A 71,581-nucleotide genomic window follows, 5' to 3' on the forward strand; every position below is an offset into this window, starting at 1 on the left:
CACAACACAACATAATACAACATAACAAAACATACTATAATATAACATAACACAACATAACATATGACAATACAATACAATACAATACAATACTATAATATAATATAATATAATACAATATAATATTATATTATATTATATTATATTATATGGTATAATACAATATCAAATAATATAATATATTATATTGGATTATATTACATTATATTATATTATATTATGGTATATTATAGTATAATAAAATATAATATAAAGGGGAGTGAAAAGGTTTAAAAGTATAGAATGACTTTCTATTATAACTTTTACAGCAAAATTATAATCACCCAAGGATTCATAACTAAATTGATTAAATTAATTGATTACTGGGCTTGCTTCTATAGTCCATAACTAATTTGTAAAAGTAATTGGACAGACAGTGAGTTGTGAGTTCTAATAAAAGTTATGTTCTATGTTCTATACAAAGTTGTGTACTATGTTCTATCCAGAGTTATGTATTATGTTCTATGCAAAGTTATGCACTATGTTTTATACAAAGTTATGTACTATGTTCTATACAAAATAATGTACTATGTTCTATACAAAGTTGTGTATTATGTTCTATACAAAGGTATGTAATACTTTGTATACAAAGTTATGTAGTATTTTATATACAAAGTTATATGCTATGATCTATACAAAGGTATGTAGTACTTTGTATACAAAGTTATGTAGTATGCTCTATACAAAGTTATGTAGTATGTTCTATACATAGTTATGTACTGTGTTCTATACAAAGTTATGTACTATGTTCAATACAAAGTTCTGTACTATGTTCTATACAAAGTTATGTACTATGTTCAATAAAAAGGTATGTAGTTCTTTGTATACAACGTTATGTAGTATGTTCAATACAAGGTTATGTATTATGTTCTATATAAAGTTATATACTATTTTCTATGCATAGTTATGTACTATGTTCCATACAAAGTTATATACTATGTCCTATACAAGGTTATGTACTATGTTCTATACAAAGTTATATACTATGTCCTATACAAGGTTATTTACAATGTTCTATACAAGGTTATGGACTATGTTCTATACAAGGTTATGTACAAGTTTCTATACAAAGTTATATACTACGTCCTATACAAGGTTATGTACTATGTTCTATACAAATGTATATACTATGTTCGATACAAAGTTATGTACTATGTTCTATACAAAGTTATGTACTGTGTTCTATACAAAGTTATGTACTGTGTTCTATACAAAGATATGTTCTATTCAAAGTTATGTACTATGTTCTATTCAAAGTTATGTACTATGTTCTATTCAAAGCTTTGTACTATGTACTATACAAATTTGTATACTATGCTCAATAAAAGGGTATGTAGTTCTTTGTATACAACGTTATGTAGTATGTTCTTTACAAAGTTATGTATTATGTTCTAGATAAAGTTATTTACTATGTTCTATACAAGGTCATGTACTATGTTCCATACAAGATTATGTACTATGTTCTATACAAAGTTATATACGGTACTATGTTCTGTACAAGGTTATGTACTATGTTCTATACAAATGTATATACTATATTCTATACAAGGTTATGAACTATGTTCTATACAAATGTATATACTATGTTCTATACAAAGTTATGTACTGTATTCTATACAAAGATATGTTCTATTCAAAGTTATGTACTATGTTCTATACAAAGTTATGTATTATGTTCTATACAAAGTTATGTATTATGTTCTATACAATGGTATGTACTTTGTTCTATACAAAGTTATGTATTATGTTCTATACAATGGTATGTACTATGTTCTATACAAGGATATGTTCTATAACACTGGTATCACTGAATAGATGAGTTGTAGTTTGGCGTTATGTACAACACAACAACAGTATCTTCGGAAGCAACATTTTGAAATGAGAAACATTTATTCGACCTCACATATTAGTAGCGGCGCTTTTAATTCGACGTGTTGTTATTTGCATTGTCATGCCTCTGTTTTGTGCTTCTGAGTGTTTTAGATGCTGTGCTTCTACGGAACTTGAAGCCCATTTGAGACGCCTTTTTTTTTTTTTTACCCCCCACCCTGCAGTGCGTGTTTAGGAGCCGCTCTTTTAAACGAAAATGCATTGTTATTCACATGGACAATACCTTAATAACGCACTTTTGCGGCTGCCGAGTGAAACACAAACCAGCGCCGACAAAACTAACGGCCTCGTCCCTGTGATTCAAGTGCGAGTCTCCTTTCGCGGGCAAAGCCCCGGAACGTGTATAGCGTCCTGCCGCGCGGAGCCGGAGCGGGGGCCCGCCGAGGAAATGCATTGTCGGGGGTTCTCCGACCCCGCCCCGGAACATGGATGCCGCCGTGCCGACCAGTGAGAGCGGACCGCTGTGGCGGAGCTTGTTTATGTGGAGTGCTGGTTCGGGGCTCCGCCCACCGAGCTCTCTCTGATCGCAGGGCAGACGGGCAGAGTGTAAAATGGCGCACAGCTGTCGGTGGCGGTTCCCCGCTCGGCCCGGAGGGAGCAGCAACTCCGGCACCGGGAGGAGAGCGGGCCGAGTCCGAGTCACCGCCTCCCTCCTCCGGAGCACCCCGGGGACCCACCCGAGCCTCGGACCCGGGTTTGACGCCGCGCTCCAGGTCTCCTCCGTGATCGGCAGCAACCTGCGGAAATTTCAGGATGTTTTGGGGGAATGGAGTGAGTCGAGCAGCGGGGAGGTGAGTGCGGGGAGGGGGACCCGCCTGGTGGTCGCCGGGGAGCCGCTGGACCCGAGCTCCTCAACGGGGTCCGGGTCCGGGGGCATGTTTGTGATGGTGCGAGGGACGGCGGGGGTGGGTGGGAGGGTGGATGTGGGGGGATGGACCAGCTCCCCCGACCTGCGGTAGGAGTGACTGGGGAGCAAAGTTGCCTTGGGGAAGATGGATGGAGGGATGGAGAGATGGGTGGAGGGATGGAGAAATAGATGGAGGGAGGGATGGAGAGGTGGCTGATAGATACTTTATTCATCCCTGGAGAGAAATTGCGGTGTTTACAGCGGCTGGTAGCAAAGTAATAGGCAACAACAAAAGTGAAAACGAATACAAAACAAATACGGGGAAAATGGCAACAAACAACAAACATAAAAATAAACTAAAACGTGGAGAGAAAATAAAAACAATGAAAATATACAATGGACCAAGAAATGGTCAAAACATACCTCTGTGTCAACAACTGACACCGTAAATAAATACAATTGCGCACAACAAACAGCCTCGACAGCACTGGCACCAGTTGTTGTGCCAGTCGCTGACTTTTCGCCTCCGTCACTTTTTTGGTTCTGACTTGGTCCTCGACCGAGGGAAAGCGCCGTGCGAGACGCGCGGTCCGCAGCCGGTCGGGGCTCCGCCGCTGGGTGCTGCCGAGCGGGCTTGAAACTTGACGTCTCCCCCCCCCGCCCCCAGTCCCCCCCCCCCTCCTCGCTGGTGTTCCGGGCACCGTTATGCGCTCCTCGTCCGAGCCGAGGTGTGTGAGTGTGTGTGTGAGTGAGTGTGTGTGTGTGTGTGTGTGTGTGTGTGTGTGTGTGTTAGCTGCGGATTGTCACCGTGGAGCGCCCGGCATCAAAACATGTCAGCCGGAGGTGCTGGTCGGGAGTGTGGCATAGTGGTTATAACTTATGACCAGTGGTCCTTCACTGGGCGTCCCGTGGTCGCAGGGACGCGGCGGCTAAACCCCATAACATCGCTTATGCTGTATTCGTAGTAGTTCCGGGGGGTGAGGTTCATCGGGCTGCTAGCTAAGCAGCTAATGGTGTATTACAGGGGGGGTGTTGCGAGGTGTCAGCCTTCCAGCGGGGCTAATCCAGCTAGCATGCTAGACACAGCTCCGTTATTCCTCTGCGTAAGAGTGGTGGGAGTCGCGGATCTCGTTGTTCGCGGCCGCCCAGCACACCGGCCGCACGGCGGGTTGCGTGTCGTAGCCGAACTTCGCGGAGCTTTCGACCCCCTCGCTCTCTCTCTCTCCCCTCCCCTCCCCTCCCCTCCCCTCCCAAACTGCACAATCCTCCATGCTATCCAATGCTATCTCTCCACGCTACGCACTACGCCACGCTTTGCTACTGGGGCTAGTGCTGATGCATAGGAAAATGGGAGGTGGACATGTTTCACCCCCTCTCCATCTCCGCGCACCGCGGCTGTGGCGGTGACGTCTTATCGCGAAAGCCCTCTCCGTGGTGTTATAGTGGCAACAATGACGGGCATCGGGCTCGGTGCCTTTTTTATTTCGCTATTTGATCGCTGATGTGGAGCAGCTAGTGGCTACAATAACAAGGAGCCCCTTCTCCGTGGACCTTGTGATGTGGGGGTGTGTTCGCCACAGCGAACTACCATCTTCCCTTTCCATGATGAGCAGCAGTGGGAGTAGACATAGAGATGCTCACAACTGCTGATGCTTTTGGGATCTGAGCTCCCACATAGATCTGGGACCAGATTGTACAATCAAACAGCTGTGATTAAATACAAAAGGTAATATTTGGCCGCGGTGTGAGCATGCTCTTGTGCCCAACTGTTCACTATAGTAAGATCTCACTGATCCAACCACGTTCAAAATCAGGTTGTTTTTTTTACGTGTATTTTGGTGTGCTCTGTAAAAACACACATTTTGTGGAAAACTCCCTCTGGACTAACCGCTTTTTACTTATGTAGTTATACATAGTTATAACTACTGATTCTTGGGGATTCAGCTGTGTGTTTACATGTGACATTTTTGAGTGCAATATACATAGTATATTCAAACAGTTTTTGTGTGTCTCAACAGCATGCTCCCCTTAACTGTCCAATATAGTAGAACATCCACTAGTGTGTGTGTGTGTGTGTGTGTGTGTGTGTGTGTGTGTGTGTGTGTGTGTGTGTGTGTGTGTGTGTGTGTGTGTGTGTGTGTTCGCTCTGGGATATCCCTCAGACCTTATGTCCCTTATTGCGCCTCGGTGTAGGCGTGTTTGTCCCCTGTCTTGTAGTATCATCTTTTTTGTCTTTTTTTCCATCTCAACAGCATGCTCCACTTTATTATAGTGAAACAGCACATTGCGAATCCGGTCTCTGCATGCATTTCGGTCTAGTCTGTAAAAAAAAACACCTATTTCATTGAACGCTCCCTTTCGGCAAACAGCTTTTTTAGGTTATGAGGCGAGGAGCCCCGTTCGCCTCCCTCCTCCATCCTCCTCATAAGTGAGAATACAGCGGTATCAGGGATGTAAAGAGACAGACGGTGTCATCAAATCCCTGTGGAACTCGAATCCTATGGAAGCTACACACACACACAAATATACACACACACACACACACACACACACACACACTGTGGTGTTTATTTCATTGGGCTGGGGTGCAGTGCCCGCCTAGCCAGATCGGGGCAGGATTGGTCAGGCTCCCCGCAGCCCGCTGAGCCCCCGAAAAAGAACAGAACGGAACAGAGCGCCAGCCGGACACTCGGCCACCCCCCCCCCCCCCCTTCCTCCGCTCAGGAGAAAGAACCAAATCCACTCCAGAAACACACGGCCATGTCTGAGGGGCAGAGCAACTTTTCTTCTGACAGCTGCCACTTTGGAATAGATTACTAAGCCTATTGGGATGGCTCAAAAGGCTTCTTGTTTGCCGTTGCCTTTTTAAAATGGGAGCATTTGTCAGCTTTTGTATCCGTGCGTTTGGAATTAATTTTCTTGATCCAGCCCAATTATTTTCCGTTGTTACCGTTCTCGCTATTGGATTATTATTATTATTATTTTTTTTGGTGATGTGTGAAACCATATCTGTCCAAACAAACGCACTCGGATATAACCGGACTCTGCATCCAAGTGTACTTCGGAATGTTTTCAAAGTAATTTTGACCTTCTCTCCCCATTAATGTGTTTTGTGCAAATTCCACTCAGATTTAGACCAGTGTTTAATCATTTGTATAAAAGAACAGCTGAATAGATGCATCCAAACCAAATGTCTCCTTGCCCCACTGGTTTGAGTGGAAGGGGCTTCAGTCCAGCAGGTGTTTGGCCTATTTAAATGCCCCCTCCGCCCCCACCACCGCCACCACACACACAACCCCAAGACAGCGTGTGGATTGGAGCAGGAAGCTTTGTGTCTGCTTTTATTTGAGCTCTCACAAAGTGCAGGCGGCTGAAAGAGCACAGGCAAGGATATCAAAGGGTGCGGGGCGACCCCTCCTCCCCACGGGACAACGCTGGGAGGAGAATTAGTCACAGACCCTCCCATCCATGGCTTTATTCTGCTACAGCAGGCAGGCAAAGGCTTTCACCTCTGTCTTGCCTGGCTGAGAGAAAGGCGGCAATTGTGTCTTCTTTCTGTGTGTGTGTGTGTGTGTGTGTGTGTGTGTGTGTGTGTGTGTTTGTGTGTGTGTGTGTGTGTGTGTGTGTGTGTGTGTGTGTGTGTGTGGATGTTACTCAGACCTGATGTCCCTTATTGCACCTCAGGGTAGGCGTGTTTTCCCCTGTCTTTGTTTTAGTTAGAGCCACAACTTGCTGTGTGTGTTTGTTAGCCTGTCAGATTGTGTGCATGTGCTTGTGCGCAAGAGAAACAGCCAGCCCCCCTGCCATTGTCCATGGCCATCCCCGGCTGTGTGGGCGCAAGGTGTAAGAAGAACAGGCACCTCCTGGTAGATGTTTGTTTTGTGTGCATAGCAAATGTGAAACATTTGGACTAAGCTGTTTTTTTTCTCCCCAAGCGCTTTGTTTAGCACTTGGAAAAACAAAGGCCAACCATTTGGTGGGTGTTTTTATCAGGGCCACTAAGCAATATCGCAAAAATAATTTCCACTAATGTGTTTTGATCATTTGCGTATATGTCATGGTCTAGAGATGCTCTTGGGATAACTCCTGGTTTTAAGGAGCAATGTGTCATCAGAAGGTTACAGTAAATGGTTGCATGAGCTCATCGCCATTTGAAACTCCAGGGAGTGAAAGGGCATATTGTCCATCTATAAAGTAGATCAGACTGAAGATTCCTGGAATATGTTAAGAAGGTTTCTGTTTTTTTTTCTTTTTGTTTTTTGTTTTTCTCTTCTCATTTCAGAGCAGGGAGTAATGACCAGCCTATTCTTGTATAGCCTCTAGACATTTTCAGTTCCCGTTTAATCCCAAATTTTTTCCCCCCCAACTTAGAATGGGGTGTTTTTAGTTAATTGGACATTGCATATTTGCAACACCTGAGCGAGCCAGTTATAAATTAAGCAGATTCTCATCAACAGTAGGCTATCTTCACTTAGTCATAGAGCGATAACGTGAATGTAGCTCCCATTGAAATGGAAGTCTGTGAAGTGCAGGATCTTTCAGTATCGATGGCTGACTCACTCAATATAGTCAAATGATTATCGTCACTTTGTCGCAAAAGAGACAGAAGAAAAAGTGAAGAAATGTTTTTTATTTCAAGTGGATTGGGTGTGCCAGCTTTGGGTACTAGTCCTAAATCCCCGTTTGCCAAGGACCACTTGAACAAGAGCTTGGAAATGTCAACCTTTTGGTGCAAAAATCCATTGTATGGCACTACGGAACTGGGATCAAATGCAGAAATACAGGTGTTTGCCTTAAACACGCAAAACCTATCTTTTATGTCAATTCTTCACATCCCTCTCAATAAAGTCGGTGTCCTGTGTCTGTATGTGCCTTGATCCCATTTTCAGACTGAAAGTGTTTTACAACATCAGCAGCAGCTCAAGTTGAGCAGGCCATCTGGTAGCTGGAGGGTTGCTGGTTCCAGAAAGAGAAGGACACCTAACCCCTTACTTTTTGTTGCGTCTGGTCTGTGTATGGATGTGCACAAGTAATTGAATCAGAGGCAATACTTGGAAAGCAGTTTTGGTTTGAGTGGCGGCGGTGGCTAGAAGAACAATTTTATGTAAATGCAGTCCATTTACAAGTCCCCAATTTAATGCAGCGCGGTAAATCAAATGACACCTGCTAACCTGGGGGTGCAAAACATTTCTCATACCATCATCAAACAAACACAATACCCAGAGAAAACAAGTCATCTCATTTAGCTTTAATTTCAACATCCTCCGTAAATTACGATTTATCATCCTGCCCGAAAGTTACAGGAACTTGTGGCAGTATGCTTGCATGCAACAGCTGTGTGTTAATTTGAGGGTTAGACAATAACATTATTTGCCACGATATACAGGAATTATGTTTATTTCATTCAATCACAACCACTGGCACAGACATCTGGGCTTAATCTTGTGTGTTTTGTCAGTGAGGATGTTTAGACAGCTGACTTGTTTTTCATTTAAAATATACCTCTCACTTCAAGAATATTCCGAGAAAAAGGGAGCGCTGCTCGAGTTGACTGTATGGGTAATTACAGGGAGCGTTGCCTCTCTAGACATATGGATTCACTGGATGTTTGAGATGAATTTAATCCTCTTCCACACTTTTTACCGTCCCAGGGGCTCCGAGATAATGATTGGTTCCTCTCCGCTTGATGTGGTGTGTTTGAGTGGTGCTATGGAACCGTGTCAGTGTATGTGGTTTATGTAGCTGTCAGCCGGTATTGCTTTCTTATTTCTTGCTCTCCTGTTTTCATTGGGTACCAGCGGAGGATTGATAAGAGAGTCCAGTGAAGCTGGCAAGTTCATCCGTAATCTGAGTTCTACTTCAGGGCTGTGTCGAAGAAAGAAACAGTCAAGCAAACTTTCTCTTCTCGCCCACGCGAGGCGCACGGTCATGTTGATACGGCACAGAACACCTCAAACTATTTTCACATCCGTTCATCCTTGCTGGGGACGGGCCCGAGCACCATCAAATGAGGATGTAGCTTCAACGGTTCATACATCTATCAACTCTCTTTGGTTCGTTGTCTTTTCTTCAGGGCCACATCATTTATGAACTTATCAGTTAGATATTTTGAAGGAAGGATAAAGATAAGTAAAAAATAAAGGTACGTTATTAATCCCTCCCAAAGGGAAATTCCAGTGTTGCAGCAGCAATGACATACATGACCAAAACAAATGAATAACTTGATTGGTTGATTTGAGTATAAAAGCTAGTGGATAAAGTATCATGAGGCTGACAGATGCAAGGACAGGGAGACAAAATAAAACGGCAAAACATCATAATTGTACATGTTAAGTGTTTTCCGGTGACTATTAATCGTCACACTTATTGAAATCTCCTTTTGACATGTTCTGCTATTGTAAGAGTGATAGATGGTAAGGAGAGGGCTTTGTAAGCCGACCAGCCACACAGTGATGTAAGACATAACGTTTACCTGGCGAGTCTACTACAGTGTTTGTTTACGTCTTGTAGCTGCCTTCCTATCAGCCTTACTGCCCTGCTTCTGAGCTCATGTTGAGCCTTGTGTTTCACACGCTGCTGCTCTACGCTCAGCAGCCAGTGGGCGGAGGGCAAGCGAGTGAGAAAGTGTGTGTTTATGTGCGTGCTTCAGCGCATGGCTGCACAAGGAGCAGGGGGAGGGAAGGAGCGAGAGGCTTGTAGTGTGTGGGAGGCCTGTTTAGATAAGGATTTAGCTAGCTTCTGTGCGAGCATGTAGAACCCCCAAACCCCTTTCATCCTCGGCAGCTCCCAGAAGACACTGCAGCTCCGACTCTCTGTTGTTTTACGGTGCATGTGGTCAAAACGCTGCTTCCATGCCTCTCGTTCACCTTAGCCTCCCTCCCACCGCCCTCCTCCCTTTCTCACCCTCTTGCTTGCTTTGCGCCCCTCCCCCACCTTCTCTCGCCCTTATGTTTCGCTTGTTTACATCTTGTTGTGCAGGTTCACGTGCTGGGGGGTGTGTTTGTGCTTTACACTAAAGCGTTGTTTGTGTAGCTGACGCAGAGGGTAGGGGGGTGGGGTTGCGCGAGCGTGTGTGCACATGGGTGTGTTTGCGCGTGACACGTGCATGTGTCGATGTACTGTGGAGGAAAGTGTTGTGATGTCATTGATCACTACTCGCACCATCCCAGCGAGTCAGAGCTGTCCATTCGTACTCCACCCCCCTGTGCTCTGCATCAACACCTACCAGCAGCCTGCATGCTAGGAGAGAGGATGCTGAAAATGCGTAGTACTAAAGACGAGAAGGGAGGATGGAAAGAATAGAATGTTCTTTGTTGTTGTTGTTGTTGTTTCTCGTTCCATTGCACATGTAATTACCCCTGATAATTGCATTAAAACTCAGATTTGAGGTGGTGAGGCTTATGTAGTTGCACGTCATTCATTTGTGTTTGCACTTCAACACCTGATTATGTGAACTGCTCTTTGATGGCGAGCCCTTAACAAACTGGGCCTTGGAGATGTCAACTGTAGCCCCAGTTGCTGCTATAAATAAACATGATTCAATGACTTATCACTACCCTCATTAAAAGCACACACGTGCTTGACATTAAGAGAACCTGCAAAAGAAGGGCCGAGGGGCGTTACAATATTAATCATCTTACAACATGAGTCTCCTATTCTGCTCAGAAGGTAGAATGCAGGTAGAGGTATTCTCTAGAGCTTACTATGGAATGAAGTGGTGGAATAAAAAGGGAGGACAATTGTTGTCGGATGCCACCAATAACTCTTCAAGAACAACCTGACATTGGTGGGGTGTTTTCTGTTCAGTAGATTTAAAAACTTGTTCCATTCCTCTTGCTCCCTTCAACCAAAGAGGCGTACTGGGACTAATTAAATTAATTCCTGAACTAAACTCTCTTGTATTGGCTACGTTTGACACTTTAGTCATATTGTATGCACGCTGAAGAAGGATGTCTTGCTTAAAAAAGTGTAACTAACTCTAACTATGAAGAAAGAGATGTTGTCTTGAAAAGGTACCCTTCACGTAAGGAAGTAGTTTTATCTGAAAGCGGTCTTTCCCTGAAGTGCATGCTAGGACTAGGACTGGACTCGGTCTTAAAAGCTCTAAAAAAAAATATGGCAAACAGAAGTAGACAGCGCTACCTGGCCTGCTGATGTTTTCCTCTTAGTAGCACGTCGTGCTTTGGTAGGTGACTTGCGACTTTGTAATGTGTACACACACTCTACTAACAACTGCTGCCACGGTAAACTGACAGTTTGCTGCTGTAAATATTGTTGTGATCTGAGTCTCAAGTCAGTCGGCCAGAGCGCTCCGATCAGGTGCCATCATCACCCACCGGGCCAAAGCAAATATGCCCAAACAAAATCTGTAAGACCTTTGACACCTCGATATGCAGTATCACACTGCACTAGTGAAGATTTCATATCTAACTTCCTGAGCAATCTTTTTTTTTTTTTTTCTCATGACTTTTGCACCTGCTGCCATTTCAGTTGATAGAAAATGGTTTTGGTTTGCTTAGTATGACTAACCAGCTTAGCATTTTACCTTCAGGAAACAGGAAAGCGGTGGTTTTGGCACATGTATTAGTCATCCAGTGAGGTTTGGATTGTTTCCAATTCAAAGTAGATCTTAAGTTTTGAGCCCTGTCCGATTGCTTGCACCTCTTCCCAAAAGCAAGAGACGCATGAGAACACAGATGTGAGTCAGCAGGCGAAAATGAGATAGAGCACATGGTTATTTCCCCAAAGCAGAGTGGTCCTTGTCCTAGTGGTGTCACTTGGAGAGGCAAATGTAGCGTACATCTAGGTCAAAAGACTACACTGAAATATGGTGGATGGTTTTTGGATCATCTTTTTTTCGGTTACATTGTTCCTATATTGTCTTGTCAATAAGATATAATGATAAATATGATGTATATAATTCCATGGTCAGAAATATCAATGCGTTATATCTTTTCTATCCTCTGTAGGAAGAACCATTCAGTGGATTTGGAACGGTCACTGAGCACAAAAGAATACAGAGCCCTACAAGGACCTCCTCAGGTGCAGTTTCATAAATCTCATCTTTAATATTTTGGTTAAAGGCTGTTCTGTAGATATATTCTGACAATTACCTGAGTGCCACACCCCAAAAGCTTCAGTGTTCTCTATCATGCTAAGCTATATAAAAACCCCAAATGGTATTTACAAAATATCTTTTTGGCCTGGGAGCAATCCGAAACTGTTAACATGCAGGCCATAGGCTCCATTAGCAAACCATACTATTGTCAAACACATCACTAATCACATATTTTCATACTGGCATTTCTCTACACCATCATACTTTATTAACTTATTACTATTGCTCCTTTCCTTTATTTAGTCCAATTTAGTTTCGTTGAGTATTTCATCCCTTTGTATGGGCTTCTACGGGGATTGTTTGGATCTCTTGTTGCCTCACTGATGGGAAACCGCTTTTGTTTTGTGTTTTATATTCTCAGGTGGCCACATACAGGAGAAGAAGCCCCGAGGACGTCCCCCACGTTCCCTGACTGCTCAGAAAGCCACTGCAACATTCTTTTCTCCCACTTTGCCTGTCTCCCCCGCCCAGGGAAAACCAGACGGCCTCGAGCGGTTGGCCGAGAAGGTAAAAAGGCTGCCTGGGAGGCCGCCTGGCTCTGGAGAGAAGAGGAGAGGTCGTCCCCCGGCCTCCAGTAGCCAGAGAGCCTGGCAAGCAGGGGGCCGTGCAGCAGCAGAGGACTGCAGACAGGCAGGGTCGGAGCTGGGCGTTGATGCAGAGGAGAAGGACAGGAAGGCTGCCAAAAGAACGCTGCTAGGCTCTTCTCACCAGCAGGACACCGAGGCAAAGCTGCCCAAAGTTGGCCGGGGCGAATCCAAAGTTACTAAGCTGAAACGACTGAGAGATGTCAAACTTGGCCCTTTAAAGTCTCGCCTCAAGACCTTGCCCGGCGTTCCCCGACGCAGACGTGGCCGACCGCCATCCGCAGAACGGCTCAAAGCCGAAGCGGTGGCCGCTGCTCAGCTCTCCAGCTCCTCTGAATGCGGGGATGCAAAACACAAGGCGTTCCGTGTCAGAGGAGACAGAGGTGCAGACAGGCACACTCTCCTGCAGCCCACGCTCAGGGATGTGGACGATTCTGAGCTCCAGGATTCTTCCAGTCCCCCGGCTTCCCCGTCTCCCTCCAAACTGGGCCGGCCGCTGGGTCTCAGGCAAAGCCCCCGACACATTAAACCTGTGAGAATTGTCCCCCCCTCAAAACGCACTGACGCCACAATCGCTAAGCAGCTACTCCAGCGGGCTAAGAAAGGAGCTCAAAAGAAGAAGCTAATGGAAAAAGAAGCTGTCGTCATAGGAGGGCCCGGTTCAGGCAGCATCGATGCCGGCAACAGGAGGAGGAGGAGGACTCAGCTGAAGAACATCAGGCAGTTCATTATGCCGGTTGTCAGCACGGTCTCGTTGCGCATCATCAAAACCCCCAAGCGCTTCATTGAAGACGAGGGGAGTTTTGGGACCCCGCCGCACCACATCAAGATCGCACGCTTGGAAACAACCCCAACAACTGTCTCCACACCCATCCAGCCCACCTCTACCACCACCTCCTCCTCTCCATCTCCTGTGGTCTCCTCCACAGCTGCCACTACAAGTACTAGCACCATTGCTCCCGTTGACTCCCTCCCTCCCCCTCCGCCTCCTGCTACCATCCCCACTGTCCCCTCAACGGCTAATAATATGCTTAACAACAGCGCCAACAGCACCGCCAATGGGCGATTCAGCAGCAGCGCAGCCTCTTGCGGTTCTAGTGCCCTGTCGCAACACTCCTCTCAGCTCTCCTCCGCTGAATCTTCCCGATCGAGCAGCCCCAGCCTCGACGACTCCTCGTGTGACTCTCAGGCCTCAGAGGCCACACAGGCCTTGTCAGAGACTGATGAACACTTCCCTTCCTCCCAGGGAGAGAGGGAGGACAACCTGTTGCACAGCTCCCGGCCGCCCTCCCCTTCCTCCGAACGGGAGCATGTGGTGATCGCAGAGAGGGGTCGCAGTAGCCGCCGAGGGCTTGGTGTGAATCGGGGAAGCGTGGGTCAGAGAGGGAGAGGGACGCTAACCACGGGGGGCAAGAAGCCTATTATTAGCCCTCCAACAGGAGTGTTGTTGTCCTCTTCCACTCTAGGAAGTTCCCAGCAGGTTTCATCCACAGCCTCCTCTTCTTCCTCGCCTCCCCCACCTCCCCTTCTCACCCCTCCACAGCCACCCCAGTCAGCTGCCTCCACCACCTCTATTAGTGAACACCACCCTCAGTCACCCTGGATGATGCCGCACTCAATCGCTCCTTTCCTCTCTGGCGCCTCGGCACATTCCAGCTCACAGGATAAACGAAGCCGCTCCATCCTGAGAGAGCCCACCTTCCGCTGGACGTCCCTGTCCCGCACGCAACAGCAGTACTTCTCCTCTGCTAAATACGCCAAGGAGGGTCTCATACGCAAGCCTGTGTTTGACAACTTTCGTCCTCCTCCTCTCACTGCAGAAGATGTGGGGCTGATGCCACAAGGAGCCGGCGGAGCAGGGGCAGCTGCCCAGGTTGCATTCCAAGCCCCGAACAGCGGAGCAGGGGCGGGGACTCGTCTCTTTAGCCCTCTGCACCATCACCCCCACCATCAGCATCCCTCCTCTTCCCGCTTTGAGGCGCCTCTCCCGAAGCGCAGCCCACTGCTGCGTGCCCCTCGCTTCACGCCAAGCGAGGCCCACTCAAGGATCTTTGAGTCTGTCATCCTGCAGCCGTCTTCTGGGAGCAGCCCCGGATCTCTCTCTCCTCACCAGTCTTCTGCCAGCTCTGGAAGAGCCTTCCGACGTAGGAAGAGACGGGCCTTGGGCACCCTGCGTGGTCACCCGCGGTCTCCCTCCCATTCCATGACGAGGCGCAGCAGCCAACCTGTTCGGAAAGGCTCCTCTGAAATGTCTACACTGACAAGCTCGATCTCCAGCCCCAACCCCGGCTCTTTGCCAGGTGTATCAGCCACTTCACTCGCCACTAGTGCCTTAACCCCTGCTTTCAGTCCCTTCTCTGCCGGACCCATGGCCCTAGCCTCACAAGGGGTTCGTGACGGCAGAAGACCTGTTGAGCCACAAGTCTCTTCGTCCTCCACACCCTCTGCTACTTTTCCTCTCTTCCCCTCGTGTGTCCAGGAGATGGGGCGAGGTGCCGGGAAAGGAGGCAGAGACCGGAGCACATCAGCTTCCCAGGAATCTGCTCCGAAGGAAAAAGAGAGAGATTCTGACAAAAGCAGAGAGAGAGAAAAGGAGAACAAGAGAGAAGGGAAAAAGGACTGGGAGAAGAGGGGAAAAGTTTCTACACCTGATGCCTCTCCGAATGCAGCTTCCAGCCTCTTCACGGTCGATGGGAGGGACGCAGAAGATCATTTGGCATTGCTTCCGCCTAAAAAGCCTCCAGGCAGAAAGAAATCAACATCGGTTGACGCCGTTTCTGAACCTCCCGCTACAGAGAGGGTTGTGCTTCATTCTCCCGCTCCGCAATCCTTTGCTAAAGGACGTCTACATAAAAAAGGCAGACCTTCAGAAAAGGAAGCGGAAACAGAGGAGGGGGAAAGGGAAAAGCCAGGTGCCCAAAGCCAACAGTCTGCAGGCGTTCCTGGGCAGCCGAACAGACAGCAGCTCCCGGCTCCTTCTCTTGGTTCCATGTTGGCCCACGCAGAGAAACAGCCTGTAACTGACAAGCGGGTGGTTGGCTTGCTGAAGAAGGCTAAAGCGCAACTCTTTAAGATAGAGAAGAGCAAGTCTCTGAAGTCTCCAGACCAGCCTAAAGTCCAGGTGGGCTTTCTAACCTGCAAATGTATTTTCCCCTGCGTTTATAAACAAGTTACTGTTCTTATCATAACATTAATTTTTACATTTATAGGAGCACATGTTATACTCAGCTGAAAGACAATAATGGGGAAAGTCCCTCAGAAGTTGTTATTTGAGGGAAATTCAGTAGTCAGTATTCAGTAGTCTCATACATTATGCAGAGAGTTTAACAGCAGCAATGCTTTTGAAAGTCATTTATTTTCGAAAAAACAAACTGCTTTCACTGTATATATGAGCAAGAGACTTAGTGACAGTCATTTAAACAATATGTTCCACTGTGTGGTTTGCTTGTCTTCCAATTCCCCAAATCTTAGTATGGACATAAAGCAAAATCTCCTAGCAGATGCTATTGGTCCAGTGCTGTTCTACCTGCTCATAGAACGTTAACTTTCCCGCACACTTGATGTTCAAGGCTCTTGTTTTGAATCACTCTGGAAGCATATTCCCCTACAACATCCAGGACCGCTTCTCATTTTCATCCCCTTTTCACCGGCGAGCAGGGCCAAGAGAGCGACTCGTCGGAGACGTCGGTCCGCGGCCCACGCATTAAGCATGTGTGTCGCCGTGCAGCTGTGGCCCTGGGCCGCAACCGGGCAGTATTTCCTGACGATATGCCCACACTCAGTGCCTTGCCCTGGGAGGAGAGAGAAAAGATCCTATCTTCCATGGGGAATGATGGTGAGGCACACTCGATTGATACGGCTCAGGTCTCTAGATTGTGTTCAGACCCGGGGGGTTCGGCGGTTCGGTAACAATGCCTTCTCTTCAGATAAGAGATGATATAAGATAACACTTTATTAATCGCCGTGGGCAAATTCAGGCGTTACAGCAGCAGAAGTTGACAGAGCACTGCAAGCAAAAATAGAGATTAAAAAAAAAAAAAAAAAAATGAAATAAAATACATGTACATATCTATAAACAGAAGAGGGAGTAGCTCTTGTGCAGTTGACTATGATAACGTGTGAGCCAAGTATGCGCAGGAATAATATGCAATACTGGTATGGTAAATATAATAAATATCCATATTGTACAAATCTATCTATAGTTTGGTGAGATAGCACTATAGTGATGACATTCACGATGACATTGATGAAAATCCACAACTAAGCTTAAAGGAAAAAGCTTAATGGTTAAACCTTATTTTTCGATCATCGAGAGCCGACCCTAGTGATTGGCATCAAAGTCCTTTTCACTGATGTAGTTGTTCTTGCCCGATTCCGCGGCAGTCAGCTATAACTATTCCATCAACAATACATTATCATATGCATTGATACAATATCAATTTAAAAGATTCTAAAGCCAATCTCTCGGGTTGTCTCCCAATGATCCTCGCTTTAGAATTACCAGAGTTTTCTGTTAACACATCGTGCATAACTCCAGATAGGAGTCCGGGCGGCGAGTAGTACTGAGTTCATCCGTTCTTGCAGATAAGTCCTCCGTGGCGGGTTCTGAGGAGGCAGAGCCCCAATCACCTCCCATAAAGCCAAGGGAAACGCGACACAGGACTGTCCAGGAGGCTCCTCCTAAGAAGGGCCGTCGATCGCGCCGGTGTGGCCAGTGTTCAGGATGCCAGGTTCCAGAAGACTGTGGCGAGTGCACAAACTGTCTCGACAAGCCCAAGTTTGGCGGACGCAACATCAAAAAGCAGTGCTGCAAGTGAGTGTTTGTTTACGGGTGTTATTTCTTGAGCTTCAATGATAAATTAACTACTTTTGTTCGCTTTAACATTTTTATAGTTTCTTGTTTTAAAACTGAACTAACTAGACTGGTTTTGGCACTTTTTTTTTTTTTTTTTTTTTTTTTTTTTTTTAGGATACGGAAATGTCAGAACCTGCAATGGATGCCCTCAAAGATGTTCCTCCAGAGGCAAGGAAAAGCCAAGAAGGACAAAAAGAAGAACAAGCTGGCCGAAAAGAAGGAGGGCCACCATCTTGTAAAGGGCCCCGGCTTAGAGCCCGGCCTCAAACCCACCCCTGCGTCGCTGAAGGAGGAGCCTCCCCGGAAGAAGAGCGAAACCCCCCCGCCGAAACCGGGCGAGGAGAAGCCACGGCCTCAGCAGCTCTCTCCCGCCCTCGCTGCTTCCCCCGCCCCGGACGAGTCCCCTAAAGCCCCCAGCGCAGCCCCCTCCCAGCCCCACTCTCCGTCCCTGACCCCAGATCCCAAGCAGCTCTCCACGCCCAGCAGCGTCACGACCAGAAAAGGCCACAAACCGCAGCAGCCCCTCCCTCCGGCTTCCTCGTCGTCGTCGTCGTCTTCGTCGTCATCGTCTTCATCGTCGTCTTCATCGTCGTCGTCATCGTCGTCTTCGTCGTCGTCGTCGTCGTCGTCGTCGTCAGCCCAGAACTCTCCCTCCCCAGCGACACAGTCTCCGCAGCAAACCCATCCGCCGCCAAGAGCTTCGGCCAATCAGGCTCCTCCAAAGAAAGATCCCCCGCCCACCAAGATCCCACCGAGCGAATCCAAAAAGAAACCCCCGCAGCAGCAGAGCTCGGCTGCGACTCCGCCCCACTCAGGTGCCTATTCACACTGTACCGTCAAGCTTAAGAGGAAATAAAATGTATAAATTGCTCCTAACCTTGTTTTGTTCCCTGAAAATTTTCTTTTTTTTTTTCATTTTTTATTTTTTTCTATTTAGCCCTTGACTTGAAACAGCTGAAAAAGCCCACCCCTCGCTCTTTTCCTCCACCTGCTAAACAGAGACCAAAAGACAAGGTGAGTGTTATCAGGCTTGATTGTATCTAAGCGCTTTATATCTTGTCGAGTTAAATAACACAAACCCTGGAGGGTTCACTGTGGTCAGCTGTTAAATAAACAGCATGGTCTCGCCACATCTTTGTTGTGCCAAGCCCCCACTTTATGTGTTCCTTGTGACTTGCTGACCTATATTGTCACTTCATACACCACATACATTAGGGCCGGCGCAAAGTCTGACATTATTGTATCATAATTACATTAAATCACAATTTTGATACAGAATTTTGTCGTCAAATTTGTGACTATGAGATAAGAATTCAATTTTGAGTCTTATCTGCAGAACATGAATATGAGGTATAAAATATTGAAGTTGCCCTTTTATTTTTTATTTTTCTTCCTCTCCACCCTGGTTACTAGGAGACACCGCTGGCTACTAAAACCCCCAGTAGCAGTACTTTAAACTGGCTGAGCACTCCCTCGACTAGGGGCCAGGCCAAGTCCATAGCGCCCTTCGACGGAGTGCATCGCATCAGAGTGGATTTCAAGAGGGACCATGATGTGGAGAAGGTGTGGGAGGCTGGCGGCCTCAGCCTGCTCACTTCTGTGCCTGTCACACCCAGGGTGCTCTGCTTCCTGTGCGCGAGCAGTGGCGATGTTGAGGTAAGGAAAAAAAAACTTCTGCGCTTGGGTTGTTTGTCACTTTTTTTCGTTTGTTTGGCGCTTTCATTCTTTTGCACGTTCTTTAGAGGATAGGTTTGTCACTCTGCTCTGCCGCAGCTTCTCTTAAGCTACCTAGCTACAGTGAAATAAAGTACAAAAAAATACTCTAAAGACACATTTCGGTTTGACACTTGAGTTTGGGTATGTGAGGCCTTTCAGTGAGTGTCTTCTTCAACAGCCGGATGATCTGTTGCTCAAAGCTGTGCCTGTACTGTATATATTATATATTGTTCTTTACAAGACAAAAACCGAAGATAGTAATATATTGAGTATAGTCAGAGTTCTTGTTAAGCCAGATATCTTACAGGCGGCGTTTCCCTTCCCAGTTTGTTTTCTGCCAGGTATGCTGTGAACCGTTCCATCTCTTCTGTTTGGGGGAGACCGAGCGGCCCCTCCAAGAGCAGTGGGAGAACTGGTGCTGCCGACGGTGCCGTTTTTGCCAAGTGTGTGGGCGCCAGCACCAGAAAACTAAAGTAAGCTTATCGGCATAGTTATCTTAAGGCATAGAATCTTCCCTTGGTTAAGAAAAAAAAAAAAAACCAAGAAAAAATAGTGATTTTGCAGCCAGCGGATACCATTTAATCTGTTCTTTGAAGGTTTCTGTCCTGCAGTCGATTGACCTCAGTCGTGTGTATAAAAAGCGCTTCTTTGCCTGGCCCTGGCCCTTCTTTGGTTTCCAGTGTAGGAGGGTGTTCCACAACCCAACTTAAAGGAGCAATAGACAACTTTTTTTTATTTTACTTATGATTATGAAGTAAATATTGATTTCCCATAGTGATGGCTATAGAATAATGACACCACCTGCATTTAGATTGGTTCCCTCGAAGCCTCCATATCACTATGCATTCGGACTGCCACCGGGTACGAACTCCTGGGAAAATGATTGATTTACGGCAGGAAGTGCGTCGACCAATGAGCAACTGTTAGCGGAAATGGCGGACGGTGGAGCAATCTACTCTGTGTAGATCATAAATCCTTTAATCATAAACGACTCATTGAAATCGGTTTAGATATGTAAACATTATAGTGCTTTTTCTCCAGGAAAAACTGCAGCTCCCCCATTCACTTGTATTTGTTTACAGACCAGTCTTGCCCGTTGATACACCAATATGGGGGCGACATTGACGTATCGCAGCAACGGGCCGATTCAGTCAATGCGGCGTCTATTTATATATGTCTATGGTTGTGGAATTGAAAGAAATAAAATTGAACTAAAATGTTGACAATTTCAATTTGACCTCTTCAGTGAACATGCTTCTTTCTTCTCTCTTGTTTCCAAAGTGGTGTTGATCATTTACACGATCCGGTTTGCTTTGTGACAGCGGCGCAAAGGTTGTCTATTGCCCCTTTTAAAAAAGCACAAACCCCATAAAATATTGTTTTGGTTTGGCCTTGTTGCTGGATGATGTTATTATTGTTATTTATTTTTTGAATATCCCTTCTTTTATGACAATTAATTAATTAACCAATTGATTAATAAATTAAAGCTCCTTGGAAGCTTTTCCTTGTTGGTCCTGGTGTAAATTAAAATTAAGAACTTGGATTGCCCTTGTTTGCACTACACTGGATTTCTCATACAATTATTAATCTGGTGTACTTGCTAAATTATACCTGTAGTTGCAGGGGAGGATTTTCCTCAGATACCAAATATATTCAATGTCTAAACACCCTGCCAGGGACTTCACTCTGCAATATGCATTGCATTACATTTGACAATCTTGATGCATCTACCCGGGGACCCTTACCCTACCATCTACCCGTAAAGTCTCCTGTGATTTAACTCAGTTGAAATAAGCTCATCAGTGATGTTCCAACTGAACCTTTTGTTTCTCCTTTCAGCAGCAGCTGCTAGAGTGTGATAAGTGCCGTAACAGCTATCACCCAGAGTGCCTGGGTCCCAACCACCCCACCAGACCCACCAAGAAGAAGAGAGTCTGGGTACGGACCCGCGTGGCTCTTCCCTTCCGGCTCCTTTCACACCTGTCATGGCGCTCATTGTACTGTACTATTTTATCGTTGTATCTCCTCCAGAGGGCTTTTCTGTTAAATACATGTGAACAACATTAAATTGTATTGATGGCTGCATTATCACACATTCTCAAATTGTTTAATTTAATTTGAGTAGTACCTCACTGTCTTTCATGGAGTTATTAACTTGTTTTACTTTGTGGTTCTTTAAAAAAAAAAAAAAAAGAAAATGTAAATGTCATGTAAACAGATGCCTTCCATATTTCAGCTGGAGCTTCATCTGAGTTGCCTGCTTTTCCTTTCTAGGTCTGCACCAAGTGTGTGTGCTGTAAGAGTTGTGGAGCCACAAAGCCAGGGAAGTCCTGGGATGCCCAGTGGTCACATGACTTCTCCATGTGTCACGACTGTGCCAAACTCTTTGCTAAAGGTGAGAGGCTGAAATCCGAAGACCGGCGGTGCTATATTTCACACACTCGTCTGTGTTAGGTGGATTACGCTGCACGTCCCACAATTACATTGTTCCAAATGTTGGAAGGCCAATCAGTTGTCAGAGTTTTGTCAAGTATTTCTGACCTGCTCCATCAATATTTGGGTTCATTACACAGACGGCTGGATAGAAAATTCTTAGCAAGGACGACATGTTTCCTTCTTTTTGTTACCTTGCCTTAAATCACCATCTCCTCACCTCTCAGGGAACTTCTGTCCACTGTGTGATAAGTGCTATGACGACGACGACTACGACAGCAAGATGATGCAGTGCGGTCGATGTGATCGCTGGGTCCACGCCAAGTGTGAGAATCTCACAGGTAAGCAGTCCTCCTCCAAGGAACCCTGAGGGAAGGGCTTAACAGAGTAACCATCCGGCACATCGCGTCCAGGGTGTCAAAGAGCTTTACGGCTAGTCGGTAAGAATTGATCTGAATGTGCTCATGTCGGTTTCTTCGTTAAAAACAAGACATGAAAACCTTCCGGCTGAGTGGATGGTCCACTCTTGACTGGTTTCTTACACCGTGTGGAAGAGTCACTTTCCAAGTACAGAGAATGTTGCAATTGTTTTTTCACTCACTCAGAATAATTTGCACATAAGTGTGTTTTTGTTGGCATTTGGAGAAGCAATTAAGCGCGGCCAAAATGTGAACCACTGTCTGGGAGAGCGCGAGTTAGAGTGGCAAGCGGCATTGCCACAAGGTGTGTGTGTGTGTGTGTGTGTGTGTGTGTGTGTGTGTGTGTGTGTGTGTGTGTGTGTGTGTGTGTGTGTGTGTGTGTGTGTGTGTGTGTGTGTGTGTGTGTGTGTGTGTGTGTGTGTGTGTGTGACTCGAGGGCCACAATGGTAAACGCATGTTTTCCAACGCCCGACTTGCCAATCCCAAAACCATTTCACATCATCAACATGAGCCCAACCCAATGTGAGGCCAAAAGAGACCACAAGTTATTGTTATTGATTTGTGTGAGCTACAACTGTCTGGCCGTTATTTGCCAATATAATGGCCTATGTAGAATATAACAATGTCTGGGATTTTGAGATAGTCCACCTTGTCTTTAATTGTCACATCAAAAAACTGTGCTGGTGGCCATGTCCGTATAATTTAAAGTTTGCAACTCTGATCATTAGAGCCCGACTTTTCTGTTTTACACTACTTTGAAGTTTCTCACCAAAATAAGAGCAGGAGTCAGACTGGGCATTATAAATCCAACCGTAATTTAGACAAGGACATGGGTTTCAAACAGGAAGCGATGCTGCGTTCATGGGAAACTCGGAAAACTAATTTGTTTCTGAAGCGATGATGCGCTGATGCGAACTCGGGGGAAAAAAAATACAAAATAAAAAAAATCATCTTTTACTTTTTGTTTTTAATCTATCAAAAAGTTCTGTGGGTTTATTTCTATTTATTTTCTTGCTTCTAAGTTAAATGTTCTCAAATATAGAAACTTTGATTAAAATATAGGTTCTTCAAAGTGATTTGAAAATTTTGCACTTGTTGACGAAATATCGGTCATAACATCTGTAATTGGTGGGACTCTCCAAAATCGGGACCGGCATCAGACCCAAAACTCTGGCATCGGTTGAGGTATACTGATCATATAAGATAACACATATTTCTTGTAGATTTAGGTATTGATAATATTGCCCTATGCCCTATTGCCCTATTTGTTCTTCCTATTGTCAACGTTTTTGTAGCTGAACGACAGACTGCTTGCTGCTTTGAGTCATATTCTCTATGTTGACTCGGCGCGCGGAGGACGATGAAGTTGCTAAAGATTTGTCATCGCTCCCGTTGTCCTAGATGAGATGTATGAGCTGATGTCCAAGCTGCCGGAGAGCGTGGCCTACACGTGCACCAACTGCACGGAGCACCACCCGGCCGAGTGGCGAACCGCCCTGGAGAAGGAGGTGCAGGGCTGCGTACGCCACGTTCTCACCTCTCTGCTCAACTCGCGCACTTCCACACACCTGCTGCGCTACAGACAGGTGAGAGGCACATTCAACCGCATGCACGACAGTTTTCATGTGGAAGCAAAGACCCAAGGGTTCCACATTTGTTCTTGTTTGGATACACTTATTGTTATAGTGCGGTAGTTGTGTCTCTCTGTCTGCCTGCCTGTCGATTATCTCAACAACCGTTCATCAGATCTACTTCACACTTGGTGGGTGTGTTGCTGGGGACCCAAGGACGAACACTGTGGGATTTGGTGCAATCTCACGCGATACGTGTAATATTAATAAACCTTCAATAAACAGTGGGACGGGCGGGGCTTCAGGGCTCTGGGACTGAGTCACAAAGAGCGTCTTTCCCGGGTGTACGACTTTAACCGGTAGTTTTGTCTTCCATTGTGGCAAGCAGGACTGAATCCATGACATCTTGTTAAACTGTGCCGTTCAAATGTGTTAGAATGTCTCACATTTAGAACGACCATGCACTAGTAGTCTTGAATGTACGTTTATGAGATTTTAATTGAAACATAATTTTTTTATCTGATTCTCTTCATATGTTTGTTTTTGTCGTGTCCTTCTGCACCAGCCTACCACTGATACTAATACTTCCTGCTACACTTCCCCATTCAACATGAATCCACCTTATACTTACCTGTCATACTCACCTGTAGAAAATCCTTGGACTGACCTTAGTCTATAACTTTATTATCCTTATATACTATACCTTATATATTATATATACCATATATCCTATTAATTAACCAGGCCCTGCTCAAATTATAGAATACCAACCTGCATAATAAGAAAAAAAGTGTGTTTTTGTAATAAATTGTCTTAAAAAGTATTCAATTTAACTCCCCGATACCAGCCGACACCCTGTAAATGGTCATTAGAAATTGAGTTAAATTCCTTCCTGTTCAATGTTAAAAAATGCAGAATTTTCCTTTGTTTCACATTTTCTTTCGCAATGTTTTCTCAGCATATCCTGCACGACTTGTGAACCGCCTTGAGGACGGTCGATATCTCCACACGTCCGCCTTTTTTTGTTAAACTTTCTATCTGCTTGTTTGGGGTGTCAGGCGGTGAAGCCTCCCGAGCTCAACCCGGAGACGGAGGAGAGTCTCCCGTCCCGTCGCTCCCCTGAAGGTCCAGACCCCCCCGTCCTGACGGAGGTCACCCCCCCGGTGCCCAGTGACTCTCCGCCGGATTTGGAATCCGTGGAGAAGAAGATGGAGCAAGGCCGCTACAAGTCAGTGGTGAGTTGGCTTTCTGTACTCTGAAGTTGAACAGCTCTGCTGGTTAAGGACAGATTTGTCTTAGGGTCTAGTTGTTTATTTCTCCCTGATGAACCTAGTGAACCGTGAGGAGTTGTGTTTGCGTGCTTGGTTTTGAGGATGTCTTCCCTGGGCCGGGCCATGAGGTTTCGTGCTTTTATTTTCTGTGTGGGTTTTTTTTTTTTGTTTTTTTTCCTCTTCTTCAGGTGGAGTTCAGTGATGACATAGTGAGGATCATTCAGACGGCGATGAACAGTGACGGAGGACAGCCGGAAAGCAGGAAGGCCAACAGCATGGTCAAGTCGTTTTTCATCAGGGTGAGAGTCGTATTTCTCGTATTTGTCTGTAGAATGCCGTTGACGCTAAATGCGGATGTGTGAACATCATTTGTTAAAAAATGCCACTCCACGAGTGTTGGCCGGCGTGGATTTGAATAACTTGGGGCGAAGCCTTTCAAATCCGCCCTGGCATACAGACTGATAGCCGGCGCCCTCACCAAACAACCCGTGTAAAAAGCGTTTGCATAGAGTCATGCCAATACTGTGGGTCCTGATGTCCAACATAATTTATTTTTTTTCTTCTTCTGTTTCAGCAAATGGAACGAATCTTCCCTTGGTTTAAAGTCAAAGAGTCCCAGTTCTGGGAAGCACAAAAAGTCTCAGCCAAGTGAGTGTGCGCGTCACCTTAATAATTAGTGTACACAATAAAAATCATGTAGATGAAGCAATGTGGAATAGCTGTGTATATCAGTAAGACAACAAAATGCCCGGAAACAAGTTTATTTTTCATTTATCTTTTTCTAAAAGGCTAATATGGAAATATTTTACAATATTGTCAAAATTGCTGTCATTTGCATTTTGGGGAGCATCTTTAATTTGAACAGATTCAGTGGTCAGTCTTTCATCATCCAGGAAAATAAACATACGCAGCGGTATTGACCAGCTTCCCAATAGCTCTGGTTGTCACTGCAGAAGAGAAGTCTCGCAAACTTTTGGTTGACAACGACGGTGGGAGGAGATCTGGTGTTTTAGACTCTGCACATCCTACCTCTAAATCCAAACTTACATGAAGCTTCATCTGACCATGAATCAAGGCAAACCCACAGCACGTCCATGTTTTGTTTGCTGATAGAGTAGTAACTAAGGCTGTTGAGGTTCGCCGCAAAGTAATAGTGATATACTGTATGAAAATGGCTATAAAAAAAAATGCACTAGACTCCTTACCCGGAATGATTCAGCGGCTGTCTGATTAATGAATAATAATGAAAGTGGGAGTAATATTTATTTTAATATTTATTTATTAGTAATATTTGCCATTCTTGTTGGTTATGGGTCATAGTTTCATTTCTGCTGTTCTGGCACAGTGCAGTAGCATTAACTCTTACTACACACACGCACACACACACACACACAAACACAAACACACACACACCCTTTGGCTATCAGCTTTCCTCATGAATGTATTCTGCCTTGTCTCCAGGCAACAAGGGGGCAAACCCTGTCAGTGTCACATTTCACGTGTGGCCTGTTGAGCAAATCGTTGTGGTCAAATTGTGGTTTCTTTGTGTCTTTGTTCCTTTTGTGCCTTTTTATTTGTTACATTTATTAATCCCATCCTATTTAAACGTAGCTGGATTTTGTTTAGATGGGAGATAGACCCAATTCCGTGTGTGTGTGTGTGTGTGTGTGTGTGTTCCAAAATTATTTTCACTTTCGTCAGTATTATTTTACTTTATTTAAAAAAGAATAAAATAAGCTGTCTTTGCCATATTACCTCTAGCTTGTATAGAAAAAAAAATGTAACTCAGATTGTGCTTATTTGGGATTTTGCCAAATAATATTTTCATTAAGTTAACTTACTGTGAAGTTATTATGAAGGCATTGATGATTCATGTATTATAATACAAAGAGATGATTTGCTTCGCTGAACACCGCTTCCTTTATTAGTTAATTTTTCACCTTCTTACAAGATATTAGATTGAAAAGATGGAATTTTGACCACTTCTGGGCTTGCATTTTTTCTACATTATTCACCCACTGAAATGTGCCTCATGCACAAAAGAATCTTGAGGTTTGAATTCCAATGAGTAAACCTTTGGTATGTCATTGCCACAGCATGCAGAATAGAGGCCTTGCAGCTTTTTTTCTTCGCTAAAGCCTGTTGTATTTTATTTATTTTTTGTCCTTTGAAAGCCAACTGTATGAATTATGTGGTTAGAGAGAAGAGATTTGTTATGTTCTGTTATTTTTACACTGATTACTTTTGGATGGGGTAAGGCAACTGTTGCTCGAGCTCGTGCTTACTATTGTTAGTATTGAAACTCATAGCGCTTCCCTCTTTTGTCTCCCAGCAGTGGTCTCCTCCCCAATGCTGTGCTGCCTCCGTCCCTGGACCACAACTACGCCCAGTGGCAGGAGCGAGAGGAGCTGTCTCGCTCCGAGCAGCCCCTCCTCATGAAGAAGATCATACCGGCCCCCAGGCCCAAGACCCCCGGAGAACCGGACTCTCCAAACTCCCCTACCCCCCTCCTTCCGTCCCTGCCGCCGCCGCCCCCACTGCTACCTGGTAATGCAAAGCTACAACACACAGATACGCTTGCACGCAAACAGTCCGCGACTCGTGAATCGGCGACTGTTTTCCATTTAAGAGACGCTCTTGGTTATCGTCTTCCTTTCAGACCGTGAAGACAGCCCGGAGCTCCCTCCTCCACCGGGCGTGAGTGATAACAGGCAGTGTGTTCTGTGCCTGAAGTATGGAGATGAAAACACAAATGTAAGTCAAATCTCCCGAAAGATAAGATAAGGCTTTATTCATTGCCGGGGCGGGGGCGTTCAGGTGTAACGGAAGCAAAAGTTGACAGAGTCGTTCGAGTAAAGAAATAGATTTAAAAAAAGAAAATATTTGTACAAATCTATAAACTGAAGTTTACAGAGTAGCTCCACGCTAAAAAGTGAGTTAGTCCAATATGGGCAGGTGGAAGTTGCACCAAAGTAAAGTACAAATAGTAACAATTCGGTCACAGTACAGTAGTGAAAAATAGTCATTATAATATTACTTACAATAATACTAATAATAACATTAATAATAAGGATAGTAGTTGTTATGGTGATGATGATGGTAGTACCACTAATAATAATAATGATAATATGTAATGACAAGTGAAAATAAACCTCACTATCATACCCCTCATAATGTCAAGTCACACATTTGTGATGTCCCTCTGGGTTTCAGGAGGGCGGAAGGTTGCTCTATATCGGTCAGAACGAGTGGACCCATGTGAACTGTGCCCTTTGGTCTGCGGAGGTGTTTGAGGATGACGACTGCTCTCTGAAGAACGTTCACATGGCCGTTCACAGGGGGAAGCGGCTGGTAAGAAATTGTGCTGTGTACATTTCTTTTTTTTTTTTTCTTCTTTTTTTTTCCACTCCTTTTTTCTTTTTTTTCCAATTTAATTTGCTTATTTGGACAGATGTGTGAAATGTGTCTACATGTGCTTCCTACTTCAGCGCTGCGAAAAGTGTCAAAGGCCAGGAGCCACCGTGGGATGCTGCTGGACCTCTTGCTCCAGCAACTACCATTTCATGTGCGCTCGCCAATGCCACTGCGTCTTCCTGGAGGACAAAAAGGTCTATTGCCCAAGGCACAGGAACCTCATCAAGGGCGAGGTAAGAAGAGCGCTGTGCTTTTTTATTTGTTTATTGATTTTCTAGTTCAATGAAAGTTGATGGGAAGTCAGGAAATTTGGATTGATTTGATTTCAACGTCCAGTTGGGGTTATACTACTGAAATAAAGCTTGTGTTCCATTCAGGTGGTGTCTGGGTTTGAGGTGACCCGCAGGGTCCTGGTGGACTTGGAAGGGATTAGTCTGAGGAAGAAGTGGCTGGCGGGGCTGGAGCCTGAGAATGTTAACATGATGATTGGTGGGTCTTGTGGTGTTTGTGGTGATTGTTTCTAACTGCAATTTATTGACTTGGACTTCACATGGGCATTCATATGTCTCTCGGAGCGCTTATTGAAATGTTGACATACATTCTGTCATTGCAGGCTCCATGACTATCGATTGCTTGGGGATACTAACTGAACTCTCAGACTGCAAACGTAAACTCTTCCCTATTGGATACCAGTGAGTTTTTACCCAGCTCTATTTTTATTTTTTCACCCGTGTTAGCTTCTGTATGCTGTCTAAGCTGTGAATCTCTGTAATTGCAAATTATTTGGCTTATGAGGTAATAGAAATTGCTGAGTAAATTATGACAAATGAATGTTTTGTGTCTTTATCTCGCTTTCCCTAGGTGTTCAAGGGTATATTGGAGTACTCTAGATGCTCGGAAGCGCTGTGTTTATACCTGTAGGATCCTTGTTTGTCGCCCCCCAGTGGCAGAGTCTGAACTCAATAGCATGATAGCCCCCGAGGAAAATCGCACCATAGCACACAGCCCCCCTCCTGCCGCAGGTAGATACACCCAAGGGATTATGGCGCCTAAGTACATGTTTTGGTTACACTATATAAGCTTTTTCATCTGATTCTAGAAAAAAGATACTGAAATAAGATTCCAATGTGTCTTTTTGTGTTATTTCTACTTACAGATAAAGACTTTCCCGATCCATTTGACTCTCCAAGGCGATCTGATTCCCTTTCCCCTGCCAACACTCCAAAGTTAAGAGTCTACACCAGGAACCGCCACCCGAGCTACCCCCCTTGCCAGCGCTCACCTGGCCCCAGACCTATGCCCTCTCCAGGTACAAACGTGTTGTTTTATCCAGCACCTGTTAAAATCACAACATATTTGACAGCATTACCCAAATAGATTTAAAAAAAGTTGTAATCATGTCTTCTTAGTTACCTTTTGGCATTTTGTCTTTACAGGAGGTTCTTCCCAGTGCCAAAGCCATGAGATTGTTACCGTAGGAGATCCCATGCTCAACCCAGGCATGAGAAATATCGGCTCACGGAGGCACAGCACCCCGTCCCTATCTCCTCCAACCAACCAGATCAACAAACTGAGAGGGATGACCTCTCCTCCACGACCCCTGACACGACCCCTCACCTCACCTCCTCCCCTTATTCCCTCCCCTGCCAGAGACCCAGAGAAGGCCAGAAACTCGAGTAAGGATTCAAACCAGAGGGAGAGTGAAAGAAGTCGACTGTACTCGACAGAAAGGACCAGACCACCATCTTCGAGAGACCAAGGTCTCAGGGAAACAGACAAGGGGAGGATCTTGAACAGAGACCAAACCTCAAGAGATTCTGAGAAGAATAGAATTACAAGAGAACTGGCTCCAAAAGATTCTGAAAAGGGAAAGCTGCCCTGCAAGGAGCCAGAGAAAGGGAGACCTCTAAGCAAGGACTTGGGTCGGAAAGAGACTGAGAGGGGACGATTACTGAGTAGAGACCCAAGCTTTAAAGATTTAGACAAGGGGAGACAGGCAAGCAGAGACTCTGAGAAGGGGAGACAGACAAGCAGAGACTCTGAGAAGGGAAGACAGGTGAGCAGAGACTCTGAAAAGGGGAAACAGGTAAACAAAGACTCAAGTAATCGAGAAATGGATAAGGACAAGCCTTTCTCTGCAGAACCAAAGGACACTGAAAGAATGAGGCCACTAAACAGAGATTTGGGGCTTAGGGACTCTGATAAGCATAAGCCATATAGCAGGGATATGGAGAGGAGAAAGGACCCGGGCCAGGACAAGGGTAAACCTTCTAGCCGAGACTCTGATAGGGCCAGACCATCCTCCAGAGACTCAAACTACAGAAGCACAGAGAGAAATAAAGATTCCGGCTCAGTAAAAGACATCAGAGCTTGCACTCAGTCTAAGACTGGAAGCGAGAGCAGGAGCCCACAACTGGCACCTTCTGGCTCAGGCCAGTCCTCTCCTCCGATAGGCACAGCCGTTCTCACAGGACAACAAAAAAGTGGTAACACCAAAATTGCAGACAAGCAGAGCAAGCAAGGCACATCCGCCACCAACAGCACTCAGTCTAGAGACAAACTCACCGCAGGGAAAGAAAGCGGACCTGGAACTTCTTTACCAGCCCCTCTACATAAGGACTCTGTTGTCGGGAAATCTGGATCCCTGCAGCTATCATTTCAAAAAAGTGGGACACGGAAGTCACACGACTTTTCTTCAGGGCCAGCGCCTGCCTCAGCCATGAAACCACTTTGGCCCCCTAGGGCACCGGCAGAGGATGACATCATCCAACGAGGCACCTCCCACCAGGCATCTTCAGTTGTGGCCCCAGCTTCTAGGGACAAGCACTCCAAAAATAGGACATCAGGCAGCAGAGAGGTGTTCCAAGATCGTGACAAAGACAGAGCTTCTCACAACAGTAACAACAAAAATCCCCTTCTAAACAGCAATTCTAAAGCTATTGGTTCCCCCAGCACACTTGCACAAACCCCCAGCTCTCGTAATTGCAGCAGCAGCAAAGCACCATTGGGAAACAGCACCAAAGTCCATGCCAAGGCTGAGGTGGAGATGCCGGAGAGCCATGGAGGAGACGGGTCCTCTGCTAAGAGCAAGGAGAGCTTTGTCTGTTCTGAGAGAAAGAACAGCTCTACCGTGGACAGTTCACATCTCCAGCAGGCTGTTTTAGCTCCAGAGAGAGGAGTGAAGATCTCAGCCCAGTCTCACCCCAAAGCAACAACCAACCAGCTTCCATTGTCATCGAGGGACAAGAAAAGGCCCCTCAAATCCCCCTCTGTAATCCAAATAAAGACTGATGGCAACACAGACCCAAATGGAACCAACACCAGCAGTGCTTCCTCCTGCTGCTCCAGCACCACAACGACATCCACAGTGTCGTCTTCAGGCCAAGCAACTCGGCACTCCACTCGCCTCTCCTCTCCATCTGCGAGCAGCAGTGACAGCTCTGAGTCTGACACTCAGACGCAACCAGAGGAGGATGAACCATGTAAAGAGCACTCCAGCGACGATCACAGAGACCACCACAGTCTCCGCACACATGGCACTGAAGATGAAGGGGACGGGCCCGATGATGACCATGACCGGGGCATGGATGATAAGCACCATGAGGATGATAGCGATGGCTCAGGCTCTGCCAAGCGCCGTTATCCCCGCCGCAGTGCCCGGGCACGCTCCAACATGTTCTTCGGCCTCACGCCTTTCTATGGAGTTCGTTCATATGGTGAGGAGGACCTGGCATTCTACGGCAGCGCGGATGGGACAGGGGTGGGAGCCGTGGCTAAGAGGAGAACTGGTGGCAGCAGGAGGTCTGCTGAGGGACAGGTGGATGGGGCAGATGATATGAGTACTTCCTCTTCTTCGGGGGACAGTGGAGAGGAAGATGAGGGCGGGATAAAACACAGAGATAAAGATTCGTACTACTACAACTTCACCCGAACCATCATTAACCCCAGTGGAGGTCTGCCTTCCATAGAAGGGATTGACCAGTGTTTGGGAAGGACCTCCCAGCTCCAGCGCTTCCTGAAAGATGAGGAGCAACAGCAAGCACAAGCAAATACTGGAGAGGCTGGACTTGGTAACATGTAAGTGAAAAACATTATATTGACAGGGCACATCATGGTAGTACATATTGGTATCAAATCAGGCTGACATGGGGTATCTGAGCATATACCCGATATAAAAATACTAGTACTAAAATACCGATACCAAGAACCATATAAAACATGCCAGATATTAAAGAAACAAAATGTAATTTTCTGCATTTTGCCACGTAGGAAATTAGTTTGTGGTCAGCTGATCAAAATGACATATTTAACTCCATTAGTCATCTAATCTATCTGAGCTATCATGCATCTAAGTTTATACTATAAAAAAAAAAATCAGAGTGAAACTTTATTGGCCAGTTAATTTTGGTTAAGGTTGAAGTCCCTCCATTTTATTTTATTTATAGTAGTATAATTTTATATATATATATATATACACACATACACAGACACTCCTCACAAAAAGTTAGGGATAATTGGCTTTCGGGTAAAATTTATGGAAAATGTAAAAAGATCACGCTACAGTGATATTATATCATGAAAGTAGGGTATTTAAGTAGAAGCATGCAATGGTGATTTCCTCATCTCAAACAATTTATTGAAACAAAAGCCAACAACAGTGGTGGGTATACCACAACAAAAAATGTCAATGTCTTAATAACTTGTCATATGCCCTTGAGCATCAATTACAGCTTGACAATGACGTCTTATGCTGTTCACAAATTGACTTGTTGTCTGCTGAGGCCTGGCACCCCACTCTTCTTGATGGGCGGCCCTCAGGTCATTGAGGTTCTGGGGTACAGAGTTACGAGCCTCTACACGGAGACTCAGCTGATCCCATAGGTTTTCTGTGGGATTCAGGTCTGGAGAAAGTGCAGGCCACTCCATTTGAGGTACCCCAGTCTCCAGCAGCCATTCCCTAATGATGCGACCTCGATGAGCTGGAGCATTGTCATCGTTGAAGATGAAATGAGGCCTGTGTTTTTCATGCAGGGGCACAATGACTGGATTAATGATGTTATTCAGGTAGTATGGGCTTGTCACTGTACCATTCACAAAGTGTAGGGCAGTTCTGTATTGACTAGACACACCTGCCCACACTGTAACACCACCACCACCACCAAAGGCTCGTCTGGTGACAACAGTGGCTGATTCATAGCCCTCTCCTTGACGTCTCCAACATCGTTGGCGGCCATCATTTCTGCTCAACGTGAATCAACTTTCATCAGAACAGCACTGAGGCCTGTGCCTGGTGGTGTGGTCAGGTACCCTTGCAGGTCGTCTAGCACACAGACCACGCTGATGTCAACGGTTTTGAATGGTCTGACGTGACACTTAGGTACCTCTCACCTCCCTTAAATGTGCCTGGAGTTGAGTGGCATTCATCATCCGGTTCCGCAGGGCACTGTTCACAATGAAGAGCTCATCAGTGTGGGATGTGGCCAAAGGACGTCCACTTCTATGCATTTCTGTGACTCTTCCAGTCTCTCTGTATCTCTGTTGCAACCTGCTGATGACACTCTGTGACACTCTAACCTCAGTGGCCACTTCCCTCTGACAACATCTTGTTTGAAGCCTCGTAATGGTGAGGTACTGTTGATCAATTGTTAGGTGTCGTCTTGGTCTGATGATGTCAAAATGTGAACAGCTTGATGAAGAGGACTGTTTAAATACCAATTCTAATTGAACCAGGAAATGTATTGGTCGATTCATGGATCAAACACCTGTTGTGAATTTTGCCGTTGAGCTCCTTGTTAGAGAACAGCAGGTTGTGCAAAAAGTACTGAAACATTGAACAGTTGAACATGTGTAGTCAAAAGGTCAAATTAAGTTCACCTGTAAAGGTTAGAGTGCATTTTAGGTTCATCCTGAAATTTCACCTGGAAGTGTGTGTGTGTGTGTGTGTGTGTGTGTGTGTGTGTGTGTGTGTGTGTGTGTGTGTGTGTGTGTGTGTGTGTGTGTGTGTGTGTGTGTGTGTGTGTGTGTGTGTGTGTGTGTGTGTGTGTGTGTGTGTAAAATTATGTTTTTGAAAAAATCTGTAATCTTAATTATTTTATTCTTTTCTCTAATATTTAACAGGACCTTGAGCAAGCAGGAGATTGGACAGCTTGATGGTGTTGATGATGGCTCAGAGAGTGATGCCAGCGTCTGTCCCAGCAGCTCCAAGACCACAACAACCACCTCCTCTTCCACCTCCCACAGAAACAGTGGAAAAAGGAAGGGCAGAGAAAGGCACGTTGAGAAACTGGAGTCCCATGACACAGGCAAGGAGGCTGATAGTGGAGCAGCAGCAGCAGCAGCAGCCGGAGGAGGGGGGAGCAGCAACAGCCGAGAAAGCAGAAAAAACCAGAAAGATAACTGCCTTCCTCTTGGAGGTGGGGTCAAATCCCAGTCGCAGAGCCAAGGTCAAGACCCTCTAGAGACCCAGCTGTCCCTCAGCACAGACCTTCTTAAGTCAGATTCAGACAACAATAACAGTGATGACTGCGGTAACATCCTTCCATCAGACATCATGGAGTTTGTCCTCAACACCCCCTCCATGTCTCTGCAGACTCTGGGTCAGCAGTCTGAGCCCTCCTCCTCAGAGCTCCTGCTGAATGAGGGCTATGTTGGAGTGGACGTCAATCGACGCAAGGACATCCTGTTTGAGGACTTTTCCCAGCCCCTGGCAACTGCAGATGGTGGAGGGGTTGTGGAAAGCGGAGTGAGCAGCTCCATATCGGTAGAAGAGCCATACGGCCTCCCCCTGGAGCTGCCTTCTGACCTTTCTGTCCTGACCACTCGCAGCCCTAGTGTTGGTAGTAGTCAAAATCCTACTGCTGGGAGTCTCATCTCAGAAAACTCAGACCGAACAATGATTGGCTTGACCACTGACCAAGAAGCCATTAGTGGGGAGAAGAATACAGAAAAGAAGATATGTGGGTCCAGTGTGTCGCCATCTGAGAACCAGCATGATGGCACAGCTTTGTCGAATAGGGATTCTCAGGTGACAGAAGGTCATATGACTCCTGAACAGTTCATTCCCAGTCCTGCTATTGGCCAAGTGGTGGAGACCCAAGATGTAGCAAGGAATTCAGGAACCCCAGGCCTCCCCAATTCCCCCTCTCTGCCTGTTCAAGGCCAGAAATACATCACAGCCCCGCCAGCAGCAGCAGGAAGCCCTAGCCCAGTCCAAGGCCAAGGGCCTTCCCAGGCTCAGGTTGCTAAAAATGTTCTGAAAACAGGCCCTGAAAAGCTTATTGTGGTCAACCAACAGTTCCAGCCTCTATATGTCCTCCAGACCCTTGCAAATGGTGTTCCTCAAAATATCAATGCTACAGGGGTGATTGACACCAGCTCCACAGCAGTGTTAAGCTCTATGACCCTCACCACAGGACTAAATACTGGTCTTTCTTCAGCCCCTCAAATCTTTCCTGCTGGTGGAAAAGTCCTGGGCACGATGCCCCACCATCCTCAGATCCACACCTTTACAGGAACCACTCAAACAGGCTTTCAGACTGGCATTCCCAGCACCACCTCGGGGCTCCTTATCGGAGTGTCCTCCCAACCTCATGACCAGTCCCAAATTCTGGTGTCACAGGCTGGTCGACCTCGTGAATTGGGTTCTTTAGTGTCCAGCCCTTCTTCGATGGCTTCCTCCCCAGCTGTGCTTGCCTCTGCACATGGCAAAAAGAGGCCAATTTCACGTCTGCAACCAAGAAAGACCAAAAAGTTAGCTCGTTCTCGTAGCCAACCTGCTCTGGCCCCATCTGATGTAGGACCTCCTAACATGACCCTTATCAACCTGTCATCCCCTCAGATTACTGCTGGCATTCCCGGCCAGCCTGGAGGACTGGTTGAGTTAAGTACCCTCTCCACCTCCCAACGCAAGGTCCCCAATATCATCAAGAGACAAAAATCAGGTGGGGTTATGTATTTTGAGCCCACTACTCTCCTTCAGCAGAGAATGCCTATTCCAGCTGGTGCCGCGCCTGGCATCCTGAGTCATGATTCCTCTACTCACCTTCTGCCTTGCACAGTCGCTGGTCTTAACCCCAATCAGCCAGTATTAAATGTCGTGTCTGTTCCCTGTAGTGGAGCAACTGGCATTCTCGCTCCAGGGTCTGTGTCGCTCTCTACCCCTGTCCTTAGTTCCCCCGAGATCACAGGGTCAATTGGCAACCTCCTCTTTAAGGCCAGCCCGCATGGCTTGGGCCTTTCCGATCAGCCGATGGTCCTTCAGTCAGCAGGACCTCCTCTGATGTCCCACCTAAGCGCCCCTGTCCAGACATCCATAGCTAGTGGCATTTGTGTCTTGCCCTCCCAGCAAACCATTAGCATGACTGTCAACCAGCAGGGAGAGAAAGAGGGCAGTGGTGGCCATCTACAACATCAACCCCAGCCGAAGAATAGAGTGGATTCCACTACAAACACCACTGCCACCTGCGTAACCTTAGCCCCTGGACCACCCCCACCAGTTAGCTCAGCAAAAGGCAGAGTCCTTGGCCTCCTCACCCAAGCAAAGACCCACGGACACTCTCAGAGCTCTAGAACCACTCCTATTTCCAGGTCCTTGGAGCAAAGGCAGCCAACCTCCACTGCACTGGCATCGGCCACAGTCGCTATTTCAGGTGCAGAGAAAGTCAAGCAGAAAACCAAGAGGAGTAGGCAGAGTCAAGACAAAACCAGCGGGAAGAAGCTTAAGGCCTTGCAGGAAGTGGAGCCTTACACAAACCTGGGGTGAGACAGTTGAATTTATTTCATGGTTAGAACTACATAATGTTATGTATTAGAGTATAATAAAAGGGAACAATTGTAGAAAATGTATTATACATTGTTAATCAAAATTTAAAAAAGGATAATTTAGGACCTCTTGGCAACTAATTGTCTTTTTACAATTTAATTTTACAAGTCATTTTCCACGGTCTTTATTCATTGGTCAAATAGGAATCAATGATTTACTTGCCTAAGCCATATTTGATTACCGCATTTCCTCAAATAGTAACTGGAGCTTTGATTTACCTCAAAGGCAGAGGGTACCAGGCTTTTATTTGAAGTAGGCTTGTATTAGACGCAGGCTTTTATATCTTAAAACCAATCCAAAACTCCCTTTGAGTTTTAAATCAAACTTCCATCTGGGTGTCGTGCTCCTCAAACAAAATACATCTTCAATAAAAACACTCTATTTTTATTTTAAGAGATTTCTTTGTCATTTCTCAGCACTATTTTCTATATTTTCTTTGTTCGGAGACACGGGAACGGCTGGACGCACAGGGGACCGGAGATCGCTCTCTCTCCGTTACGCAATCCACTGTGCTGATCCAAGGCTGAATGTCCCTTAGTCGGGTTTAAAATGTTTGTTTCATGCAAGCAGAAACTAACGAAAACAAATAGATCTAAAATAAAAACACAGGAAAACCATCAAGGGGAGGTGCAGTGCGTATGGCGCTCCGCTGTCTGAAGGAAGAACAAAGAAACTCCACTCCAAGTCTCTGAGTTAGGTTTACGTTTACCACGATGAGTAATCGAGGACAACAAAGTGTTGAAAATAGAATGGTTATATTGTTTAATTGATCAAATTAAAACGGTGGAAATGTACATCACGCTTAACTGGCATGCTAGTAACATAACAGGCACCGGGAGTTTCTCCGTCCTTGGTTTTTTCCCCCCGCTCTGTGTCAACCAGGCCCCAGGCATTTATTAGAGGCCCGGTTTTTATTTGAGTAGCGGTTTATATATCATGGGATCTGCTGAGAAACACAAAAAATACCAATCCACCTGACATTCATGAAATTGAACTTTATGGTAATGTCATCACACAAAAGCTCTCTCCCCTCCCACATTGTGAACCACAATATTGGGCGACTTGATATATGATCTTAATTTCATGACTATTAAAAACCACTTACAGTAGATGACTAGTAATATTATGTTATTGCATAGCCTTGTAACAAGTACAGTCTCAATAACTTTGTTCATTTCAGCCAAATATGGTGAATTAATAACCTTTGGCTATTTGAAGAAGAGGTTGAGGACTGTGTTGAAATACATTTAATTCAAAAACTTGTTTTGTGTAGGTGCAGAGATCCTCCCGAGCCCATGGACACAGGAAAACCCACAGACAAGGGGTCCAACAGGAGGTGGAAATCCCTTTTATGAATGCTCACCGTGTTAACCTCTAACCTGTCACACAATGGAGTTTCCTAATCGTTATCTTTCAAATCTTGCCGTTTCCAGCGTCTTTGATAAAAAGCCTGCTGAAACGTCTACCGTGGCGGGGAAGGTTTTGGAGAAGGACAAGGCGTCCGGCGGCGCTAAGGGACTAGGTTCCCTCCTGGTGGCCTCACCACCGGGCCAAGAAGGCAACGGTCGGGACTCTGTCCTGGACAGCAAACCTAAGAAGGGCATCATCTTCGAAATCTGCAGCGATGACGGCTTCCACATCCGCAGTGAGAGCATCGAAGGTGAATTGGGAAAAAAAAAATGCACAATAAGAGCTTTAAGTGCAAATGTGCTATTTGGAATTTACAGGGTGTGTGATCTCTCCTATGCTTCCGTTTCCCTACAGAGGCTTGGAAATCCCTGACCAACAAAGTGCGAGAAGCTCGTTCCAACGCGAGGCTCAAAGAGCTTTCTTTCGAAGGTTGGCAATCATCTAGCCTCCTTCCCGCTTCGAAGAATGTTTCTTCTTGAAAAATCGTCCCAAAAGGCAGATTTTCACCCTTGTATCTCAGTCGCGAATCCCGTGTAATTCGGAGAGTGTGTCCTTTGGTCTTTTGCTCCTCCCAGGCGTGAACGGCTTGAAGATGCTGGGCGTCATCCATGAGGCCGTGATCTTCCTGCTGGAGCAACTTTACGGCTCCAGACACTGTCGGAGCTACCGCTTCCGCTTCCACAAGCCTGAAGAGACCAACGAACCTCCCATCAACCCTCACGGAGCGGCCCGCGCAGAAATGCACCACAGGTAGGGAGGAGGGAGAATTCAATCAATGAATAATTAGGTTGATATTTTACTTTCTCTCTTTTTTATCCTTTGGCTCTGTCCAACAGTTATTGGTTGTGTGTTGTTGGATTGATTTATTCTGGTTATATCCTCCTGGTCCTCAACAGGAGGTCCGCCTTTGACATGTTCAATTTCCTGGCTTCTAAACATCGCCAGCCCCCAGAGTACCGGCCCCAAGAAGATGAGGAGGAAGGACCGCTCAGGACTGCAAGGTCGGTTACTAGGTATACAGATACTCAACAGCCAGCTTGGCTTCTATTGCGTTTTTAAAATAAATTATTTAGCCCAAAGGCTTTGGTATTAATCCAGAGCAATCCTTTTTATTTTTTATTCAAATTTTTTTTTATTTTGCATGTTTTTGGTACAGGCGAGCTTCTATGGAACTACCCCTGGCTGCGAGATTTAAGCAGCTAAAAACCACCTCAAAGGAGACTGTCGGAGTTTACAGGTAGGAACGGTGATCACTTTAATCCGACACGCTCCACAGGCACACACGTGAGGTAATGCGTAAGGCTGAAAATGTCTGGTTTTAGCAACTGCCCCATTTTTTATATTCACTTATTTTTTTATTTTTCTACCTTTTTAACACATTTAGAACAGAACTATCAGAGCTAACAATAGCTGTATGATTGGCTTGCAAATGGGATTCTCATATTTAATGTCAGTGGATCAGATGGCAAAAATGAAGTGGATCAGCGTCATAAATGGAGCATATCAATTATTACCACAATTCATTACCTTACTTTAACCCCCCGCAGATCTCCCATTCACGGCCGGGGTCTGTTCTGCAAGCGGACCATCGATGCGGGGGAGTTGGTGATTGAGTATTCGGGAAACGTCATCCGCTCGGTGCTCACTGACAAGCGGGAAAAGTATTACGACGGCAAGGTGAGGAGAGGAGATCTGTTGTTGTATGATATAGTTGTAGGATGTTGGGCAGGATCTCACAGTTTGATTCAGCGGTGATTCTATATCGATATATTGGCGTTTTGTACTTCATGAGACCTGCGACCAACTTTTAAAAAATATTTCACAGTACAAATTCTATCTAATACAGAGAAATTAAATATTTGAATTAATTTGTGACTATGGTGATTTGAATGTATTGCATAGCTTCCAAACAAACTTTTTTTTATCTATTTATTTATTTTTTGACCGAAATTGGGGGAATTTGTTTTTCTTTCATTGTATCAGAGTATAGTTTTCTTATTTTTTTTTCTTTTAACCCGGCCCTATTGACTTTATCTTCAGATGTTGGCACAAGAAAGTCCAACATTAATCAGCTCATGGTTTTATAATTTTTTTTGCTTTTAAGGGGGTCGGCTGTTACATGTTCCGCATCGACGACTACGAGGTGGTGGACGCCACGGTGCACGGCAACGCCGCGCGCTTCATCAACCATTCCTGCGATCCCAACTGCTACTCGCGGGTCATCACCGTGGAAGGCCAAAAGCACATCGTCATCTTTGCCTCTCGACGGATCTACAGCGGGGAGGAGCTCACCTACGACTACAAGTTCCCCATCGAAGATGCCAGCAACAAGCTGCCGTGCAACTGCGGCACCAAAAAGTGCCGGAAGTTCCTCAACTGATGCCCCCCCCCCCCCCCCCCCCCCCCCCCAGCCCCCAACCCCCAACCCCCGCACGCTGTCTGAACAGGTTGTGAAGTCCAACATGATGGTTGTCTAATGGGCCACAGCTGCTAGAGGACGCTAGCTGCAGCACCACCACGGCTGAAAAGGAGCCAGGGGGTCAATACTGTAGGTGAAGCCATTGGAGATATTTAACGGATACAAACAAATTATTGTGCCTCCTTATGTTTGCTTTACTCATTTAGAGAATTTGAATATGGAACGGTCCGAGAGAGCCTTCGCAGAATTGCAATTATAACTTTTATTACTATTTTGATTCAGAGCAATTACCCTTTCATGTCGTTGTTTTTGGCCATCTTTCTTAATTTTGAAGAAAGGTCGTCCTGACTAAAGCTATACCCTTACTTTGAACAGCAATGGTGGACTATATATTTAGAGATGACAAAATATATAAAAGTGAGAAGCAACCTGTATAGGAGATCCATTTTACACCAAAGTGCAATTTGCTTGAAGGGACTATGACCAGCTGTGTGAGTAGAAAGGGAAAAGCAGACGTGCTGTTGTCAATACACACCTCCCTGTCTGAGTGTGGCCTGATGCCTTCAGAGCTGTTATGACGTAACAGAACCTTCCCCAGACCCAGGCTACTTTTTTCGGAAGAAAAAAATCTGTCGGTGTGTGCGCGGAAGACGCTGTAAATAGCAGGAGCTCGTGACGAAGCAGCCTGACTGGAGCTGTACAGGCGGAAACACTAGAGGGAGCAGTGGTCATAGGAAAGAGGAGGAGATCCAATATGGGTATGGAAGTTTTGTAGATTTTGTAAAAAAGAAAAAAACAAAAAAAAAAACAAACAAACAAAAAAAAAAAAAGACCCCCAAAACAAAAAGACAAAAAAACGAAAGTGTTGGTTCGTTTTTTGTTTGTTTTTTGTTTTTTTTAGGATAAATACCGGTGTATTTAAGCAGAGTCTGATGACTAGGTAGCTACGTAGACCAGACGATGATCGCAGGAAGCTTCTGGCAGCTGAGATTCTGGTGGACTGACCGCCGGAGGGACCGGGGAGCCCTCCTGTCGCGCTTTAGTAGTCACACGTCCAACGGCGGCCTCCGCGCGGGAGCCGTGAGCGAGGGCCCGGTGTGGTGAGACGTAGGTAGACGAACTGCAGGTTTATGCATGCTGTTGTTATCGACATTGTCTTTGGAGGCTAAAATATTTTGGATTTTCTGACGACGTTCCAAATTACAGCAGCAGAGAGAAACCAAACATTGCCCTCCCCCCGAATCGAATTTCCATTGAGGTTAATTCCTTGTGTTTAGCCAACTGTTGTGAACAGTACTATCAGAAAAAAACAAATAGTTTTTATTTGGTATTGAGTCTTTTAAAGTGTCGTTTGTTATCTGTCTTTGTTATTATAGACAGGGGAATATCATGCTTGCTTTTAAAAAAGAACTGTAAATAATGTATATTTTTCTACACAAAAGACTAAAAAAGCACTCACTAGTGAATAGCACTTAATGATGGTATTTATATTTTTAAGAGATCATATTTATTTTATTGCCATTTTTGTAGGAAATAGAGGTTTGCGAACACTAATGCTTGGTCTCTACGTTTTTGTATTCAGCTGCCTTTTCAAAATTGTTTTTTCAAATTTATTTAAATTTTAATTTCATTGTTTTTTTTTTTTTGTTTTTTTTTTGTTTGTTTAATTTGTAGCCTGAATGTTTTCTTTGATTCCAAAGACTGACGTTGGTCTGTGGCTTGGTCCTATCGAGTTCAGTCCACCAGGAGCTCTCTATCCAAGACCATTTGGTCAAAGCTGACGATTTCTTTCTTTCAATTCGAGATGGCAGCATGGCAGTCGTGTTATTATGCACTTGAGAGAGTTTAGGCTGTCGGTCCATATTAAACAGCAGATATCTCCTCTCTCCAGCCTTAATGTCACCACCCAACATCACATTTTGAAATCCAGTCCACCTATAGGCAGCCATATTTCAATTGATGCTTTCCACTGATTGTGGACGGGTGCTCCGCACTCAGATGCAACACAACCAGTCCCACGTCGGGTCGTAGCTCAATTGTTGTTGTTTTTTTTTTTTCCTACGGATTGCGGTCCCCTCCTGCAGGCTCGGTTTCTAATGAAGAGGTGCCTTCGGGTTATTGATGCAACAAAATCAACGTAGATCCTATTCTCCAATCAGCCAACACATGGGAAAATCCAGAACTTATTGTGTGTCCTCGGTGATTTGTCGTTCAACACTTTTTCTATCTGCTGCTCCGTTTTTTGCAAGTGAACTTCATTTCCGTTCAGTCCCTTTGGGTTCCGCCTTAGTTTGATGTGGGATATGCCTTGCGTACCTTGCAAGCCCGTTTCGTTTCTCTGTGTGTCGGCTGTAGTGGGGAATTGTAAACCTGGACGGCCTGACCGTAAAGACGCTCTATCTCGGCTGCTGTTTTTATGCTAATCTGGAGCCAACATGCCACTGAGGCCAGTTGTTTTATTCCTCCCAGTTTTTATTTGTCTGTTTACTTGTTATGTCGTTATTCGTTGACCTTATACCCACAGGCCATTACCGGAGTTACTCCACTGCTGCCTCCCGTTTGCCACCAAACTGAATTAAAAAATATCACTCTCACAATGATTGCACTTCAGCTGTGACAAAGGCACTGTACGTAGGAAAGTGGCTCAGCTTTCTCCTCAGACTCATCCATTGACTGTTTTGACCGCAAGGTTTTTTTTTTTTTTTTTTTGTCTGCGTTCAGTCAGTTCACCTGTTAGTCCCCATGAACAGAAAAAAAAAAAACCACAATATCGGATTGGTCTTGATGATGCCTGCCATTGGCGTTGAGGCCCTAGCAAAGTGCACTTGACTTACTGTATCAAAGTGAAGGGCAGGGACCACGCCAGCAGCCTTTCGCTCTGTGCAGTGCTTATTGGCTGGTCTTGGGTGATGCATCGGGTCCCGGTACAGGCCACTACGCGACTGCGTGGCTCCTTTATACCCTGATTGACCGGGGGGCCCCCCCGTCTGGTTTAGTTCTGTATCACGGTGGGCGTGCTGGATTCTGCTGCTGAGATCTAAAATGAATGTATAATCCTCCCACACAACACCTGAATTGTGATGTTACTATAATGCTTTGTCGGCTACAATTGTTTGGGTTTTTTTTGTTCTTTTTTTTAAATCTTTTTTCTTTTTCTTTATTTTTTTTCTTTTTTAAACCGCGGAAGATGCGCAGACGTGACCTCACAGGGGACAGTAATGGTTTGCTCTGTTTTTTGTTTTTTTTTCATTTAACCACTGGGAACGTGCTGAAGTGTGAACCACCATGGCATTTCTACCTATAGTACAGGTTTTCGCAGAAACGAGGAAAACGTTCATAATCGCATTGGTGATAAGGGGTTTACTGATGCCAAGGGCTCCGTCTGTGACTGCGGCTGAGATCCCCACTGCAGTCTCAGCTTGGTCGGTTCAATAACCAGTAAATATTCAACAGCAACCAATTTAGTTCTGATTTAACACGCACCAGTAGAGAAAGTCAACGGCCTCTTGTTGTTGTTTCCTTGGACTTCATTGTACCACGTCACACCAGTGACCCCTCACCTTCATCATCTGTAATTAAACTATAAATACATACCAACAATATTATACACAAACATGCATAGTAATTTCTTGTAATTTAGTATCTATACCAATATATGAAATGGACAGACAAACTTAGTTACAGTAGCAAATCAGCAGATTTACCGTTAATAGCAATGTTTCAATGTACTCTATAATGGTTTTTGTGTTACAGTACTATCAGCTTAGATGAAACTAACAGTCATCATTCTTTTGTATATTGATATCAGTACCAGTTTTCCTGTGCCTGTGAATGTTCCTTTTACAAGAATGGGACATTGCAGAATTTTCTTTCTTTTTATTTTTCTTTCTGGAAAGGAACGGTATTTATGTGATGAGAATTGTAACTGTATTAATGTGGTTGTGAACTTCTTGAGGTCAGCCATTTTTGTTTCCTGACTTGTAGTGAATGTTTTTGGTTTTTTTTGTTTTGTTTTGTTTGTTTTTTTTGTTTTTGATTTTTTTTTTTTTTTAATGTTTTTAATTGTAAATTTTAACAGGGATTTTTATTTTATTTTTTTAGACCGCTTACTTGATGTGTATACGAGGAGCCTGGTTTGTGGAGACTGAAGCCAGAAAGCTAGAAATCCCACCAAAATGTCTCTTCATTTTGGCAGCCCTCATGTCTCCCATACCATCGCCCTCCTCCGAAGCTTTGGTTGTACTTATCATGTACTGTTTTATATTGAAGAGAAAAAAAAAAAAAAAAAAAAAAAAAAAAAGGAAAAGAATGCTGAGATGAAAATGATGATTTTAAAAAGCAGGAAAAAAAAAGACGTTTAATTTATTTATTTTAAGCAAACAACCATAATGAGTTGTTGTTTTACAAGTCATGGCTTGGGAGCAGTCAGAGTACTTAACATTTATTTCTATTTTTATAGAAGTTGTCAGCGTAAGACGGGATGACGGGATGTGGTGTCACATAAGGAGGGACGGTGGTAGGACTTATGGAAAGGTGATGATGGATGCTGAACAGGCTCTTTTTATTTTATTTTTTTCTTTATGCCTTGATTATACCTTTGTCTTATCAACTTCCTCCTGATCTCAATAATAATAATAATGGTCATATTTGTTCCTCTTCATCAGTGTTTTCTCAATACTCACCACAGAAATGAAGGAAATTACAACAGTAAAAAAAAACAAAACAAAAAAAACAAACCACAAACTACTTAAGGTTGAATGTATAATTAGGAAACAAACTTGTACAGAAATGTAAAAAGAAAAGTTTCTAATCATGTTTATTTTCTATGCACTTTTTTTATTTAAGTGATAGTTTAAATAATAAACATGTCTCCTTTACTCTTTCCTCTGGCTCTTGATCTTTTTTTTTTTTTTGGTGTTATTTGCCTTGCGCTTTGTTTTCAGTAGCTTTGGGACGCGCAAATAACTTTGTTTTTTACGTTATCATCTAGAGTAAACTTTCGGCACACGTCGAGTTCTATCTGAAACTCTGATACGGCTGCTCCACTGACAATCAGGAGATATTTGCAATGGCCAAAGCCTCCCACAAAATACTCAGTGCAGTTTAGCACAGTGCTTCTCCATTCACTATTGAGGAAAATTGCATTCAACAGTGTGAGTTCTAGTTGGACGGTGGTTAACATGAGGAAAAAAAACAAATCGAGAAGGCCTTGCGAATAAAACTGCCTCTACTCCTAAATCAAGACCCCAGTTCACATTCCTGGGTAGGACTAAAAGTTCACTGAATTGGGGAAGACTGTGCCCCCCCCTTCAATAACTACCTCTAAATTGGAATGAAAAGTAAAGAAACTTGAAATTAGTCATTCCCTCCTCAAGATGATTTTTAATTTATTTTATTTTTAATGACACTAGGGGTTGATTTCATTAGTGTCTTTGTACATCAGTACTATTAGTAACCGCTATTTAAGACACTGTTCGTAATCACTTTACTGGGGAATGCTGTTTTAGTCAAAGCTTAAAGTAAGTTACCTTTAAGGCCATTTCTGTGTCGGTTGATCAGTAATTTAACACATGGTAGCCGTAGAGGATGTCTCTGTCCACACAGTGAGGTGGTGCAGCAAGACTGCATTCAGATGGCTTATAGAGTTACTGTTTCTCAAATGACTTTTGTTTGTTGGAAAAAAAATTGTTCCAGGGCTAAAAATGATTATTATTAGACCGATGGACCGATTGCCAGATCTTTAAATGTACAAATCTTTAGCTGTGGTTTGTGCAGGAAAAAAAAACAGCCAATTATTGTGCCAGACCCAGAATCTGCTGATTCCTGTGATACTAATTGAAACCATGTCTTACCGCTCCAGCTCATTTGGGTTCCAGCTCACTGCCGCCACGGGAGCCTTGTGAAGTCCCTTTGCAAGGCCAGCATAATGGACAAATGGCTGATAAGAAGAGGAAAGTAAATGTTCAAAAGCCATTGACACCCCTTCCCCCACCGGGCCGGCCCGGGTCCCATAACAAGCTACAGTTTGAGTGTTTAAAGCCCGGTAAACAGGCCCTTATGGAGAGCACGGCTCCATGTTCTTTATGTGGCCTCGCACTACACCTGGATGTTGGATTGGACGTGGGAGGTTTATTGTGTTCATAGCGATGCGGAGATGTGTTCAACGCATTAATGAATCGCATCATACGGTTTCCTCCTGATAATGAGAAGCCAGTTCAGATTCAGTTTTCCATTTTTATCATGTATTTGATTATTATAAGGACAAGAAAAGGAGAATAAGTAGCGTGTCGAGGCTCAATCACAGGCTTAAATGCTTTTCATATTCAACTGCCTTCAGTCTGGCACACACTCAACTAAAATATAACCACTTCACCAAGTCACATTCCAACTTCATTTTGGTTGTGTTTGACTTTAGGTTTCTTCACTGAAGTCATGATCCTTTGCGTCTATATCTCCCATGCACGATCGTGACAACGGTTCCAGGGTTTCATTGAAATCACTATTTTTGAACCCATGGACATACATTTTAGGGAACTCATCATCTATCAGTTCAACGCAATAGATTTGGATCTTTGTCTTGCATGGATAGCTACAGTACACCATGCTTGTACGTGCATGTTTATGCTTGTGTTTACATACACTTATCAGCCACAACATTAAAACCACCGCCAAAAAGAGCTCTGACCTGTTCCGACGCTCACGTGCCCATTGTAGGAGCTTTTGGCGGTGGACAGGGGTCAACATGGACACTCTGAGCGGTCTGCGGCTACACAGCCCTGTACGCCGCGAGCTGTGATGCACTGTGTGTTCTGACACCTTTCTATCATAGCAGCATTGACTTTTTCAGCAATTTGTACAACAGTAGTTCTGCTGTGGGATCGGACCAGACGGGCTAGACTTGTTCCTGACGCGCGTCAACGAGCCCATGGGCGCCCATGACCCTGTCACCGGTTCACAGGTCGTCCTTCCTTGGAGCACCTTTGGTAGGTACTAACCACTGCATACTGGGAACTCCCCACAAGACCTGCTGTTTTGGAGACGCTCTGACCCAGTCGTCTGGCCATCACCATTTGGCCCCTGTCAAAGTGGCTCAGATCCTTACGCTTGACCATTTTTCCTGCTTCCAACACATCAACTTCAAGAACTGACTGTTCACTTGCCGCCTGATATATCCCAGCCCTTGACTGGTGCTATTGGAACGAAGACGATCAATGTTATTCACTTCACCTGTCAGTGGTTTTAATGCTGTGGCTGATCGGTGAATATATACACACACACTGTCTCTCCACGTCCTTTCATGCCTTTTTGTGAAAGACAGAAACAGCCGCTCCCGGGTGCTCCATAATTTTGTGGTGACATATTTCCTGACCACGGCCCTCTGATGTGTCTGCGGTTGCGATTAACAGATTTCCACCGCCAATCTTATGTAATCTCCCAAACATTCTACTACTTCTCCAACTCTCCACTGCAGGCTTACATTATTGCATTTCTTTGCGCCGCTATTTATGCTGGCAAAAAAAGAACAAAATTCCCATGAATCCTTCCCAGACGCTCTTCCCCACCCTCTGTATCTCCTCTCCCACCCCTCCCCAGATTCTAATTGGATTTCGTTGCCATTTCCCTTCAGAAGCTCAGTTTTTCCAAGCTGGACTGTGGTAGGGAGGAACGACTTTCACTCGTCTCTGCTCGGCTACAGACAGGAACTGCAGCTTCACGACAGGGACTAGAATTCTCCGGTGAGTGACTTTTGCTTTATTTTCCCCATTGTCTGAATCATTACTTTTTCAAGCTCAGGGATGCTAAAACTGTGTCAGAGAGCGGAGGAAATTCCAGAAAAGGAGATAAGGTCGGCTCTGATGGTCTACATGCAGTCTACATGTATGGGTGCTAGACTATGGTAGTCTCTACTGCGTCATTATTCAGTGTTTTGTATTGAAAACAACAAAACTTTAACAACTGAACAACTTGAACAAAACTACCAAAAGATTTATGACAGATGATGAGATTGCACAATAAGCTATATTTTGCTTGCATTTCAAAATGCACTGCAAAGTTAACAGGAGCTTCAACAACGACACTGGCACAAACTCATAATGGATGATGTGGAAGCTAAACAATTAAATGAAAAACAAATGAATTAGAAATATTCCCAATGCCCGATATTATTATTAATCCAGCATGAGCTCTATACAAAACACCAAACACTAACTGAAAAAAAACGAAGATGTAGGACGTCCAGTCTGTGACATGTGGAAGTAGTTGTACAGTTGAAACCTTCAGGGAGCGACGGCTTCTGTAAACACAACCGGCAACTTTCCCTGGGAAGACAGAAAAGCATAAAAAAAAGGGAAAAAAAAAAAAAAAAAAAGTCGCTGCTCTGTTTGACTGTTAACGCCGCTCGCTGCTTTCACACACCCTCCCTCTCCCTCCCGTCCGGTGATAATAAGTGGATTACTTTTACTTTTAGGAAAACTGCAGAGAGAGGACGAAGTAACACGAGGAACCGTTCCGGTGAGGCTCCTTTTTCTGCCGGCGTTTGGTCGACATGAAAAAAGGGGTTTCGGTCGTATTAGTCGTCATCACGATACAGTAATAGTCTGGATATTCACCTCCCCGGCTCAATGTGCGTTTCGCTGACAGAGCTGCAGCTCCGGCGACTTCCTGTTCAGCTCATCTCGCTGTCGGCGCTTTATAGTTTATGGCCCCGCGGCGTTTGTCTTGTCTCTTTGCCTGCCCGTCTGCTTTTCATCCAGCCCCGGCCGCGGCCAAAAACCCAGGGAAAACGAGGCGCTGAAGGTCTGACGTTATGAAAATACACCGGATTTGGTGGGACGTCCAGTCGGCGGCGTCACCGCTTGCAGCCGGCGCCGAGCGCATCGACACGGAATGACCTTTCACCGTTGGGCAAGAAAGTTTAGATCTGCTCCGTAATAATATCCCGTTACATTCTGCTCGACCACCACTCCGCCCCCGGTCAGTCCGAGAGCAGCAGCTCTCTCAAGTCATTCCTTTACCTCGTTTTAAGAGACAAACAGACGGCCAGACTCCAAGACGGACTATACGTGGGAGCTGTTTCCCAGTAAGTTCTCCGGTATTTGCTGTCTCGTCATTTGTTTTAATGTGAAACATCTGTGCAGAGCCACAGTTCAAGTTCGAGTTATGATGCATTAGATGGTTCTGTGTTCCAAGTCGAATCGGTTAGGATCAGAAATGACAAAAACAGGAATTAGTGTGTCTGATATATCTAATCTCATCCTGCCGTCGTTCTTCCTCGCGGTCAAAGGAGTGTTGCAACAACAAGACCTCCGAGTTCAACATTTTCCAGCTCCCGGCCCCTCCCCATCACTGCCCTGTCCGCAAATATCGCTTTATAAATAAATATAAATATAAATATATATATTTAACAACCGGAGGCCCCGATCTTGCGGGGAACTGAGTGCAAAATATCGAGAAATAATGGGAAAATATCGATGGCAAACAAAGTTCAGTTCCATCACATGGTTTCTACACGACTAAATATTAGTTCCTTGTGATTTCGCTTCATAAACCCAAACCCTCCCTCTAGAAAGACAAACATCTTTTGTTGGCAGTGGGTTGTTGAATAATCTCTCATCGTGTCTGGTGCATTTTTCTTTTCCTTCCGAACGCGAGACGGATCACGCTGTTCTTAATAACATGGCTCTTGACCCATTCTCTGAAGAGGCTGAGTCACAGACTTGGAAGCGGTGGAAAAGGTGCACTTGTATTAACAAACACCAGAACTTATGAGACCTACTCAATTCCTTCCCCGGAGAGGCTTTTAAATGCCTTCTGCGTCTGATATTGGAGTTGACAGGAGTTGGAAACGTTACTTTCAAAATGTAAAAACTCCATGTTACTGACAACCTTTAGCCGGTCATGAAAAGGTTTTGATGAGTAAAGGTATGCAGTGCAAATGTTATAGTTAGTATTTATTTTATGTCACCGTGCTATTAAGTGTTTATGGCAGGATCACCATACGACCTTCACATCCCTGTGTTTATTATTCTTATCATTCCTTCTCTGGATTCATTATGTCTCCCTACCTCCCTACCTATGTCTCCCTCTCTCAGCGGCAGCACTGCGATGGCATCACTCAGGTTTGGGGCCCTGCTCCTGCTCCACTTCACCTTTGTCCTGCGCATGGATCTTTCCGACCAGCTGGACGACAACAAGATACCCGCCAGTCTGTGCACGGGGCAGCCCGGAATCCCCGGCGCGTCGGGAGTTCACGGCAGCCCCGGTCAGCCGGGGAGAGACGGGCGCGACGGGCGAGATGCTGTCCAGGGAGAGAAGGGAGAGAAGGGGGACAGGGGGGACACAGGTGCTCGACTCATTGTCGTAGATATGCATTCTTTATGTTCAAGGTAACAGTTGCTCACTTATGCCTGTCTGAATTCTCCCTGCTCTCCAGGCGAGACAGGAACGAGGGGCCTGACGGGAGACCGAGGTGATCCGGGGGACAAGGGGGAAAGGGGGCAGGCGGGGGAGTGCGCCGTTTCCCCCAAATCAGCCTTCAGTGCCAAACTGTCTGAGGGCCACACCATGCCCATCGCCGTGGGGGAGGCCATCCACTTCGACAAGATCATGATAAACGAGCAGGGCGACTACAACACGGAGACCGGACGCTTCACCTGCAAAGTACCCGGAGTCTATTACTTTGCGGTCCACGCGACAGTCTACCGCTCCAGCCTGCAGTTTGACCTGATGAAAAATGGCCACGCGGCGGCGTCCTACTTTCAGTTTTACGGCAACTGGCCCAAACCGGCGTCGCTGTCGGGCGGCTCGCTGCTTCACCTCGTCCCCGGCGACCAGGTGTGGATCCAGATGGCTCTGGGGGAGTACAGTGGCTTTTACTCCAGCGCTAAGACGGACAGCACCTTCACAGGCTTCCTAGTGTACTCAGACTGGAAAAACGCTGCTGTGTTTGCATAATATCTTTGCATAATATCTTTCTTTTTTTTTTTTTTTGACAAGCCTTACTCCTCTTTGGCTATTGAAATCCAATGTCAGCTTTTACACCTTTTTGGATTTGATTGAATTTCTGAGACGTAAACAGGTGTACACACTGAGCAGTAATGTTTATTCACTATCTCTCTTCACTTGCAACCAAATTAAAGGTGGCAAACACTCAGAAGTAATGGCGGACTACCTAGTTTTTAGTTGGCAGACATCATAACTTTCACCCTGGACTCTTATAGCCTTCTTTTTCTCATACATAATTACATATGTATTCATACATACATACATGTCAAGCTATTTAGTGCTGTTTAAAAAACAGTCAGTAGATATACACCGATCAGCCACAACATTAAAACCACCTGCCTAATATTGTGTGGCTCCCCCTCGTGCCACCAAAACAGCTCTGACCCGTGGAGGCATGGACCCCACAAGACCTCTGTAGGTGTCCTGTGGTATCTGGCACCAAGACGTTAGCAGCAGATCCTTTAAGTCCTGGAGTTTTTGAGGTGGGGGCCTCCATGGATCAGGCTTGCTGTTCCATCACATCCCACAGATGCTCCATCCGACCCTAACCCCGCCCATCCACATGATGGCTGGGGTTAGGGTCCGATGAAAGCGCGATTCATCAGACTGACAACCTTCTTCCATTGCTCCATGGTCCAGTTCATAGCAGCATCAACTTTCTCAGCAGTTTATGCTTCAGTAGCTCTGCTGTGGGATTAGACCAGACAGGCTAGACTTTGCTCCCCACGCGCATCAATGAGCCCATGACCCTGTCGCTGGTTCACTGGTCGTCCTTCCTTGGACCACTTTTGGTAGGTACTAACCACTGCATACTGGGAACACCCCACAAGACCTGCTGTTTTGGAGATGCTCTGACCCAGTCGTCTAACATCACAATGTGGCTCTTGTCAAAATGGCTCAGATCCTTACGCTTGACCATTTTTCCTGCTTCCAACACATCAACTTCAAGAACTGACTGTTCACTTGATACATCCCACCCCTTGACAGGTGCCATTGGAAGGAGATGATCAATGTTATTCACTTCATCTGTCAGTGGTTTTAATGTTGTGTTGATTGATGTATAGATATCTATATAGATAGGCCTGACCAAGGTACCTGATTTTCTTGGATTACCAGAAGTAGTTCAAGAAAACTTCCGTTTCCCGTCACACGTCGACGTTGCCTTTGTTTACATTCCCCAGGGAAACGGAGTGAAAAGAGTCAAACATTGTAATATGGAGCATATCAGGGGCAGAATTAAACCAATCACCACCACAAACCTGTATGGTTCATCAAGTGTCATCATTGAAGCCATTACAACGTCTCTGTTTAGAGGGGCAGTCGCCGCTGATTAATGTAATTCAAGACGTAGAAACGTTTCGGTTTTAGGTGGCTTTTAAATCTTTTTTTTTTTTAAACACTTCCTTAAAAATACTTTTCTCTTTGGTACGATAATAAATAATTTATCTAGATCATAGAGCGTGTGTGTGTGTGTGTGTGTGTGTGTGTGTGTGCGCGTGTGTGTGCATAAGTTAATCAAGTTTCATGAATTTAATCAATGATCGATTGTTTCCATTGCCTCATGGCCTGCAAATCCTCCTCCTCTAACTGCTGTGACTCGGCAGACAGTGAAATCACTCCTGGAGCTGCCGCTCTAACGGTGGTGTGGCCTGGAGCTGGGGCTGGGGCTGGGGCGTCTGGGAGTGAGGTCACCGCAACATCTGTTTTATTGTGCTGTCAAATCACAACCTTAGGTGGTCAAATAATTTCGGTATCTAGTGTGTTATTTTTGGGGTTTTTTTGGGGTTGATTTATGAAAACAATTATATTTTAAATGACAGTAAATCATTTTTTATTTTTTTTTTAAACCCCGTCATCATTAAGGTTTTATAATAAATGCAATGATACTACAAAGGTTATAGCCCAGGCAATATTACATAGTAAAAAAAAAAAAAGGAGAAACAGCAAAATAAAGTTGCCATGAAGGAAAATAGTACAATGAATACATCTGTTTTAAGCATAATTCACTTAATAAAAACAAATTCAAATATTTCTTAAAACACTCGAGAGAGGAACACAAACTCTTGAGCCCAGTGTTGAGACGAATCCATAACGCTCTGTATTTGATAGAAAACCAACCATCTGTAATGCTGAAATAGTAAATGTTTAATTGGTTGAGAGATGGTGTCTGAGTATTTGTAAAGAATTTAACGTTTAATAGAAGAATAAGAAAGGCGCAGTTCTGTCCACTAGAGGGCAGCACCGCACCACTGTTCACAGCCCCGTTCGGCTCCTCAGACAGAGCCTGTGGTCAGGGACTGAACATCTGCAAAAGAGCAGCATCAGTCATTTCAAACAGATGCTTCAATGGCACGATGCACCTTTTCAGCGTTGACTCAACCGAAGCTGGATGCTCTGTGGATGCACTCATTCATTCGTTCATTCCTTTCAGCCACACCCGTCAGGGGTGGATGAAGTCATCTTATTACAGTAAACTTAACAAATAGTTACTTTAAAAGTGTATTGACTCAGGTATCAGTAATAGGACATCTTTTTTTTCCGCATTTAAAACTCTGCACAAAATTGTAAAAAAAAAAGAAGTAAATTCCAACCTTCTTTCATCTCAGCACGGGGGCGTCCATCCTCAGCCAAATATGAATGATTCAAATGACCTGCAAATGCGATGTGATTCGTCTATCATCTCCACTGCATTGTCTGAATCGAATTAATATTTAACTGAACATTTAAGGTTTTTTTCCAGCCCCGGACGTCAGCGCCATTGAGAGACGAAATCCACTTAAATGGCAATCCTAAAATTAGGTTTATAGGACTGCTCGCTCAAATGCACCGGTGGTCTCATAATAATATGTCAGAGCAAAAAGGCCGGAGTATGCAGATGGCTGAGAAGAGTGTGTAATGATTACAATCGAAAATCATAAGCCTTTAGATCCAGCGGGAAAAAAACCCTGAGAATGTCTGCCAGACCTCTTTTTCCTGAAGGGGCTTAACGTGCGTTTTGCCACCGGGGATCGTAAACAGAACTGCATTGGTTCTCCCCCCTCAAAAAAGGAGGAAATGCTTAAAAAACATCTGCAGGGGGCCACTCTCCTCGCACCTCGCACCTTCTTTCTGGGTCGTGCTCCCGAACGTGAGCGGCCGCTCACAGGGTCGGGTGCCGCTCCCGTTGCACGGCCGTCGCGAGATCGCGGGTTTGTCACGTCTCCAAGTCAGACCAACCCCTTGAACTACGACCGCGAAGATCTTTCATTCCTCCCATCCCCCGGAGAGCCTTGGGAGCCTGCGATCCGCCAGAAAGCTGCTTCCTGTCCCGGTTTCACCAATAATACCGCTCTACTCTCTATTTCCCCAAGAAATTAAAGTCCCCCGTGTTGCCAGCGGATCGCTTCGACAGCTGGAATCGTGCCACGGTTTCCACATTCCGGGGGATTAGGCTATACTTTTCGGCTGGTGCGGGGACAGTGGCGCGATTCATCGCGTGACATTTTTCTCCCTGTCCGGAGGTGAAAGGTCAACAATCAGAGGGCTATTACCACGCTATCGGAGCCGACGCCCATCGCGCCCCCTGCAGCTGCTTCGGCGGGACTCGCTCGGCCTTATTCTCCGTTTAACCCCGCGCCGGCCGGGCTCCGCCTGTTGAAAGCCATCAAGATTATCTGGATTAACCAGCGCAAACCTCTTAATTACCGTCGAGTCGAGAGGCTGGGTTGAGGGGGCCGGCGGTAATTAACGTCCCCTCTTGCGCTTTCTCTTTATCTCCCCTCCTCGCTGTCGACCGCCCAACGATAACGACCTTATCGATTGACACTCTTTTGTTCCCCTGCCGCCTGGCCCTGCCTTCCTCGGCTGTTCCTGTCCTCCGTCTCGTGACAGGATCCATTCCGTGTCTTAAATGGGCCGGTAAAACCTCACCAGGCAAATGGGCCTACCGCATGTGGGGATACCCGAGTGCAATAATCTGTCAAGTGAGCCATCGGTCGTGGGACTGGAGGTGGGGCGGGGAGAGGAAACAAGTAAAACAAGATCAGGAATTGAAAGATGCAGGTTAAGTGTGAAACGTTGAAATACGAAAGGGCGTCGGCGACGGAGTACGAGGAAGTGGCAACGGGAGTCACAACCCAAACTCAAACCCCAAATTCATTACAATCAAAAAATAAAAGAAGTTGAAAACCAATTCTGGGAAAGATGGAACTACCTAAACAACAAAGAAAATAAAAATTTGGTATTAATTTGGTATATATTTTGAAAAGCTGTACGAAGAAATATTGCCCAACAGTCTGACCTCCAATCAGAAACAAAAACAAGAGAAATTGAGAATACCTGAAACACCCGCCAAGAACAATCAGAACCCACTTGATTACTAAAATGACAATAAAAGAATTAGAAAAAAACGTTAAAAAGCTAAAATCAGGAAAGTCATGCGGATCTGGAGTCGGGGGCTTATTTCCCCCCGATGCACAAGAGTGGAGACAAACTGGACCCTAACAACTAGCGAGGCATCTGTGTGAGCAGTGATCTGGGGAAGGTTTTCTCGCAGCATTATCAATGCCCGAACGCTGGCCCTCCTTATGGAACACAATGTCTCGAGTAAAGGACAAATTGGCTTCCTACCAAATTAACACAACCAATCATGGCTACGCCCTACACACCCTAATTGATCCACCGATACACCAAAAAAATAAGAAGATTTTTGCATGCTTTATTGATTTTAAGAAAGTGTTTGATTCAATCTGGCGAGAGGGATTATACTATAAAATTCTCCAAAGCAGTATAAGGGGTAAAGTTCTTTGCTCAAGGGCAAGGTGTTCGCCAGGGATGCAACTTATCTCCAACGCTCTTTAATATCTACATGGATGAGCTGGCTGTGTTGTTGGAACAATCTGCAGCCCCTGGGCTCGCCCTAAACAACAAGGAAGTGAAATTCTTGCTCTATGCAGACGACCTGGTGCCGCTGTCACCCACAGAGCTTGGTCTACAGCTGCCTCCGGATCTGCTGGAGCAATACCGTCACGACTGGGCCCCTGGCAGTAATAAACGTAATAAATTAAAATCCAAAATGATGATCTTCAAGAAAAAGCCCAGGTCTTAGGAAAACAGACTCAAGTTCCCCCGAGGAAACACAGCACGAGACCACGCCCTGTCCTATAACGACCTGGGGCTCAAAATCAGCGCCCAACTTTGGTCTGGCAGTGAATGCACCAAAAGAGCAGGTCTGTAGAGCCTTTTGTGCAATTAGAAGAAAATTTCACCAAATAGACAAACAATCAGAATCTGGACCAAATTATTTGATAGTATAATGGTACCAATAGCCCTATGGAAGTGAAGTGTGGGGTCCACTCAGTCAGCACGACGACACTAGATGGGACAAGAGACCCTACAGAGACCCTGCATGCCCAATTCTGCAGAAGTATATTGAACGTACAAAGAAAAACACCCACCCATGCATGCAGGGCAGAATTAGGTCAATATCCGTTAATAATAAACATTCAGAAAAGCACAATCAAATTTTGGATGCATCTTAAGTCAAGTCCCCAAGATACAAAAAGAATCCCCTCAGTCAGCTGGTCATGAGACTTACTGAGCAACCAACACCAACATGGCTCCATCTCAGAGCAGCACTGCTTTGATCTGGAACATTGGAACCATCAAACCAAAACATAAAACAAACTTCATTGCTATCTGATCCTAAAAAGAGAATATGAATTGGCAGAATATCTCTTTAGTGTCAGAGATATGAAGCAGAGACAGATCCTGACCAAGTACAGGCTCCGTGACCACAGTCCAGAAAAAAGGCAGAAAGACACAAAACATCTTGGCTGCCTAAAGAGCAAAGATTATGTGGTCAGTGTAAGACAGGTGTGGTCGGTGTAAGACAGGGGAGGTCAGTGTAAGACAGGTGTGGTCGGTGTAAGACAGGGGAGGTCAGTGTAAGACAGGTGAGGTCAGTGTAAGACAGGTGTGGTCGGTGTAAGACAGGTGTGGTCAGTGTAAGACCGGTGAGGTCAGTGTAAGACCGGTGAGGTCAGTGTAAGACAGGTGAGGTCAGTGTAAGACAGGTGTGGTCGGTGTAAGACAGGTGTGGTCGGTGTAAGACCGGTGTGGTCAGTGTTAGACAGGTGTGGCCAGTGTAAGACAGGTGTGGTCAGTGTAAGACCGGTGAGGTCAGTGTAAGACAGGTGAGGTCGGTGTAAGACAGGTGAGGTCGGTGTAAGACAGGTGTGGTCGGTGTAAGACAGGTGTGGTCAGTGTAAGACAGGTGTGGTCAGTGTAAGACCGGTGTGGTCATTGTAAGACAGGTGTGGTCATTGTAAGACAGGTGTGGTCAGTGTAAGACAGGTGTGGTCGGTGTAAGACCGGTGAGGTCAGTGTAATACAGGTGTGGTCAGTGTAAGACCGGTGTGGTCATTGTAAGACAGGTGTGGTCAGTGTTAGACAGGTGTGGTCAGTGTAAGACAGGTGTGGTCGGTGTAAGACAGGTGTGGTCGGTGTAAGAAAGATGCGGTCGGTGTAAGACAGGTGTGGTCGGTGGAAGACAGGTGTGGTCATTGTAAGATAGGTGAGGTAAGTGTAAGACAGGTGTGTCGGTGTAAGACAGGTGTGGTTGGTGTAAGACAGGTGTGGTCATTGTAAGACAGGTGTGGTCATGTAAGACAGGTGAGGTCAGTGTAAGACAGGTGTGGTCAGTGTTAGACAGGTGTGGTCAGTGTAGGACAGGTGTGGTCAGTGTAAGACCGGTGTGGTCATTGTAAGACAGTTGTGGTCAGTGTAAGACAGGTGTGGTCAGTGTAAGACCGGTGTGGTTGGTGTAAGACAGGTGTGGTTGGTGTAAGACAGGTGTGGTCGGTGTAAGACAGGTGAGGTAGAGACACAGATGCACTTTCTACTGCGCTGTCAACAACACAAGCACATCAGACAACATTATTTGATCAATTCAGCTCAGTATGAGCGTCACGCCCCACACTGCCTGATGAGGAAAAGATGGCCGTGCTCCTCGGGGAGGGACACACACTCATAAAATGAGCTGTGACCTGTCCTGTACATACTGGTACTTTTTATTTATTATTGACTTTATTTTTACTGTTATTTTAATTATTTATATTGTTGTTATTGTGGGGTTAAATGACACTGGTTGTCAATGTTATTACTGTTATTATCATTATTATGGGGTTAATCTGTTGTTATTGTCGCTAATGTTGTTGTTCCTATTGAGTGCCCCCTGCCTTCTAACCTTGGCAATACTGTTGTAATAAGTGGCATGCCAATAAAGCTGAGTTGAATTGAATTGAATAAGAAAAGGAGATGGAGCGACAGAAAGCGAGGGAGAGCAAGATGGAGGCGTGGGAGGGGAGCGGAAGAGGAAAAAAAGGGCGCCTCGGCGAGGCAGACATTCTTTTTTGCGTCATTTTCCCACGCTGCTCCCGGCCAGAACCCCAGGGGGGGTCAACAAAAAAAAGGCGAGGGGGTCGAGTTCCTCGGGGCATGAAGAACGTCTCCGTTTACTCTCCGCGTCTCCCCCGCCCGCCCCCCCCCCCCCCGACATCAAACTTCCTCTTCCCTGTTAACAATCTTAATTTACCGCTTACATGTAAACAGTGGTGAGACGGGGCGCACGGTGTCAGCCCGCAGCGGACAGCCGCTGGATTTCTCGCTCGCGTGGTTGGCTGTCAGCCGTCCGGTCGTTTTGTTTTTTCCGTTATAGGGAAGGCGCGAAAGCCTTTAACCGCAAAACGAGTGAAACGTCCCCGACTCCTCGGGCCCTTCCTCCCGTACTCCCATGCACACGTGCACACATACACGTTTCCTGACATAGAAGCACGTTGTCCCCATCGAGGAGAAATGTTGCTTTTTCACAGACGTTATAAAGGCAGCGGCCACGTTTCCACGGGCCTCACGCTTCCGACGCTGAGCTGAGCCATGTGGGCGAGCCTCCGCATCGCCGTCGGTCACCATTTTCGGAACGCGTCGAATTCAATTTCCTCGTCCGCCTCTGAAAGGAACGCTCGCTGGAGGGTGACGTCGAGAGAGGTGCGCGAGAAAAGCCAAATTTGGTCAAAGTGGAGAGGATAACGACGAATGGGATTTTTTTATTTATTTCTTATTTTTTTTAAACAAACCGAGCTGAAAGGAATGCGCAATGAAATGGCTTTCTGCACTTTGTAAACGAGAGAGAACAATCGTCGCTTCGCCCCCAAACCCGGACTGACTTTTTGGAATGTGAAAAATCCCTCTCGGGGGAAAAGAAAAAAAAGATAAACATGAACACCGATAGATGGGGAAGCATCGCGTCATAATACTGCAAAGGGGACATGAATAGCTAGGAAGTGAATTGACAAAATAAATATTGAAATTGATTTATTTTATTATGAACTCCGAATTCCCATTGTCCAAGCCATCACACTATATAAAAATACATTCACAAATTGCGACGTCATCAGCGTTTCCCGCCAGGCACAAAGGTCATACAAAACCGTGAGAATGGCGACAATTGAATCATGAGCTTTGCTATCAATCCGTTCTAATCTTTAGTTAGGAATGCTTCACGGTCCGTAAACAACTTTACAAAAATGCTGTACCTGAGAGGAAGATAGGTCTAGGCAAACAATTGATCTCCGAACCTCATCCCTTTAATCAATTGGTGTCTTTTCTGAAAAGTACGACTACAAAAATAGCGTTGACAAGGTCCCTGGTTTCCTCGAACGCCGCTCGATGGATGTCCACGACAAGCAACACATGCTGGGGCTCAGTCTAACAGCGAGGGTTTGGTTCAACAAGAAATGGAGTGGATTTCACCCATGTATCCAACTCCGGGACTCTCAATTGTAATGGGCGTTAATAGGGTAAGAATAGATGAGTTATGGAACTTGGTAACACATAATTATTTCAATATTCCAGGTTAACTCCTGAGGGACAACTCAAATCTCATTAATAGCTATAGAAATACTTTGATGATTTGTTAAGTGGACACGACTCCCCTTTCAACAAAAGAATATAGTAACTTCCCACCTCGATTATAGAAATAATGGATATTGAGAAATTATGTAAACTATGAACACTCGTCACTTGTCCATTCCATGAAATCCACAAAAAAAAAGTGAAATACCTTATTAATTTGTGGGCAAATATTACAAAAAAATAACTTATTTGGTAGCTGTTGCAATTTGCAAATACTGGAAACTGGAATGATCTCTATCAATGGAATGGAAGAGCACATTAATTCCATATTTTGTCAGTTGTGACATGCAAACTATAAGCTAGTGTAAAACGTGTTTGTTTTCACTCAATGGATTCACGCGACAATGTCTTCATATGTATCTGAAATACAGTGGTCACTGGTGACAAAAGTAGTGTCTGACAGAAAAAGCTTTTTCACCAACAAATACTAAGGCATATTTGTTTCATAGGCAACCCCCAAGTTATGCAAGAAGATCAAACTGCGATAGTAATTGTATGGTTACCGCTGTATGCAACTCTGCGGCTTAAAAACGGAGGAACACTTTCTCAGCTATATTATTTTGCATGTTAGTTTGCTCGGCCCACGGATGATGCAAACATTTATTAAGACATGAGTTATGAACAGCTCAGCGTCAGCGACACACATTTCACCATGCTGTACCTCAACGGGTTAAACACTCAGTGTGTTCTTTAAATGCGGTTCATCCACACAGCTCTCATTGCATAGGCCTGCCGTGGTGAAGCCAAACCAGAGCACAATATCGTAAAAAATAGCAAAAAAGCGCACACTATCATTTCAATCTTAATGGTATGTAGCAGATATTGTCTCTTTATAATCATCATCAGATCATTAGAAATCCTCAACCAGCCCCTCAGAGGTACACATCCATGGTGTTGAGGATCATGTGTCGGCAGAGAGGGCAGTTCTGCTGGTAGATGGGCTGCCTCAACAGGATGTGAGTACAGTTTCGGCACAGGCAGAGGTGCCTGCAGGGCAGCAGCACCACCGTCTTGGTGCAGTCCTGGCAAATCACACACTTCTTCCGCTCCTCCTGCTCCTTCAGCAGGTCCAGGAGGCTTTCGGCGGTGGGGACCTCCTCGCCTTTTCCCGACGTCCACCGCTTCTTTAGGGGTCGGTCTGTGCTGGAGCCGGGAACGGCCCGGCCAGCTCCTTCGCCCGCTCGGCCGTCCGGTGGGTCTCTACGCTCCCCTCCGGGATCCCCATCCCCGCCCACCCTGCTGTTGTCTCTGAGGACCTGCGTCCTCATGGCCTGGCTGAGCCAGCTGCCCTGCTGAGAGAGCTGCCGCCACAGCCTCCGCTCCAGCAGGTAGAGGTGGTGGCGCATCCTCTGCAGCTGTCTCAAAACATCCGGGACATTATTCGGGACTCTTTGCAGGGCCAGGACTCGGCCTCGCACAGCGGCAGACAGTCTATGTAAACCGGGGACAGAATTCATGCGATTCAGAGCTCGCCGAGCCCACTGGCAGCTCAGCTCGGGGTTCAGGTAAACAGTGGTGGCTACAGTGATCGTGACGGTGAGCAGAAGGCCGTAGACGTTCATGATGAAGATGCTGACGAAAATGTGCGTCAACGAGAGCAGGAAGTCGAGCACCAGCTTACAGGGGGTCCACAGCAGGTTGGAGGTCCCGACGAGGCTGCTGTACAGGAAGGTGCAGAGGGTCAGCGTGAGCTCCAGAACCTTCTGAAGCGGGCTCGACACCGTCTGCCACACCCCCACCAGGGTGGAGCACACGTTCTGGGTGGCGATGAGCACGTAATTGACCACGGTGTTCGCCAAGTAGACGACCAGGCTCGCGGCGATGCCGAAGCACTCCAGCACCGACAGCAGAACCCGGTACAGACACTCCCTCCCCCGGAGGAGGACGTGCGTGGACAGGTAGCCCACCATCTTGAGGCTCTCCAGCACCCCGGCCATGGCCAGTGCGCAGCTCCCGGCCGCGTTCACGGCGCCGTGGGCCACGGCGGACGCCGTCTCCGCCACGAAGACCAAGGAGAGGACAACGCAGTTCCACAATTCGACCAGGAGGTCGCAAAGTAAGACGGGCAGGTTGTGCACGAAGGCGACGAGGGTCAGGATCGACCGCACCACGGTGTGGACCACGATGAAATTGAGGTCCAGCAGGAGGGACACGCCGTCCGCGCATCTTCCAATGGCAGCAATGACAAAGTTCAGCCAACCCATCACGCTCCCCCTGGAACCCCTGGCTTCTACATGCAGAGCCCCATTCCCAAGGTGGTTCGGCCGGGGCGAGAACAGCGGGCGAGTTACACAGCATGTGGGACACGGCAGATAGATGGGTACAAGGCGGGCGACATGACCGCCAGCGCGTTGCTCATGGCTCCCGGTCTGGACGGGTTGGAACACACACCTACGGAGCGGATGTTTACTTTCAAATGTGAGCGAGCAAGTTCCGCCTAATCCTTCGTCCGGGGCTCCGAGTCATTTCAGTATCACCGGCGTCCGGGCAACGTAAAGCGTCCGGTGCGTTTATCGAGCAAAAAGCATCTTCTGGATCCGCGACGGTACAAAGTTATTCAACAAAAAACACGTCAACTCCTCAGTGTTGTTACGGTGGCCGCCATACTTGTTTGATTATGACCGTTCTACATCCGGAGAGACAGGGCTGCGTCATAGGTGCGCAACATGCTGTGCGCAGTGGTCATTATTAAACATGAATTTAAAAAAAGCGTCATTAATAATAATAATTATAATTAATAATTATACATAAAAACTATTATTTTTTTTCTATTCATTGCTACTTAAAAAAAAAAGATTCCGGTAAGTACATAAACCTAACCGAAAAATATATTTTCAAGTCGTTACCGCATTTCAAATACATTTTTAAAACGTCTTCACTAAATACACAAAACCTGCTGTTTTGGGGTTTTTACTTCATTTTAAATACGTTTTTTTTAAAGTTATACTTTATAAGTCGTACGTTGTACTAGGTTCTGACCGTTTAGTGGTCAGCTGACCGTTCTACTTCCGGAGAGACAGGACTGCGCATAGTTTGTGCAGTACTACTACTACTACTACTACTACTACTACTACTACTACTACTACTACTACTACTACTACTAATAATAATAATAATGATAATCATGACAATAATAATAATAATAATAATAATAATAATAATAATAATAATGATAATAACAATAATAATAATAATAATAATAATAATTATTATTATTATTATTATTATTATTATTATACAATAATAATAATTATTATTATTATTATTATAATAATAATTATTATTATTATTATAATAAGCTTTATTTGTACAGCACCTTTCATACACGGCATGTAACTCAAAGTGCTTTATGTTAAAAAGCCATGAAATACAATACAGTGACAATAATAGCAAGGCCAAAAAGCTAAATGCATTTACAAAGTAGAACAATAAAATAATTGAAAGAATGAAATAAATTAAAAACAGTAGCCAAAAAAGTATTTTTTTTTTTTTTAAGTATTCAAAAGTCTTCGGTAAGTGCATAAATCATATTATTATAAGTCGATTCCAGATTTCAAATTAGTTTTCAATAAATTCATAAACCTGACCATTTTTTAGCCGGTGCCAATTTTAAAATAGATAATTAAAAAGCCTTCAGTATGAATCTGACTGTTTTTAAAAGTTCTCACCAAAATTGTAATTAATTGGTACATGAATCAATACATCAATAAAAAACAATATATAGTTTTTCAAAGTTATTACCAGATTTTAAGTAATGGATTAGTCTGCGAATGGAAGCACTTGTGATAGCTGGTTGCTGTAATGCACCAAAGTACTGTGTGTTGCATGTGTCTGTCTCAGTTGTTTCATTTTTATTTTTATCTCTTTTTTCCCCCTTTGCACTGCTCACTTCTACTGCAGTAGCACCGACCCCCCACCCCACCCCACCCCCTACCCCAACCCTCCCCACCCCCCCTTTCGACTTTCCAGCTGTTAGAGCCAATTCCATTCTGATAATCTCAAACCAAACACAGTAAGTTATATTCCACCCATTACCTCACCTAGGACCAAAAACAAAAGATTTGTGATGGAGAACAATATGCCGTTGGATTTCCTTCCGTGACTTGTGCCTCATCCTCCACAGCTGAACCCATCCACCTTAAAGGACGGCACACATTCTTTTCCAAAGAGGATATTACATTTACTATGATCATGGGAAATCCCTTTCCCAACCTTTTGAAGCCCGACAACCACCATTTTGTTGCATATTTGATGACACGTGGGGGATGAATAGGAGTCGTGCACGGAGCTATAAAAGGTATTGTGTGTGTTGGCCCCTGCTCCTTATATGGAGGCTCCCGTCTCTTTTCATCCACGAGGAGGCCGGCGTTCGGCTTCCTGTGTTTGTTTTCTGGGGGAACAAATCTTTCCTTTCTACATGACACTGGGGTACCCGTTTTGAATGGCTCATCAATGCCATTGTACAGTCATCTTTAAAATCAAAATCTTTATGGACCCACACCCTTTACTTTTCCTTCACAGGCTCAGTGCTGCACTGAATGACCACGATATAAAAGTAGCGGGAGGTGGTGATGTGGATCTTTCCTGTCGTATTTCATGTCTTTGATTAGTAGATTTGTTGGTAGGTGTATCATTTCAAGGGCGATGTCTGCAGTGTGAGTGTGAGTCCTTTCTCTCTTCTCATCATAACTTTTAGGACACGTCACGTCACGCATATGTCTTGTGTATCCTTATTTGTGTATCCTCTAATGGGCAACTTAATCGGTTGTCAACTGTCACACCCAAAGAGGTATATCCAGCACAGACATCCTTGCCCTTCAACTCAACTGAGTGACAATTCTCCATCTCGATCAGAGTAGATCTCTTGCTGAATAAAAAATACTTAAACACTTTTTTTTTAAACTACTTTTATGGCGGAAAAACTATTATAAACTTATCATTCAAATGAAATACGTGCCACAGCAATCCAAATACTGGTAACTCTCCAGTTTCCTAATTGTAATATTTGTCAGGACTCATTGGTCACACCCCGGTCAGCTCAAGACAAGAAATCGACTGACTCCCCAAAACCAGTGGAGAAGATAAACCATCGTTCTTGAAAAGAAAGTCTTCAAGAAGAAGCCATTTAGGGTCCGGGCCATGTGAGACGGCAGACGCTTGCACAATATGGGTCTCGGAGGGTAAAACAAGCAAGCTCCTTGACGTGTTTCCTACGAAGAGGCGACGGTATGCCAGGGACTGGTTTATTGCAAGTGGTTTTTCCATCCGCTGGGTCATTTTCATGCTGTGACTACCTGACCCATCCTTCTCCCCATTGTCTGCCCTTCCTTGCCTGGCTCTCTTTGGACTGCGGGGTTAGAGGGGGTCACCGCTTTTTAAGAGAGGAAACAACACGGTCACACATGGAGTCCCCCCTTGTCTCTGCCGATGAATACTCTACTGTGTTCGTCCGTGGATTCCCAGGTGGCTCCAGAAGATCAGAATACTTTTTCGACTCCGCGTCGGTAAGGCAACCTGGTAACCTGGTAAGGTGCCTGGTAATTTGTGCCCTTATAAACTCTGCGGTCAGCTTACGGGTTCAATGTCTCTCTGAGTCAGTGTTGACTTTGGCTGCCGGCCACTGCATCTGTGGTGCAACTTGTCATAGTCACAAGCTATTAATATTCGGATTGTGTGTAGTGTATGTGCGTGTGTGTGTGTGTGTGTGTGTGTGTGTGTGTGTGTGTGTGTGTGTGTGTGTGTGTGTGTGTGTGTGTGTGTGTGTGTGTGTGTGTGTGTGTGTGTGTGTGTGTGTGTGTGTGTGTGTGTGTGTGTGTCTGTCGATGTGTGTTGTGGTGTGTAGTCTTGTAGCTGTGGGTTTAAGAGGGAGTGAGAGCGAGAGAGAGAGAGAGAGAGAGAGAGAGAGAGAGAGGGAGGGAGCGAAAGCAGGGTGCAGTGGGTAGGCGGTAGACCAGAAGCTTCTATGGGAAAACACAAATTCCATAGAGTTAAATCACTGGAGTGCAGAGTTGTCGAGACCCTGGACAAGACCCCGCATTCCGCGCCAGCCCCCCAGCCTGTAGCCTCAACGACACGCTCAGATCGACACGGTGATAGAGGGATGGCAAATAGTGTCTGAGATGAAGGGATTGATTGGCAGAAGGCTAACGAATGAACTGGCCGACAGTGATCAGATAACAAGACGGATATGACATATATAGACGTCTGCATCCCACAGAGAGGTGTGTTTGTCCGGTGATGTTTTCCTAAGGCTCTGCATTGTCTACGTGGGTTTTCACGGAGGAAGCCACAGCTTCCTGGCGACTTGCCTGTTTCACGTCTTGTATGACTTTACTATAGCTGTACTGGGAGCCGCCGCTCCCTATAGGCTGAGAAACTGTCTAGGGCCTCACATATCATTTATTTTTTAACTTTATTTACCGTATTTATTTTTGTTTTGTTATTTCTGATGACATCGCTCGTCAGTGACCTTAAAAGGAATAAAAAGTACTGAGTGGTGGGAGCACCTACCCCAGCATGGAATGGATTCAATTGGCTGACGTAGGAAACTAATTTACCTTTTCTTATTTCGTTTTTTTATCTTCCTTTCCCTCTTTCCTTCCTTCCTCACACCTATCTGTGTCACAAAGCAGTGTCTTATGGACGTCGTTCAACTCCTGTATAAAAGAAGGGATTTACGCTGTACCCGCTCAGAACCCTGTCCACATTGGTTCTGAGTGTTCTGCAATAAAGATTCATCACATCTGAATTGAGTATGATTGTTCCGAGAATTCCGCAACTCTCCTCCGGGAGAGAAGAAAATCCACGACATATACAGTACGCCTTCCAAAAACGATGCTCAGGTAGAAGTGCTTCAAACCCCCCAACCTCCCCTAGTGGCTTGGAGGGTTTCGAAAATAAAATGATAACTAGCACCATGTGTATGCGTAAACCAGTGCAGTGGTATTCCAAATAACTGTACATTTAAAGTGGTAATCCGTAAGATTATCCTGTAGAGAAAAACTCCACTTACACTTTCGAAAGTAATTCTGGGACTTGTAGTGTAAATCCACCCAACATGGAAGATCTTATGGATTTTCACTTTAAAGCAATAATTGTGTCAAAAATTGTATGAATTTATCTGTCTTCTCTTTTTCTGCGTTCTCTATTTTTTTCCCCGTTGATATTGCCAAAACTTCCCCCGGCTGAAAGGCATACATGTCAGTCGGAGGATTTAGAATGATTAATACCTCATTAAATATAATCGCCATGGAGACAGTAATGACACGTTCTTTACACAAGTGTCCCTTTGTCGCAAGCCCAGTTATTATGACGGAGTTCAGTAGAAATTCAAATTTCTCTCCCACTCTGCCCCTGAGCCCCCTCACTAGCCCAGTGCACGCTCAAATGCCCCCCATCCTCTGGAGTGAGCCGGACAATAGCTGCCTCTCATTCTGAGCAGACAACCCCTCCACTGCAAACCAGCTTGCTCTCAGCGGCCTGGAAAGAATGACTTCTTTTCCTTCCTTCCCCTCCTTAGCATAAGTTCAATGCAGAGCAGTGAGATAAACAAAAGCCGTGTGGACGACCATCAATCAGAGGTACGGTGTTCCACAGGGCTGCGTGACGGGCCCCCTCACGGTTCACACCGTCGGGGGAAAGCCACAGAGTTCAGGGCCGAAACTCAAGTGTGTTTACTCCTGAGCTCCAGGCAAAGGATGTTCCAAAATAGGTTAAATGATTGTGTTTGATTTTATCAGTTCATTTTGTTGTAAATTACACACAAGGTTGCGATAAATGGCGGTTTATCTTTTATTACCAGCTTTAGGACCGTCCTTAACTTTGCGCTGTTACCCAGTGTGTCCCCCCCTCCCTCTTCGAGAGGGTGTCGAACATATTTTAAACAATGTTTTAAATCTTTATTGTCCCTGAGAACTCTGTGAGAGAGGGGGGGGATGCTTTTCCTGTTTCTATTTTCCTTATTCAGCCTCGTTCCCAAACCCATTGCTCTTCATATTCCCAAACCCCTTGCCCAGGATGTATCATGTTAAAGGCCATAAGGGGATGTCTCACAAGCTGTCCACAGAGACTTAGAGAGGCATTTTGGAAGAAAGTTTTCCTACTATTTCAGAATGTGCTCACTGGACTATTTAGAGTAGATTCGCTGATTTTACCTTTGAACCAATCCAACACTGTGATTCTTGGTCCCCAATGGTTGGTTCTTCTGCCTATTATGCTGTTCTCAGTGGGTTCCCTCCAATCACACTGGGGAGTTTTTTTCCCCAATTGATTCAAGATTAAACTGATTACAGAGACACACACAAAAACCCAGCTTATCTGGGCAGGAAGCTCCAAATCACATCTAGCAGGCACTGCAGTTGACAGTATATTCAGTTTTCCTGTTTATAGTGCAGTGACTGGCGTAACAATCGCTCCTGTTCGGTGGTACCCCCCTTGGTGGTAGCCAAGGGGGGTACCACACCCAAAACACCCAAAACACCCAAAACATTGGCACAACACTGTATGAGATGTGGCAAGAAATTGAGAAAGAAAGAGAGAGAGAGAGAGAGAGAGAGAGAGAGAGAGAGAGAGAGAGAGAGAGAGAGAGAGAGAGAGAGAGAGAGAGAGAGAGACAGCTTTCAACTCAAGTTATAGTGCTATATTTGTATTTTCCTTGAATTTCCTTCACATCAGAACCATTTGGCCAAACGCTCTGAATGGCAATCTCTCTCTCTCTCTCTCTCTCTCTCTCCGCTCACCTTCTTTCTGTCCCATTCCCGTCCCTCATACCTGAACAGGATTCCTTGGACACAGAGATGGAAAAGGGGCCCGATGTCCCTTGTGGGAGCGAAAGTGTCGCCACTTGAATGTGTTTTGAAGCTCTCGAGTCCTCTCGACGTCATGGCGAGGGCATGTGAGTTCACGGTGCGAGGGCAGGCCTGGCAGAGAAACACATTTAAAATATAAACTGTATAAACAAATATGTAGATATAACACTCTCAGACCTTTCTCATGGCCTCTGCTTGGGTTTCCACCGAATGTAAATAATAGCATTTCAAAAAAAAAAAAAAAAAATCACATATCTGAAGAAACGCAGGGCTTGAGATAGGCCGAAACACAGTCGGAAAAAAAGATCCCAGAAGTATATCTAAACTATCTTGTTGAAAAATCAGCACGGCCAGAACCATTTTCTATGAGCCGCCCGGGCGGTTTTTTGGAGTAACAAGGCTTACGGGGGCCTTCACATGATTGCGTCACATTTACAGAAAAAACGGGGCTAAGGGTTGCTTTCACTCACATCACACGCGCTCTATTTCGTTAGCTGTGAAGTGTGCGTCCATATTTTGAAAGGCACTGGAAGGCATTTTTAAATGAGAGGGATACACACAACACAGGGCGGTGGGACCTGGATCATTTGGGCATTGGGGCTGAATGTGATCAGCCCCCCCCCCCCTCCCCCCACACGCTCTTTTAGCGCTCATGTTTAGTGACTCTGTTTTCATTGCTCGCAGCCTGGTAAAATATGTGTGCTCTCCTGCAGGTGGGCAAACATTGCAGCTGTGTGGGATGCAAAATGTGGTGGTGAAACTGTACAAGCCATCTGTGTTACGCTGTCGCCCCGGGGGGGAAGAGGAACTGTGCCCACGTTGTTCTGAAGCTGTCCTCAGGTTCATGATATAATACATCCTGTACTGAATGTGATACAATATTATTATATGAGCCAATGTTCGCATTGCTCTATAATTATTTCAATCAGGGACTGTTTTGATGCACACACTCACTGGGGCTACAGAACAGCGAACCCAAGTTGGAAGGTGAAAAATCAAGATGAAATCAAGTCAAGAAACGCCAAATTTGAATAAACTTTCGTAAAATATGGAACCCGTGCTGTCTCAATGCATTTAATAATGGAAATATAGTGGGTTCTGGGACTTGTGTGGCACAATGGGTCAGAACTTTGTATCAGCTGCCGGGTTGATTGGACCGTAGCCCTGCTGAGTGCCAAGTTCTTTCAGAATATTGGATCATAAGGTCAAAATAAGAAGGCGTCGTACATTTATGTGTGAATATCTGTGAGGAATACTATGTAGTCTCCAGGTGCATTGCAAAGACATTTCACGGCATACGCGTATGACTGTATGTATATGTATGTGACAAATAAACCTCTTGAATCTTAAATCTTGAATCCAGTTTGGTCAGGATTCACCACAGTGTAATCACCTCTCTCACTTGCAAGCCAGAATCTTTGATAATAAATCAACCCCAATTAGACCTACGTGTAAAGGCCTGTAAGAGGGTGCTTTTAAATAAGGGAGGTTGGGCTACAGTTTAAGAGTTGGTGGGAGGGATTATCTTTCAGACTATGAATGAACATTAGTGGGTAAAACTCCAACCCACCAGGACCAGAGCCTTTCTGCGGTGCCCTCTGTTTGAATCATGCATGTGTAATAAGACATTTTGCGGGGCCTCACGTAACCTATAGCTCCGGGGCAACGAGGGCAAATCAGATGCACCGGTGTTTCTTACACCTCAAGGGCGGCCTAACGCTCATTTACTGCGACCACAACTCAGATGTCCTTCTCCAGATGGCTCATAAGCCGTTACTTTTCCAATTGCTTTGCAAGTAATAAAGCAGCAAAGCGGTACTACGGACAGTAAAAGACAAAACTATCGTTTTAGCAATTGTGTATTGTTTGACTTTTAGCTTTGACAGCTGGTGAGTGAAGGACATCAAACGTCATTGTGCCCCCCCAAATTGAAACATAATACGTCCTCTCTCTTTTCTCTCACATACTCTGGCATTTTGTGTATGTGCTGCCATTGAATTCCCATTAATTCTGT

General features: G+C 45.3%; 3 protein-coding genes across 3 annotated transcripts; 2 read left to right on the plus strand and 1 right to left on the minus strand.

The window, feature by feature from the left end:
* Positions 1 to 2,480: 2,480 nt before the first annotated feature.
* On the plus strand, positions 2,481 to 40,768 carry kmt2a (lysine (K)-specific methyltransferase 2A; the record flags this gene model as incomplete). The annotated part of the gene is made up of 34 exons (XM_080006625.1): positions 2,481 to 2,720; positions 11,746 to 11,818; positions 12,256 to 15,599; positions 16,136 to 16,313; positions 17,063 to 17,291; positions 17,448 to 18,148; positions 18,271 to 18,347; positions 18,753 to 18,989; positions 19,376 to 19,522; positions 20,889 to 20,987; positions 21,324 to 21,444; positions 21,710 to 21,823; positions 23,303 to 23,487; positions 24,531 to 24,707; positions 24,932 to 25,042; positions 25,318 to 25,391; positions 27,076 to 27,290; positions 27,403 to 27,497; positions 27,957 to 28,094; positions 28,232 to 28,390; positions 28,535 to 28,646; positions 28,771 to 28,849; positions 29,019 to 29,179; positions 29,314 to 29,466; positions 29,594 to 32,234; positions 34,275 to 36,914; positions 38,252 to 38,314; positions 38,412 to 38,638; positions 38,743 to 38,817; positions 38,964 to 39,138; positions 39,285 to 39,389; positions 39,545 to 39,625; positions 39,936 to 40,065; positions 40,493 to 40,768. The coding sequence occupies 34 exons, from the start codon at positions 2,481 to 2,483 to the stop codon at positions 40,766 to 40,768; spliced, it is 13,632 nt and encodes a 4,543-aa protein (XP_079862751.1).
* Positions 40,769 to 48,329: 7,561 nt separating this feature from the next.
* On the plus strand, positions 48,330 to 53,199 carry c1qtnf5 (C1q and TNF related 5). Its single transcript, XM_080006934.1, has 3 exons — positions 48,330 to 48,543; positions 50,899 to 51,149; positions 51,240 to 53,199. Exons 2-3 carry the CDS (start codon positions 50,912 to 50,914, stop codon positions 51,758 to 51,760), a joined length of 759 nt encoding a protein of 252 aa, XP_079863060.1. The 5' UTR covers positions 48,330 to 48,543; positions 50,899 to 50,911; the 3' UTR covers positions 51,761 to 53,199.
* A 6,996-nt stretch (positions 53,200 to 60,195) lies between these two features.
* rnf26 (ring finger protein 26) lies at positions 60,196 to 63,269 on the minus strand. The gene has a single exon (XM_080006447.1). The coding sequence runs from the start codon at positions 62,962 to 62,964 to the stop codon at positions 61,633 to 61,635; it is 1,332 nt and encodes a 443-aa protein (XP_079862573.1). The 5' UTR covers positions 62,965 to 63,269; the 3' UTR covers positions 60,196 to 61,632.
* Positions 63,270 to 71,581: the final 8,312 nt, after the last annotated feature.

Source organism: Zeus faber (genome assembly GCF_960531495.2).
Source record: "Zeus faber genome assembly, chromosome: 9".
NCBI lineage: Eukaryota > Metazoa > Chordata > Actinopteri > Zeiformes > Zeidae > Zeus > Zeus faber.

What these genes read in the sequence shown, in the direction of transcription:
- c1qtnf5 (XM_080006934.1), top strand. Translation starts at nt 50,912, where the DNA reads ATGGCATCACTCAGGTTTGGGGCCCTGCTCCTGCTCCACTTCACCTTT. An exon ending in GGGGGACAGGGGGGACACAG is followed by an intron (nt 51,150 to 51,239) that starts GTGCTCGACTCA and finishes CCTGCTCTCCAG; the next exon opens with GCGAGACAGGAACGAGGGGC.
- rnf26 (XM_080006447.1), bottom strand. Translation starts at nt 62,964, where the DNA reads ATGGGTTGGCTGAACTTTGTCATTGCTGCCATTGGAAGATGCGCGGAC.